At 43.2% G+C, this 72089-nt stretch overlaps 1 protein-coding gene and 1 pseudogene across 1 annotated transcript; one reads left to right on the top strand and one right to left on the bottom strand.

Annotated features, from left to right (window-relative positions):
- The first annotated feature begins 17860 nt into the window (after nt 1-17860).
- On the top strand, nt 17861-41830 carry LOC138847536 (SMC5-SMC6 complex localization factor protein 2-like; annotated as a pseudogene).
- Nucleotides 41831-58826: 16996 nt separating this feature from the next.
- On the bottom strand, nt 58827-64654 carry USP51 (ubiquitin specific peptidase 51). Its single transcript, XM_008272676.5, has 2 exons — nt 64018-64654; nt 58827-63547 (listed from the first exon to the last, which is right to left on the bottom strand). The coding sequence occupies exon 2, from the start codon at nt 63119-63121 to the stop codon at nt 61001-61003; it is 2121 nt and encodes a 706-aa protein (XP_008270898.1). The 5' UTR covers nt 63122-63547; nt 64018-64654; the 3' UTR covers nt 58827-61000.
- Between the last annotated feature and the right edge of the window lie 7435 nt (nt 64655-72089).

Consider the following 72089-nt stretch of genomic DNA (forward strand, 5'->3'; position numbering starts at 1 on the left):
CCATAAGCTGTACTTTGGAAATTTATATTCATTAAATAAAAGTTTAAAAAAATATAGCATGATGCCACTCCTGTAGGGATTAAGGTCACTTTGACCCATGAAACTGGCATTTGGACTAATGGGAAGATATTGATTAGTGCCTCACTAATTATAAGCTGATATTTAACACACAAGCTTTATACTAGTTAGCAAAACTCTGTAATTTGACTCTAACACTTGGTGAAGCAATTAAAACTCTCATCAGTACATTAGAGCAGTTTGCTACAGAAAGAAGTGTGCATAAGGAAGATGTATTTTAACCATCTGCTTTTGCTCTTAATGATGCAGATAATAGTTATGAGGCCCTTATTAACTGCCAGATATATTTTTGATGTATTATCTGATTTAATCCTCACAGTATCCCTCTGCAAGAACTATAATTATCACATTTTACAAATGAAGAACATGAGACATAGAGAGATTAAGTGATTGACTAAAGGTCAAACAGCTAATGAATTTGCAAGTCCAGGATGTGAACAAAGGTCTACTTGACTCCACCGATCCTATTTTTTCCACTAGATTATAAAGCTGTCTGACATATGGCGTTCTGATTTTTTAAATGTATATATACAAGAAAGGAAAATAGACAAAAGTGGGAAGATTAAATCTTGTTTGAAGACGAGTATGTTCCATTACTATGAGATTCAGCTACCTTGTGCTAGGGACATAATGTGAAGAAATTACAAAGGGAAAATAGCTCGTTGATGAGTGGGATTGCTAAGCAACAGTTTATGAAATCCAGTGAAACCATGGCAATGGAACACTGTGGTCCCAGCCATGAACCATTCCACATTCAAGAGTAAAAGCACAGCCAGCAGGAACATCTGGTGAGATAAATCAGGAGTGCCATAGGCTTTGAAAATACAAAACATCATCATCATTCTTGTTATCACACCACACATGATACAAACACTCCAAGCAATCAGTGCATTTCAAACAATTACTCACAGTCAAAATTCAAAATGTCAGTTTCACACAAATAAACTGTGTACTAATACACATTTAAAATTTATAGTCCTTGATAAATTTTCTACTTTCTTTCCTTACCAAGCAGAGCTATTCAATTCAATTGAAAGAACTGTGCTATACCAACTTGTATTTTAAAGCACTTTAGAATTTGCAATGTTTTTGTATAATTCATTTCAGACCATAGCACCAAAGCAGGTCTTATCATTCTTATGTGAAATAAAAGTTAAAGCTTTAGGGGATTTAAGGAATTTGTCCAAAGGCACATTGTTAGCTAATAACAGATACTAAATTTCTACATAAATCTGCTTCTAGACTAGAATTTTTTGTGACAAATTCCTTTTATGCTTCCTTAAGTCACATACAGCTGTAAAAGGTTATGGTCCCTCCTTTTTATTATATCTGGCGTCTGTATCATAGCTCAAGGCTTTCACAATTATTACACACATTTCAAACCCAGATATTTGCATCCTAAGAGTCTAATCACAAAAATGAATCATTGATTTACCAGTAATGCAAAACCTTGCTTAACTCCCTGTCTTGCACTAATCTGTATCAACCAACTCCTCCGTGTCTAAACCAAGACTTTCAACAAAAAAGGTAGAGGCCACTTTTTTCCAAAAGTTCCTCTCAGCCAGAGTAAAGCTTTTCCTCTTCTTCTTCCTAGGTGTATCTTCGTACAGTGGACTTCCTCATTTGATATGAAACATAACAAAGATTTGTAAAATACTTTAAAGAGCAAAATTAGGTGTTTATGAAGGGTCTACTCATTCCATCCTCCAGCACCTTAGATAAATCATAGTTTATATTATTGCCTATTACAGAACATATAAGAAAAGAAAGCTGCAATGTCAAAATCCATTCTTCCTAAGACATGTTATGGTTGTAAAAATAAAAATATCATTGATACATTTCTTTTGGAGATTATTATGATAACTGGACATGGATCAATATCAAATATAATGATAATCTTTGATCAGTGACTCCTTAGTGTAAGTCCCAGGAATTACAAAATACCATCCTCGCAACGAGACACTTCTTGGCTAATTTCTAACTTCACTCATTTCCTTATAAGTATTCTGATGCTCCTACATACAAAGGTACTTCAAAAACTTCTTAGAAAGGTAGAATTATATGGTAAGTTTTATTTTGGTGCAAAAACTTTGAAATCTAAAATAATTTAAAGAAAAAAAGAACAAATTTTAGTTTGTAAATTTAATTAAGTATATATTTACTGCAATACTAACTGAAAAGACCATTCTTGTGCAAAAACAGTGCTTTCAAGAACATCAAAAAAATCACATTGATAGTTTCCAACAAGTTGTTCTTATAAACTCATGAGCTGTTACTAAAGGTGATTCTCCAGAAAGACTAATAAGGTATCACCTCAAGCCTCTTTGAGATTGTGAGCCTCCAGCTACAGAACAGTATAGCTCTGTGCTGTCCAATACAATAGTCACTGCTACATGTGGTTATCAAGCAATTGAAAAGTGGCTAATAAGACAGATATGACATAAAGGTGAAACAAATACTGGATTTGAAGACTTAATATGAAAGAAAGAATGTTAAATATCTCAACAACAATTTTAGCAGCTTTTTTGACATATAATAAACTGGACATATTGAAAGTATGCAATAATGAACATATCCAGTACCCCCAAAAGTTTATTTATATCCTTCTTAATCCAACCATTCCTCACATCCAGCTCTATACCTCTTTCCAGGGCAACTACTATTGTATTTTTTTCACTATAGCTTAACTAAGATTTTCTAAAGTTTTGAAAACAGATTTTTTTCTTTTTTGCCTGGTTTTCTTTATTATGAAAATTATTTTTAGATTTATCACGTTGTTATAATATCAATAGTTCATTCTTTTTAATACTGAATAGTACGCACACACTTTCCATAGTGGTTGCACTGATATATATTCCCTTTAATAGTATAAAAAAGTTTCCTTTTTTTCCACATTCTCATCAACATCCATCTTTATTTGTAATAGCAATCCTAACAGATGTGAGGTAATATTTCACTATGGGTTTGATTTACATTTCCCTGATAATTAAAGATGTGGAATACCTTTCTGTATATGTGTTGGCATTTGTTTGTTTTCTTTTGAGAAATGTATACTCAAGCTCTTTTCTCATTTTAAAATTTTAGAAGTATTTACATTTCTAATTGACACAGAAAAATTGTATATATTTATGGGGTACACTGTGATAATTTGATGCATGTATGCGTATATATATATATATACACACATGTAATGAACAGAGCAAGGTCATTGTTGTATCCACCATTTCAGAAATTTATCATATTTTGTGTTGGGAACCATAAAACACCTCTCCTCCAGTTCTTTATAAAATCTATAATGAATTATTATAAACTACAGTCACTGTAGTGATATAGAACAACTCCAACATTGGTTGGGTTGTTGCTATGTAAACCTCAAAACTAAGTTTTCTAGCCCACTGCACATGAAGCCAGTCACTGTCATCAGAGTGGTGGAAGAAAGGAGGCATTTATTGCAATGCACAGAGCAAGGACGTGGGCAGCTATTACTTAATTCCTGGGTTCCTCAAGGGGTTGGGTTGAAGATTCTTAAGAGTTGAATTTGAGATGAGACGTGCATGTTCAGCACTTGTTCAGGTTCATGATCAGTAGGGCTCATGACCTTCCTTTGATTGGTCAGTTATATTGTATTGTTTAGTGAGTTTTTATGACAGTCCAGTGGGCTTCAGTGAGTCTGGGGACTACACACAGATTTTAGCTACTTTCTGCCCAGGATCCGGAATTCTTCAAAAGGAAACTTTCTGAGACAAAACTGACCATCAAAGTGTTATCAATTAGAAAAGCAAATGGCCATGAGTTCAGTGATGAGAACCTTAAAGGATTGGCTGCAGCAGTTTCTCTTTTTTTTTTTTTTTTTTTTTTTTTTACAGTTTTTTTTTTTTTTTTTTTTGACAGGCAGAGTGGACAGTGAGAGAGAGAGACAGAGAGAAAGGTCTTCCTTTGCCATTGGTTCACCCTCCAATGGCTGCCGCGGCCAGCGCGCTACGGCCGGCGTACCGCGCTGATCCGATGGCAGGAGCCAGGAGCCAGGTGCTTTTCCTGGTCTCCCATGTGGTGCAGGGCCCAAGCACCTGGGCCATCCTCCACTGCACTCCCTGGCCACAGCAGAGAGCTGGCCTGGAAGAGGGGCAACCGGGACAGAATCCGGCGCCCCGACCGGGACTAGAACCCGGTGTGCCGGCGCCACTAGGTGGAGGATTAGCCTAGTGAGCCGCGGCGCCGGCCAGCAGTTTCTCAATATAGTAAGTTAACTTTAGCACGGGACCAGACAATATCTAGCATCTTCATTCAAAGCACTGAATAGGAGCGGAGCTTCACTATGTGTTGTCAAAATATATAACCTTAATTTTTTTTTCATAAAAAAGGGCTGGATTTTGTCAAATGACTTTTCTGCATCTACTGAGACACTTGGGTACTTCTCCCCCTGACACTTTATTCTGCCAATAACATAACTTTTTATTCCTGATCTAAATAGTACCTGCTAAGGTTGTATAATCCTATGTACATGTTACTGGATTCAGTTTGCTAATATTTACTTGATGACTTTTTCCTCTCTCTATTCATGGCAGTTATTGTACTGTAGTTTTCTGGTGCAGTCTTTTTGGTTTTGATATTAAGGCAAATCTAGACACAAAGGAATGAGTTGGTAAGTGTTCCTAATCTTAATATTTTCTGAAGATTTTATGAAAGAGCTACATTTATTTTCTTTTAATATTTTGTTACAATTAACCAGTGAAGCTATGTCAATGTGAGCTGTTTGTTAGGAATTTTTTAAACCATTAATTCAAAGTCTTTGTTATATGTTATTAAATTTTTCTTCTTGAGTCAGTTTCAGCATTATACATGTAAGAATGTGTTTTTTCTCTTAGGTTGTCTAATTTGTTGGCATACAATTCTTCACAGTATTCTGTTATCTTTTTTTTATTTCCATAAGATCAATTGTGATGTCCTTTCATTTCTGATTTTAATAATTGGAGTGTTCCTTCTTTTTGTTTCTGGTCAGTGTAACTAATTCTTTTCAAAGAGTTATTTTGGGCTTTGTTGATTTTCTCTACAGATTCTTCTCTACTGGGGGAGGGCATTTCAAAAAGTTCATGGATGCCGGCGCCGCGGCTCAATAGGCTAACCTGCGGTGCCAGCACACCAGGTTCTAGTCCCCGTCGGGGCGCCAGATTCTGTCCAGGTTGCTCCTCTTCCAGTCCAGCTCTCTGCTATGGCCTGGGAGTGCAGTGGAGGATGGCCCAAGTGCTTGGGCCCTGCACCCACGTGGGAGACCAGGATAAGCACCTGGCTCCTGGCTTTGGATCAGCCCGGTGCGCCGGCCACAGCGGCCATTGGGGGGTGAACCAACGGAAAAGGAAGACCTTTCTCTCTGTCTCTGTATCTCTCTGTCTCTCTCTCTCACTGTCCACTCTGCCTGTCAAAAAAAAAAAAGTTCATGGAGAAGATGCAGAATAGGGAGGGTGCTTACTGCTCTAGGCTATGGGAAGATAGTAAAAAAGTGGAGAGAGTGCCATCTCAGGGAAGACAGTTGGGGAGAAAATTGCAGTGGAAAATCCACAGAAGCAAGAGGGATGCTATGGATCCACATGGAGGATGTAGATGCACAGCACAAGCACAGACACATTACAGGATGCCAAGAGCCTCAGCGCCAGCTTTGGAGAGTGATGTGAGACCAGAATGTAGTAGCCCATGCCACTGGATATATAGCTGAGGGGAGAGCTTGGCATGAGCCTGGCCTGGAGCCCAGTGGGTGACAAAGTGCTTGTCAACAGAGAAGGGAAAAGCGGGCCATATTTCTCTCTCCCTGTCCCCCAGATAATGGAGTCCTGCAACTGGCTGAGAGAAGGCAGGTGCTATTTTGGACATACATAACAGATGTGCCCAGCACATCCAGGAGCCAGCTGAGAGAAGATGCCTGAGTCTGGCTAGGAGGATGGACAGAGGAATGAGTACCCACATAGGACTGTGAAGTAACCTCAGCCTTACAACACATCACAGGCTCTGGGGCTCAAACTGCCTACATGGAGAACATACAGGCAGCTGGCCCTGGGAACGTCTCCACGTCTCTGTGGACCAGTCCTACTGGCAGGGCAGAGTGGATCCTCAGCGCCCAGTGACGGTGGAAACCTTGTATGCTGGGCTTGTGGAAACACTGTGGCTGCATGGAAGGGCACAGCGTTTGGCTGGGTCTCTGGGCAGTCATTGTTGGTGGCTCCACACACTTAGGGTTCCCTGATTGCCTGGGGTGTGTCACTGCAAAAGGATCCTTGCTCACACTGAAGACTGCATGGATCATTTGTATGATTATTATGGCAACGTGGATGAATAATGCACCTACTAGGGATATCACCTGGGCATTGATCACCTTGGAAGATAGGAGGTGAGAGTGAGACTATACCAACAATGGATATCTACAGAACATTTCATCCTACAGTTGCAGATTACACATTTTTCTCACTAGTGCATGGAACTTTCTCTAGGATAGATCATATACTAGACCATAAAGCCATTCTCAACAAATTCAAAAAAAGAAAAAAAAACTGGAAATCATGCCAAGCATCTTCTCTAACCATGAATGAAGGAAGCTGGGAATCCACAACTCAAGAATCACTCCAACATATGCAAACACATTGAGACTGAACAACATGCTTCTGAATGAACAATGGGTCATAGAAGAAATCAACAGAAAAATCAAAAAATGTCTAGAAAAAATTAAGATGAAAATGCATCATATCAAAATGTATGGGGCACAGGAAAAGCAGTGTTAGGGGGGAAGTTTATAGCAATTTGGTCCTATATCAAGAAATTGGAAAGGTACCTAATAAATGAACTATTAATGCATCTCAAGGATCTAGAAAAACAACAAACCAATTCTAAAATTAGTATGAGAAAGCAAATAATGAAAATTAGAGAAGAAACAAACAAAACTAAACAAAAAAGATAACTAGCTTTTTGAAAAAAATAAACAAAATTGATACACCATTGGCCTAAGTAACAAAAAGAGAGGGAGAAGACCCAAATCAATAAAATCAGAGATTAAAAATGTAATGAAACAACAGATATCACAGAAATAAAAAGAATCATCAGGAATTAATATGAAAAGTGGTATGCCAACAAATCGGGAAAGCTGGAAGAAAATGATAAATTCCTGGACACATACCACCAACCCAAATTGAACCATGAAGATATAGAAAACCTAAAGAGACCCAAACGGTAGAGTTAGAAACATACCAGGGGATTCCAATTCAATCCCATCAAGGTGGCATGTACCAATGCCATCTCACTAGTCCCGGTGATCAATTTCTGTTCACAATTGATCATAATGATAGGACTAAGAGCCAAAGGGAGCACATAAACAAGACTAGTGTCTGCAAATACTAGCTGATAGAATAAAAAAGGGAGAGAATGATCCAACATGGGAAGCGAGATACACAGCAGACTCATAGAATGGCAGATGTCCTAAACAGCACTCTGGCCTCAGAATCAGCCCTTAAGGCATGCGGATCTGGCTGAAAAGCCCATGAGAGTATTTTAGGCATGGAAAGCCAAAACACTCTGGCAAAAAAAAAAAAAAAAAAAACCCTACATGAAAGATCTCTGCGAGTGAGATCCCAGTGAAAAGAACAGGTCATCAAAGAAGGAGGTACCTTTCTCTGAAGGGAGGAGAGAACTTCCACTTTGACTACGACCTTGTCTACATATGATCAGAGTTGGTGTACTCAAAAGGCTTCCATAGCCTTGGCGACTCATGACAAGAACCTAGGGTGATTACTGATGCCATAAACAAGAGTGTCAATTTGTTAAGTCAACAACAGGAGTCACTGTGCACTTACTCCTCATGTAGGATCTCTGTCCTTAATGTGCTGTACATTGAGATTTAATGCTATAACTAGTACTCAAACAGTATTTTTCACTTTGTGTTTCTGTGTGGGTGCAAACTGTTGAAATCTTTACTTAATGTATGCTAAACTGATCTTCTGTATATAAAGAGAATTGAAAATGAATCTTGATGTGAATGGAAGGGGGGAGGGAGAGGGAGAGGGAAAGGGGAGGGTTGTGGGTTGGAGGGAAGTTATGGGGGGGGAAGCCATTGTAATCCATAAGCTGTACTTTGGAAATTTATATTTATTAAATAAAAGTTAAAAATAAAAAATAAAAAAAAGAAAAAAGAAAAAGAAAACCTAAAGAGACCAATAAAAAAGTGGATATTGAATCAATAATAAAAAGCTTCCTAAGAAATAAAAACCCAAGACTGGACACCTTCACTGCTGACTTCTACTTCCAAATCTTCTCAAGCTTTCCAAAACAATTGAAAGGAGGGCATCCTCCAAAACTCCTTCAATGAAGCCAGCATCTCCCAAATTCCTAAACCAGAAAATTATAAAAGAGAGGAAAAGAACTATAGACCAATTTTCCTGATGAACATAGGTACAAAAATCCTGGATTAAATATTAGCCGATTGAATCCAATAAAACATCAGAAAGATCATTCACCCAGAGCAAGTAGAATTTATCCCTGCTATGCACACATGGTTCAAAATTAGAAAATCAGGGCCAGTGCTAGGGTGTAGTGGGTAAAACCCCATCTTGCAGTGCTGGAATCCCATGTAGGTGCCGGTTCAAGACCAGGGTGTTCCATTTCTGATCCAACTCTCTGCTATGGCCTGCGAAAGCAGGAGAACATGATCCAAATGTTTGGGCCCCTGCACACATGTGGGAGACCCAGTAGAAACTAATGGCTCATGGATTTGAATGGAAACAGCTCTGGCCATTGCAGCCATGTGGGGAGTGAGCCAGTGGATGGATGATCTTTCTGTCTCTGTCTCTGCCTCTGCCTCTGCCTCTCTGTTACTCTGCCTTTCAATCAATAAATCTTTAAAAATTTGGGGGCAAGCACTGTGGCACAGCAAGCTAAAGCCATGGCCTGCAGCACCAGCATCCGATGTGGGCACTAGTTTGAGTCATGGCTGCTCCAGTTCTGATCCAGCTCCCTGCTAATGTGCCCGGGGGAGCAGCAGAGGGTGGCCCAAGTCCTTGGGCCCCTGCAAGCACGTGGGAGATCTGGAAGAAGCTCCTGGCTCTTGGCTTCAGATCAGTTCAGCTCCAAGCATTATGGCCATTTGAGAAGTGAACTAGAGGATGAAAGGCCTCTCTCTCTCTCTCTCTCTTTGTGTGTGTCTCTACCTCTCTCTGTAACCCTGTCTTTCAAATAAATAAAATAATTTTTTAAAAAAATTTGCTAATAATTAAATGTGATACATCACATTAACAAACTGAAGAACAAAAGCCGTATGATTTTCTCAGTAGATGCAAAGAAAGCATTTGATAAAATACAGCATTCTTTCATGAGACAATAGGAAATTAAAATAAATCAAAGGGATACAAACTGAAAGGAGGAAGTTAAACTATCCCTTTTTGCAGATGACATGATTCCGTATGTAGGGGATCCAAAAGACTCCACTGAGAGACTATTGAAACTCCTAAAAGAATTGGGTAAAGTAGCTGAATATAAAAGCAACACACAAAAATAAATAACCTTTGTATACACAGAGAATACCATGGTTGAGAATGATCTTCTAATATCAATCCCATTCACAATAGGTATAAAAAATTTAAATACCTCTTGATAAATTTAATCAATTATGTCAAAGACCTCTATGATGTAAATTATGAAACATTGAAGAAAGAAATAGAAGACACAAAAAATGGAAAAATCTTCCATGTTCATGGATTGAAAGAATCAATATCATCGAATATCCATACTACCCAAAGCAATTTAGAGGTTAACTTTGATCTCAATCAAAATATCATATACATTCTTTACAGATATAGAAGAAAGGATGCTGAAATTCATGTGGAAACACAAGAGACCCAGAACAGCTAAAGCAATTGTATAGAACAAAAACAAAGCTGTAGGCATCACAATACCAAATTTCAAGATGTACTACAGGGCAATTATAATCAAAACAGTCTGGTACTGCAAAGAAAAAATAAACAGATGGGTAGACCAATGGAACAGAATAGAAACTCCAGAAATCAATCTACACATCTAAAACCAACTTATATTTGACAAAGGAGCTAAAACAAATGGTGCTGGGAAAACTGGATCTCTGCATGAAGTATGAAGCAAGACCTCTACCTTACACCTTACACAAAAATCCACTCCAACTGAATCAAAGACCTAAATCTATGAAATAACACCATCAAATTATTAAAGAACACTGGGAAAGTCCTGTAAAACATTGGCATAGGCAAACACTTTTTGGAAAAGACCTCTGAAGCACAGGCAATGAAAGCCAAAATTGACATATGGGATCACATCAAGCTGAGAAGTTTCTGCACTGTAAAAGAAGCTCTCAGGAAATTGAAGAGGCAACCAACAGAATGGGAGAAAATATTTGCAAACTAAGCAACTGATAAATAGTTAATATTAAGATTCTGTAAAGAACTCAAGAAATTCAACAAACAAGACAATCCAATTACTAAATAGGCAAATGACTTGAACAGGCATTTTTCAAGAGAAATTCAAGTTGCAAACAGACACATGAATAAATGATCAGCATCTTTAGCCATCAGAGAAATTCAAATCAACACCACAATGAGGTTTCACCTCATTCCAGTTAGAATTGATTTCATACAGAAATTAACAAACAACAAATGCTGGTGAGGATGTGGAAGAAAAAGGTACCCTAATCCACTGTTGGTGGGAATGTAAGCTGGTGTAACCACTGTGGAAGACATTATGGAGATACCTCAGAGATCTGAATAAAGACCTACCATATGACCCAGCCATCCCACTTGGAGGAATTTACCCAATGCTAATGAAATCAGCATATGAAAGTGCTATCTGTACCCCATGTTTATTGCAGCTCAACTCACAATAGCTAAGATGGCATCAATCGATATGTCCTTCAACTGAAGACTGAACAAAGAAATTATGGGATATGTACAGCATGAAATATTACACAACAGTAAAAATAATGAAATCCTGTCCTTTGCAACAAAATGAATGTAACTGGGAATGATTATATTCAGTTAAATAAGCCAGTCCTAAAAAGAAAAATACCATAAGTTCTCCCTGATTTCTGGTAACTAATAGAATACCTAAAATCTATAGAAATGAAATTGATATATATAATTGATTCATTTTTCTAATTTTTATTGAAAAGATATTTAAGTCTCCAGTTATTATTTATTTATGAGTTGTATATTTCTCCCTACAATTATGCCACTTTTTGTCTCATATGTTTTATGACACTTACATAAGTTGCACATATATTTGTTTCTTTTTCAACTTTTATTTAATAAATATAAATTTCCAAAGTACAACTTTTGGATTATACCAGCTTTTCCCCCCATAAACTCCCTCCCACCTGCAACCATCCCCTCTCCCACTCACTCTCCCATACCATTCTTCATCAAGATTAATTTTCAATTATCTTTACACACAGAAGATCAACTTACTTACTATATACTAAGTAAAGATTTCAACAGTTTGCACCCACACAGATATACGAAGCATAAAGTACCATTTGAGTAGTAGTTTTATCGTTAATTCGCATAGTACAACACATTAAGGACAGATATCCTACATGGGGAGTAGGTGCACAGTGACTCCCATTATTGACTTAACAATTGACAATCTTATTTATGGCATCAGTAATCACCCGAGGCTCTTGTCATGAGCTGCCAAGGCTGTGGGAGCCTCTTGAGTTCCCCAACTCCGATCATATTTAGACAAGGCCATAGTCAAAGTGGTAGTTCTCTCCTCCCTTCAGAGAAAGTTACCTCCTTCTTTGATGGCCTGTTCTTTCCGCTGGGATCTCACTCACAGAGATCTTTCATTTAAGCCATTTTTTTTGCTACAGTGTCTTGGCTTTCCATGCCTGAGAAGCTCTCATGTGCTTTTTTGCCAGATCTCAATGCCTTACGGGCTGATTCTGAGGCCAGAGTTGCATATATTTGCATCTGTTATATCTTCTTGATTTGTTAACATTTTTATCATTGTAAAACTTTCTTATTTATGTCTAGTAATTAATTTCATCTTAAAGTCTATTAGTTTGATATCCTTCATTTTATTTATTTATTTGAGAAGTAGAGTTACAGACAGAGGGAGGGACAGAGAGAGGTCTTCCATCGCTAGTTCACTCCCCAAATGGCCACAAAAACTGGAGCTTAACCTATTCAAAACCAGGAGCCAGGAGCTTCTTCTGGGTCTCCCACACGGGTGCAGGGGCCCAAGAACTTGGGTCATCCTCTACTGCTTTCCTTGGCCATAGCAGAGAGCTGGATCAGAAGAGGAGCAGCCAGGACAAGAACTGGTGTCCATATGGAATGCTGGCACTACAGATGGCAGCTTTACCCATGATGCCAAAGCACTGGCAGCCTCTGATCTCTTCTTATCTACTCTAGCATCTTTTTTAAAATATTGACTCATTCCTTTCTTTTCCTTTTCTTCTCTTTGCTTATTTTAAATGAAGGACAACACACACACACACACACAGAGAGAGAGAGAGAGAGAGAGAGAGAGAGAGAGAGAGAGATCTTACATCCCCTGAGTCACTCCCCAAATGGTCACAACTACCAGGGACGGGCCAGGCCGAAGCCTGAAACTAGGAACTTCATCTAGGTCTCCTACATGGGTATCAGAGAACTTAGTATTTTGGCCACCTTTGACTGCTTTCCCATGTGTATTTATAGGAAGCTGGATCAGAAGTGGAATGGGGGAACTTGAACCAGCACTCTAATATGCCAGTGTGGCAAGTAGTGGTTTAACCCACAGTGCCACAACACCAGCCCCCCCCCCAGCACTCTTTTAAAAACTGTTTCTTGGTATATGCTTGTGTGCTTGTGGCAGCAAATTATTATTTAGCTGTCTGCTGTGCACAGACTTAGTTACTTTTAGTTCGATCCGCAAGAAATACTCTGTAAGCCTTGTAGTATAAAGAAACAAGTAGTTTATTTAAGTAGCAAATTTTAAGAAGCAGGGGAGAGAGAGAAAGAATGGGGGTGGGATGGGGGAGGGAGTCCCCAATAGTAGAGGACTCAACCCGGGAATTTACCACTAGACAGTCTTCACACAGCACCGGAAAAGGATCCATACTGAGAATCAAACATCATCAGTAATCATCACAGGCACGTTTAATGTTCAGCATGACTGCGTGTTCCCCTGGGATGAAACAGCAGCAGCAGAGGCTTGCTCCGGCTCCCTCTTAAAGCTCCCAAGGACAAGGGTGGCTCATTGCCAAGATTTTAGGCAAGCAGTGCATCCCATCTCGGATCTTGGCCAGAGAGCGGAGACACGAAGTATGCCCACCTGTTTCTCAAAAACATTCCTTTATTTCCTTTATCCTCCTCTCTGGAAACTGGCCAGGCTCCCAAGGAACAGGAGAAGGTCATCAGTAGACAAGTTACTTGTTCACCAGAGCCGAACCTAGATACAAGCCTCTTCATCCTAAAAATTTGTCCTTAGAGTGCTTAACTCTAACGCATGCCTCTTGTAGAAAATATGCAGATTCATTATGGTTTTTTTTTCCTTGTCTGAATCTATTCTGTCTGCCACTGTCTTCTGTTTGGAATGGCTTAGTGTATTTTTATTTTGTGATAACTGACAAGACAGTATTTACCTAGGCTATTCTGTTCATTGCTTTTAGTATTTATTATGTCATTATTTTCCCCTTCTATTCTTCCAATTGTACCTTCTTTTTTTTTTACTTTTTTTAACTTTTATTTAGTAAATATAAATTTCAAAAGTACAGTTTATGGATTACAATGGCTCCCCCCCCCACAACTTTCCTCCCACTCGCAACCCTCCCATCTCACGCTCCCTTTCCCATTCCATTCACATCAAGATTTATTTTCAATTATCTTTATATACAGAAGATCAGTTTAGCATATATTAGGTAAAGATTTCATCAGTTTGCACACACGCAGAAACACAAAGTGTAAAATACTGTTTGAGTACTAGTTATAGCATTACTTCACATTGGACAACACATTAAGGACAGATCCCACATGAGAAGTAAGTACACAGTGACTCCTGTTGTTGACTTAACAAATTGACACTCTTGTTTATGGCGTCAGTAATCTCCCTAGGCTCTAGTCATGAGTTGCCAAGGCTATGGAAGCCTTTTAAGTTCGCCGGCTTCGATCTTATTCCGACAGGGTCATAGTCAAAGTAGAAGTTCTCTCCTCCCTTCAGAGAAAGGTACGTCCTTCTTTTTTTTTAACTTATATTTAATGAATATAAATTTCCAAAGTACAGCTTATGGATTACAATGGCTTCCCCCCCCATAACTTCCCTCCGACCCGCAACCCTCCCCTTTCCCACTCCCTCTCTCCATCCATTCATATCAAGATTCATTTTCAATTCTTTTTATATACAGAAGATCAGTTTAGCATATATTAGGTAAAGATTTCAACAGTTTGCACCCACATAGAAACACAAAGTGAAAAATACTGTTTGAGTACTAGTTATAGCATTAAATCACAATGTACAGCACATTAAGGACAGAGATCCTACATGAGGAGTAAGTGCACAGTGACTCCTGTTGTTGACTTAACAAATTGACACTCTTGTTTATGGCATCAGTAATCACCCTAGGCTCTTGTCACGAGTTGCCAAGGCTATGGAAGCCTTTTGAGTTCGCCGACTCTGATCATATTTAGACAAGGCCATGGTCAAAGTGGAAGTTCTCTCCTCCCTTCAGAGAAAGGTACCTCCTTCTTTGATGACCTGTTCTTTCCACTGGGATCTCACTAATGGAGATCTTTCATTTAGGTCATTTTTTTTTGCCAGAATGTCTTCGCTTTCCATGCCTGAAATACTCTCATGGGCTTTTCAGCCGGATCCACATGCCTTAAGGGCTGATTCTGAGGCCAGAGTGCTGTTTAGGACATCTGCCATTCTATGAGTCTGCTGTGTATCTTGCTTCCCATGTTGGATCGTTCTCTCCCTTTTTTATTCTATCGGTTAGTATTTGCAGACACTAGTCTTGTTTATGTGCTCCCTTTGGCTCTTAGTCCTATCATTATGATCAATTGTGAACAGAAATTGATCACTGGGACTAGTGAGATGGCATTGGTACATGCCACCTTGATGGGATTGAATTGGAATTCCCTGGCATGTTTCTAACTCTACCATTTGGGGGAAGTTCGATTGAGCATGTCCTAAATTGTACATCTCTTCCCTCTCTTATTCCCACTCTTATATTTAACAGGGATCACTTTTCTGTTAAATTTAAATACCTAAGAATAATTGTGTGTTAATTAAAGAGTTCAACCAATAGTATTAATTAGAACAAACAAAAAAATACTAAGAGGGATAACGTATTAAGTTGTTCATCAATAGTCAGGGCAAGGGCTGATCAAGTCACCGTTTCTCATAGTGTTCATTTCACTTTAACAGGTTTCCTTTCTGGTGCTTGGTTAGTTCCCTTTAGGACTGGCTTATTTCCCTCAGCATAATGTTTTCCAGATTCCTCCAATTTGTTCCAAATGACTGATTTCATTTTTATTTTTGCTGCTGTATAGTATTCTATAGAGTACATGTCCCATAATTTCTTTATCCAGTCTACTGTTGATGGGCATTTGGGTTGGTTCCAGCTCTTAGCTATTGTGAACTGAGCTGCAATAAACATTAAGGTGCAGACAGCTTGTTTGTTTGCCAATTTAATTTCCTCTGGGTAAATTCCAAGGAGTGGGATGGCTGGGTTGTATGGTAGGCATATATTCAGCTTTCTGAGGAATCTCCAAACTGACTTCCATAGTGGCTTTACCAGTTTGCATTCCTACCAACAGTGGGTTAGTGTCCCTTTTTCCCCACATCCTCTCCAGCATCTGTTGTTGGTAGATTTCTGAATGGGAGCCATTCTAACCGGGGTGAGGTGAAACCTCATTGTGGTTTTGATTTGCATTTCCCTGATTGCTAGTGATCTTGAACATTTTTTTATGTGCCTGTTGGCCATTTCAATTTCCTCTTTTGAAAAATGTCTGTTGAGGTCCTTGGCCCATCTCTTAAGTGGGTTGTTTGTTTTGATCTTGTGGAGTTTCTTGATCTCTTTGTAGATTCTGGTTATTAATCCTTTATCTGTAACATAGTTTGCAAATATTTTTGCCATTCTGTCGGTTGCCTCTTCCCTCTCCTGACTGTTTCTTTTGCAGTACAGAAACTTCTCAATTTGATGCAATCCCAATTGTTAATTTTGGCTTTGACTGCCTGCGTCTCCAGGGTCTTTTCTATGAAGTCTTTGCCGGTGCCAATATCTTGCAAGGTTTCTCCAATGTTCTCTAATAATTTGATGGTGTTGGTTCGTACATTTAGGTCTTCAATCCACGTTGTGTAAAGTGTAAGGTAGAGGTCTTGCTTCATGCTTCTGCATATGGAAATCCAGTTTTCCCAGCACCATTTATTGAATAGACTGTACCAATGTCATCTCACTTGTCCGGTGATCAATTTCTGTTCACAATTGATCATAATGATAGGACTAAGAGCCAAAGGGAGCACATAAACAAGACTAGTATCTGCAAATACTAGCTGATAGAATAAAAAAGGGAGAGAACGATCCAACATGGGAAGCGAGATACACAGCAGACTCATAGAATGGCAGATGTCCTAAACAGCACTCTGGCCTCAGAATCAGCCCGTAAGGCACGCGGATCCGGCTGAAAAGCCCATGAGAGTATTACAGGCATGGAAAGCCAAAACACTCTGGCAAAAACAAACAAACAAACAAACAAACAAAAAAACAACCACCAAACCCTACATGAAAGATCTCTGCAAGTGAGATCCCAATGAAAAGAACAGGTCATCAAAGAAGGAGGTACCTTTCTCTGAAGGGAGGAGAGAACTTCCACTTTGACTACGACCTTGTCTACATATGATCAGAGTTGGTGTACTCAAAAGGCTTCCATAGCCTTGGCGACTCATGACAAGAACCTAGGGTGATTACTGATGCCATAAACAAGAGTGTCAATTTGTTAAGTCAACAACAGGAGTCACTGTGCACTTACTCCTCATGTAGGATCTCTGTCCTTAATGTGCTGTACATTGAGATTTAATGCTATAACTAGTACTCAAACAGTATTTTTCACTTTGTGTTTCTGTGTGGGAGCAAACTGTTGAAATCTTTACCTAATATATGCTAAACTGATCTTCTGTATATAAAGAGAATTGAAAATGAATCTTGATGTGAATGGAAGGGGGAGGGAGAGGGAAAAGGGAAGGTTGTGGGCAGGAGGGAAGTTATGGGGGGGGGGAAGCCATTGTAATCCATAAGCTGTACTTTGGAAATTTATATTCATTAAATAAAAGTTAAAAATAATTATATATAAATATTTTTCTTCTTAATGCCTCAGGCATGTGCCTGGTTTACAAATTACATGATCTAACAATGCATACAATACACATTTGCTTGTAACTTTTTTTAACGTAAGAGATAGCCTGAACATCTGTCCATGTCAATCTTTTTAAACATTAGCTGCCTGGCAGGTGTGGGCTCCTTTCCAGAGATTAACAGAGTCTTTCAAATGCTAGTGCCTGTGGCCAAGTGTCAGGATAATGGAGGCATTTCCTTGGCCTGAATACAGGGGTGTCATAAGCATGGTAAGGAGGCTTTCTCCAGGTCCAGAATTGATTTCACAAGCAACTGAACTGTCTTCAAACCTTTATGGACACAGGTGAGATATGAATTAACTTGATTCACAGGCAGTTCCACTCAGGAGGAGTCAAAGGTATTATAGAGGCTGGTGTGGTGCCGCTTGCAATGTCAGCATCTCATATGGGAGCCCTGGTTCAAATCTCTGATGCTCTGCTTCCAATCCAGCTTGCTGCTAATGCATCTGATGGGGTTCTAGGTTTTTAGCTTCTGGCTGGACCAGCTCCACCTGTTGGGGTCATCCAGAGAATGAACCAGTGGATGGAAGATCTCTCTGTTTTTCCCTCTTTGTCACTCGGAGTCACTTCCAAAGAAAGGACCGCCATGAAGAGAGAAGGGGGCGCCACCCACTTCTGCTCTGACAGCTTCTCTGAGTCCCAGCAGCAAGACGGCAACCACACACCCATCTTCTCCAGCCACAGCTCATGCCACTGTCATTAGTGGCGCCGACATGACAAGGCGCTGCATGCCCGCTAGACCAGGTTTCCCCTCATCCCTAGTCCCGGGGGTCGTTGCCCCTGCGCTGCCATCTGAGACCCGGTAGTATGGCCCCTGCTGCAGCAGGAAAAAGACCAGAGAGTCCTGGGGACAGGTATCATGCAGAGGGCTTGAGAAGGGGCCGGGTCGCTGGGGCAAGGGTAGGAGGGGAAGACTGCACTAAACTTTTTTTTTTGTTTGTTTGTTTAAAAGGCAGAGTTACAGAGAGAAAGGGAGAGACAGACAGAGATCTTCCATCTGTTGGTTCACTCCCCTAATGGCAGTATCAGACAAGGCTGGGTCAGACCGAAGCCAGGAGCTTCATCTAGGTCTCCCACATGGGTACAGGGGCCCAAACACTTGGGCCATCTTCTGCTGCTTTCTCAGGCCATTAGCAGGTGGCTGGATTGGAAGTGGAGCAATCGCGTTCTGAACTGGTGCCCAAATGGGATGTTGGTGTCCTAGGCAGTGGCTTCACCTGTTACACCACAACGCCGGCCCCAAAAATATACTTTAAAAAAAGTATTTGTTCATTTGAAAAGCAGAGTGACACACACACACACACAGAGAGAGAGAGAGAGAGAGAGAGAGAGAATCTTCCATACAGAGAGAGAGAAATCTTCCATTCACTATTTCGCTCCCCAGCATCCAAGGCTGAAGCAAGTAGAAGCCAGGAGCCAGGGATTCCACCTGGGTCTCCCACAGCATGGCAGGAAACCAAGTATTTGTGCCATCATCTGCTGCCCCCTAGGTGCTGAGAATTTGAGTGCCACCAGCAGATATCCTGTTTAATCAATAACTTAATGCCCACATCCCTTTCATGAGAATTATGTGATTGTTCATTTCTGCTTCCCCTGGTGTCAGGCCAGCATTTGCCCTCCTCTTTACTGGACCTCACCCAATCCTCCTTCCAGATCTGGAGAATGGGAACATAGGGCAGAAAGCAAGGAAATCACATGAATAGGACTCAAAGGATGCCTCATCCTGCTTCATATGCACTACCCATTGAATGAAAATAAAGTATTATTCCAATCATCTAGTGAATGTCTCTCCTGGGAAGTTACAGGCAGTGGAAAATGAACACTGAAAACTATTCATTCAATTACTGCTTAAACTGAAGTAGAGAACTTCCATTCCCCACCAGAACTCCTAGATGTACAATCCTCTTCAATTCTAACCATACTATAGAAGTACTTTAGGCACCACGGTGACCATACTATTGGCTTAGGCTGATATAGACCACAAAGGTTGCCAGTGATCACCTTTTAGTGCCTAATCTAGCCAGTACTACAAGCAGCAGTGCGGTTGAGGCTGAATCTAGGAAGTATGGGAGGTACAGAGACATGTAAAATAGCAGGCTCAGATCTGAGGCTTGGTTATATTGTTCAGTTCCTCTATGAAACAGGCATCCAAGGCCTCAGGAAGAATTTATTGCCAGTTTATGAAGATTCTAACGAAATGACACCAAATCCACCTTCTGCCACAAATGAATCATTTTTGTTTTTGTAATGGCAATCTATTCAATTGCCTCTGCTCCAGCTCATTGCAAAACTCCAGTGTGTGGATACAATATCACATTCACTGTTGGAGTTTCTCTTCTGCTTCCCTGCAAATCTCTCTCTCTCTCTCTCTCTCGCTCTCGCTCTCGCTCTCTCTCTCTCTCTCTCTCTCTTTCTCTCTCTCTCTTTCTGCCTCTCCTTCTAATTCTGTGTAACTCTGACTTTTAAATAAATAAATAAATCTTAAAAAAATAAGCTACATCAAAAGACAGTGATATTAGGTGAAATCATCAAGGTTAAAGGACTTGTAAGTGACACAGGCCAGTCCAAACAGGTCTAATACAATGCATGTTCTGCTACATCTTACATCTGCTTTCATATACACTGAGGGCTGGACTTTGCTGGATACAATGCAGCTGCTAATCCTGCTTTACCAATGGCACATATTGTCTCATCCCAGAATTTATTCACCAGGTGCACCCAATCCTATTTCACAAACTCTAGAAAGAATTGAATTATAGCAAACACTATGGGCTCAAGACATTTTCCCTCAATGGAATCATAGCCTGAGGTTCTGTTAAAGAAACATTTAAGTCTTATAGTCAAACAGGTATAAGCATTCACTTACTTCTTAAGAGTTGAGAACACAAGTGAAGCCATTTCCATCACGTATTCCTTCAACACACATTGATTAAATGCTACTCACACACTGCCTGAAATACTTTCTTAGGCAAAATATGTGTTTACTGTGTGAAGTTTTTCATTTAGACTCATTTAATCTGCACAAAACTATGAGGGCAATTAAGTCCACTTTACATAAGAGAAAACAGGCTGAGAGAGGTGAAGTGACTTCCACAAGCTAATATCTTGAAAGACAACAAAAAGAGCCTCCCTCAGAGGAGTAAAAAATGGACTTTTGGACAAACCAAGACAAGCACCAGCGAGGAAGATGCCTGTGAGCAGGCAGATGGAATTTTGGTGGTTGGAGAAGGAAGGGAAGGGGCTGGACAGGCAGCCAGAGGAACCAGTGAGCAAAGCAAGGAGTGGGTACAGTCCAGAGTGTGCTCTGGAAGGGTCAAAACAAATAAAGCACACACAGGTACCCTGGAGCCTAAAAACCTGGAATGAAACTGCACTGCTCCACCTCCTCCCCACTCCCCACTCCCCACTCCCCACTTCCCTACACTAGTCTCTAAAGCCCTCCTTCAATGGTCACCCTTAAAAGGCCTTTCTGCCTCTCCATCCCCATGGCAACAGCCTTAAGGCTCACTTTCATCCCCCTGGCTTCTCATTCTAATTGCTTCCTATGTGGTCACCAGGAGAAAGCCTGCTGCTCTGTGAGGCTACACAAATGCAGGTCTGATCCTGTCACTGCCCTGCCAAATAACCCCGTGAATATACATCTTCAAGGCTCTGCACCTCTTGCGTTCCCATCTCATCCCATCCCCCTGTACTTGGGCCTTCAGAAGATTTTGCAGGTCCTAGATAGGCCCAGTTAACTGGTATACACATAAACTTCTGAAGACAGGGCGAGTGAGTGAATACGCTGCGTAAAGCAGTGCAGAAAACAGCGCTGGGGCAGCGGATTCCTGGCAGGAACACACTCTCCACCCATCTCCCACCCCACCCCCTCCACCTAGCTGGCCTTCCTTGAGGGGAGTAGAATCAACACTCACGACCTAATCATAGAATCCTAAATTTGGTTGTCATTCCTTTCCCCTTGCTCACTCTCCTCCTCGCCAACTCCTGTCTTACACTCAGCTTCTCTCCTCTGCCTCTCTCTGTCCATGGATGTTGGAAAATGTGGATGGCCCTACTTCCTCTGCAGGAGTCAGAAAGGATGTGCCAGAAAGTGCAGCTGGGTGAGCCCTGCAAATCTCTCTGACTAGAGTTCGGAAGGAAGGAATTCAGTAGGGCCAGAAGCTGGCGTGGCAAATGAGGTAGCTACTGCATGGTCGGTATCCATGTAGTGGGCTAACTGTGGCATTTTTTTTTGCCTGTGGCAGGGACAGTCAGCAGCCGGAGAGACGACTATACCAGCATCAGCCTCAGCGGTGGAGGTAGCCATGCAGCAGAGATAGGGAAGGTAGAGGGGTAGAGGCCGCAGTAGGGAAAGTAGGGATAGTAATGATAGAGGTGGCAGTGACAGTAATAGGAGCACTATCAGCTGAAGAGACAAGTTTCTGAGACTGCTTTATAGCACTTTACTCCCTCCCCTCTTCCAGGCTGCTTATATCTTTGTCTATCCAGCTCTGAGTTGCCTGCAGGACTTCCCCAATCTCCTACTCCAAGATTGGCTGGATACCAGCAACATTTACAGAATAGTAAGCCTCATAAAAGAGAATTGAGGTTCCTGCAGTAATATACTGGTCCTGATGGCTTCACAAGGCCCAGGGACAATCCAGAACCTTCAGGGTTTCCCTTAGACCAAGCACTTTGGGGATGTTAGACAACTTGGAGACCCTGATTCCCTATTCATTTTGCCCCAATGCCTTGAGGGGCACTAGCTGGGGTTCTAACACTTTCTGGAGGTTGAATTCTCACAAGGATTGAATACCACCTCCTGGAGTGGCCCAGCCATCTGGAGGGTCCCCACAACTTGGCACAGACCAACTGCTTGGGGAACCCCAACCTCCTGGCTGGACCCAACCACCCAGCAAGATCCAAGCACCTCACTGGGCATGAGCATTTGGAGAGGCCTGAGTACTTGGTGGTGCCCTAATTATTCAGAAATACAGAGTAACCGGAGAGTCCCCAGCACCTGGCAGGTTCCCAACAACTTCAAGGCCCAAGCACCTGACTGAGTGTAAGCAATTAACAGGGCCCTACCACCCCTAGAGGCTGTGGCAATCAATCAGAGCACATCTGAGGCTACTAGTGTCATGTGGCTCTCAAGCCCCTCCTGGGGACCAATTACTTTAATAAGTTTCAGGAACTCCCGAGGCTGCAGCAGTTCTTGTAGATGGAATAATTCTCATGATTGGAGTACCTCTCAGGGCCAGAGCCCTCCTAGGAGCCCCAGTGTCCCTGAGATTCCTAGTGTTTCATAAGGCTTTGGCATGCCAAAGGCCCCAAACAATTCTGGCGCCTGAGCGTTTTGGAGCCCTCAGTTGCTTAACAAGGCCTTGGGATTCCACAAGTAGTTCCTGTGGTCTAAACACATCCACAGGCTTCAGAACCTCAAGGGACCCAAGTGTTTCCATTAATCCATGTATATTAAGTGACCCCAGCACCTTGGACGTTAGCAATACCTCTGAGATCCCAAGAACCTTGAAAACTCAAATTAACTCATGATTCCAACACCTTGAACAGACCCAGTACCTCAGAATCCATGAGTATATCTGAGGTCCCAAGAAAATTAAAGGTCCCAAGCATTTTGAGGCCCCCAGAAACTCAAAGACACAAGAATCTCTGAGGCTCAAAGCAAAAGTGCCTACATCACTTCTGAATTCTTCAGTACTTGGAAGGTCCTGAGAACCTTGAATGTTCCAGGCACCTTAGAGACAGTGAGTACCCCAAAGAAACTAAGCATCTCAAAAGCCCTGAGTACTGGGACCTGTACTGTGGTGTAGTAGGTTAACCCTCTACTTGCAGTGCTAGCATTGCATATGGGCACTGGTTTGTGTTCTGAGTGCTCCACTTCTAATCCAGCTTCCTGCTAATTAGCCAGGGAAAGTAGCAGAAAGTAGCAGAAGATGGCCCAAGTACTTGGGCACCTGCACCCATGTGGGAGACCTGGGAAATCCTGGCTCCTGGCTTTGGATCAGCTCAGCTTTGGCCTTTTGAGCTATTTGGGGAGTGAACCAGAGGATGAAATACTTTCCTATTTGTCTATAATTCTACCTTCCAAATAAATAAATTAAATCTTTCAAAAAAAAAAGTCTAAGTACTTCAAATTCCCCTATCACATTAGAAGCACCAAGGACCTCTTGGGCCCTCACCACTTTAAAGACTTTCAGTACCTCAGAGCCCTCAAGCATGTCAACAGTCCAAAAAACCTTGGGGGTTCCAAGTATCTTCAAATCTCCCAACATCTTGAATACCATGATCATGTCTGAAGCTTCAAGTACTTCCAAGGTGTCTGGAATCTCAGAGAAACCTAAGATTTCAGAGATCCCCAGCACCTCAGAGGCCCAAAATATTACTCAGAAACAAAGAATTTCTAAAGCTTGGAGTTCTTCAAGGGCTCAGAAAAACTCAAGGTCCCCTAGCACCATCAAATGTGAGAAAAGATTCAAAAAAGTCCTAACTGTGATGTTAGGCATCATTTTCATGGTGGGTATATGTGCTAAAGACAGCCTTATATAACATATAGGCCGGCGCCATGGCTCACTAGGCTAATCCTCCGCCTGTGGCACCGGCATCATAGGTTCTAGTCCCAGTTGGGGTGCCGGATTCTGTCCCGGTTGCTCCTCTTCCAGTCCAGCTCTCTGCTGTGGCCGGGAAGACAGTGGAGGATGGTCCAAGTCCTTGGGCTCTGCACCTACATGGGAGACCAGGAAGAAGCATCTGGCTTCTGGCTTTGGATCGGTGCAGTGCTCCGGCCAAGGCGGCCATCTTGGGGGTGAATCAATGGAAAAAGGAAGACCTTTCTCTCTGTGTCTCTCTTTCTCACTGTCTAACTCTTCCTGTCAAAAAAAAAAAGATATTCTATATACTTTAGGGGTGATGCTGAAAAAGAAGTACAGGGTATTTGGGAACCCAAAGAAGGAAATCACCCAAGAGTTTGTATATCATGGGTACCTGGAGTATAAACCTGTGAACCATAGCAATCTACAGGAGTATACATTCTTCTGGGGACCTAGAGCCAACCAAGAAAATAGCAAGTCTATAACATAGACCACTGGGACTGGTCATCACAATACAGAAATGCTGTGAAACAGGTAGAGACCAAAACCAGAGTCAAAACCAAAGCACTGACTAATGTGTGAATATAAGCCCTTGCCAAAATTTGAGCCACTGCTGGTACCTGTGCAACTTCCAGTTCCATTTTCTCTATAACTTCAAATGCTGCCACCAGTGACACATCTTACTGCTAACGAAGGATAAATCATTGTCATCACTTGGTAAGGTGATACAAGAAGTGCCAAAAAAGCAGTGAGTATTAACTGATTTAAAAGAAGAAAGAAGAGGAGAAGAAAACAAAGTATTGAGTATTGGTGTTTTTGCTTGTATTGGTGACTTTAGGATTTAGGCATTATTTGAATATTCTGGCAGCATTTAACACCTTAATTGCTGGAAATTCACACTTTCTGTTCATTAATATGATAGTATCTCAGCCTATGTTTTTGTTTTGAAAAATATTTATTTTCCTATTATGGTAGTGAGTCTCCAAAGCATTTGAACTGATTTAAAAAATTACGAACCATTTCATTATATTCTATACTATGAATAAATTTAGTAAAACAGCTGGGTTTTAAGTGAAAAAATGTGAAATAAAAAACATCACTGCTGTGTGATCCTTTTGTATTCTTTGTAATGTATAAAAAAGGTTGATGTTTTCCATGATTTTGCTTTGTTCCTTTAGAATATACAGAAAAATAAATCCATAATGCATTGCATCCCTTATTCATATATTGACAATCTGTTACATGAGGTACCAGATTAAGTTCTGGAGGTACACCCTACTTAAGGCACAATTACAAATAATGATCTACATCGTGTGAGCAATAAAAGACATGTAAAACAGCAGTCCAGTAAGTGTCTAAGAGGGAATCGAAGAAAATATGGAAAAGCTTATATTACATATTTTCAGGAAAGTAACAGTGAACAGGGTCCTTAAATGACCTGAAGGGAATTGAAATGGCATAAGAGGGTACAAAGAAAGTAAATTGTCTATCCTGTTGAATACTTAGCCCAGCTTAGCAGAGAGAGCATTGAAAAAAGGAAGGACACACCCATAGGATGTTGCACAAAAAGAAAATGCAGTTAATCTTTGTGGGAGTAGAAGGGCAGAGTGATGAGCTGAATGTAGGAAACAAAAAGATGACAAAAGATGGGACTGTCAGAAAATTGATGAGGTGCTAACAATCTGAGGTCAGAAAGTAATATCAGACACGAGGAGGAAGTAAATGAAGCAGCATGAATATTTGGTAATTAACATGGTCTTCACTGCACTAGTAAGGTTAGGTCAGGGGGAAAGTAGAGACCAAGAAATGTGGCAAGGGAAGAGGTCAGCGGGGCCAGAGCCTAAAAGAACAGGGGTTATGGATGACTTTGAAGAAATGATCACAAAAATATTTGCAACTAACAGTAACCCTGGATCAAAGGGAAGAAGGCCTCTAAAATTCCAGAGCTTCTAGGATCTTGAATGAAGCCAGAGAGAAGATGCTACCTGTGGCATATCTGAAGGCTAACCTTGCACATCTCTCAGGCACTCTGGCTTGTTACAGTATACACGTTGATTAGAGGGGGTGGTGTGCGTATGTGTTTGTGCGGGACACATAGCATTAGCATTCTCGCTACTGTTACTTACTCTCTCCCTCAACAGGAATAGAATGTCCAGGGGGCTCCCTGGCATGGTAGTCCATGGTGACTAAGTCCTATGGGATCAGGTTTTTTCCCACCCCTAGGGATTTCCACACTCTTACATCATGATAGCAAGGATCTCCATGCCCTTCTCCTCCACCCATCACTGGGGCTTCTGAGTCCTGCCGCTTACCAGGTAGCCCATCTGGAGATGTGGGAGCCATCCCACACATTCTCCTCAGCTATGGTTAAAGAATATGCATAAGCAGCTCGAAACACCCTAAGGGTAGCAGCACATTGACCACAAGAGCCAAACATCATAACTGAGATAACTGCCCCAGTAAGGAGCACTAAGGACAGGTGCTTAACACAGCCTTGTGGTTAGTGGCTGTCAATCACAAAAGTGGCCAAGCTACTTAGTTCCTTCCTTACCTGAGGTCTTGCCCTGCTTCCATCCATGTGCAAAGCAAAGTTACTGGGTACAGGGTAAGCTAGAAATGCCTCTGTGGCAAAGGCCTAGGGACCCACAGTCATCAGCCTGCAGGCCAAGTAGTCTTCCAACACAAGGAGTAACTAGGACCCCTCAGCAGCTCCAAATTCACTGAAGAAAATAACAAGGGCCTCCTACGATTCAGGTAGTGTGGTAGAAACCTGGGCTGCAGAAACCTCATGCCCTGCAGGGCACATACTTGTCCACGCCTTCTCCAGAGGTAGACAAGGAGGGAATCTGAGGTTGAGGTTACTGGGTGATGTTCCTGCCTAAAGTCACAGAGGTGGCAAAAGGACAGAATCTATGCAAGACCCCATGTCTTTTCCTGGTAAATGCAGAGTGCCTTCAGCACGTCTAGCCTCTCGCTTATTTGAGCCTGCCCAAGGGCTCCCAAGGGCTCTGTCTTCCGCAAAATCAGATGAAATCTTTGGGGGAGGTCTCTGTAAATACAACTGCAGCCTCCAATCCTTTTTGTGAGGATGCCAGGTGAAATCTTCCTCCTTTCTTTTACAGAGGGCGCTCACAGGAGTCAGCTGGCTTTAGAACAGCCAGCTGGAAAGTGCAGGAGCCACAGAGCCAGGTTGCTTGAGTACCTTGCTTGGCCCAGAGGCTGGCCCCATCCCCTCTCTGCCAGGGCAGAATAATTATCATACTTATCACCCATTTGACAAGAAGAGCCAGCCACCTGAGGGGAAGACTTAATATCCCTCCCAATCCAGTCTGAATCAATCCTGTCTTGGCTCAAGTGGAGGCTGGGAGGGAAAATATCCAGTTGCCTACTATGCTTTTTAGTGAGTGTGAATCAGGAAGCCTACTAGCAATGCCCCAGCCTACAGGGAGAAAGACAGGGAGTATACCTCCAGCTGCTCTGTGAAAGAGCTGACTGCAGGAATCCTGAAGGCTTGCTGCAGGCGGCTCCCCAGGGGACTGGGAAACAAAGGATCAGGTGACCTGCCCTAACTCCAGGAAGGAGAAATCCCAGAGCCAGGTTAATTCCCCTGTGGCCTGGAGGGGCAGTGTGCCCAACACATCCCTAGGACTGCAAGGAGTTAATCTGCTTTTGATTAGGTAAACACAGGGCGGGATTTCCTGTGGCTGTGAAAGGAATGACAGGGCTGAGGGAGAGGCAGAGAGTGGGGCTTCTGGAGGCTGGTGAGGGAAAGGGAATACTTCTTGTGACATTTGCATAATTTCTTTGATGTTGACCTGGAGCCACAAGGGGCACCAAGCTGTGTACCTCTGACACCTAAGCAGGCCCCACCCCAGCAGAGGTTCCACAAAGTGATCACAAAAGCTGCAGTTTTAGCTGCAAGGATGCCTAGGATGCTCAATGGAGTTCCTGGGTCCTAGAACACTCCATTCCTATAAAGGACTCAGCGGTAGAAAGCTCAAAACTCGCCAAGACTTAAGAAGATAGCAGCTGGCATTTGCTGAGTGCCTGAATTGCGCCATGCTCCTTGACGGCTGTTTTCATGCATTGCCTATAACTTTTGCAACACCTCTGCAAGGAAGATGCCACCAGGCCAAGTTTCCAGAGGAGGAAAGTCAGGGCCACTTCTCACAAGCCAGTTGCAAAGATCACCTGGCTGGTCAATGGTCTCTGTGCTTTTGTAACTAGGCCTAGTTGTGGGCCCAAGCCCACACTTCTATATGACAAGGACAGACTTCTGCACTGGGAAAACTGGGGCTCCATCCAACCTTGGGAAAACCCTCTGTGTCAAGCTCAACTCCAGTCTAGCATGATGATGATAACATGCTGGAATGGGGGAAGTAGATGTGCATGAAGAGTTGGATACCTACATACCCGTGGCCTCATTACTGTGCATCTGGTAGGCGTTGCATGTGTGGCATCAGTATTTCCCTCCAGGACAATTGTGTGTTTCCTATCACGACATATTCCTCAGAAACTTCACTGTGCTACACACTCTATCACTCCTGATACCCTAGGTCCTGGCCTTCCCTCAGGGGACCAAGCAAAACACAAGTTTCCAGGGCCTGTAACATTGCTCACTGATGCTGCTTCTACCTGAGCGAGTACCAGAGGCTGGCAGTCCTCTACCCTTTGTTAAAGCTTCATTTATCATTTATTTGAAGTGCAGAGCTACAGGGACAGGAGGAGAGACAAAGAGAGACATCGGCCATCCGCTGGCTCACTCCTCAAATGGCTGCAAGGGCCAGAGCTGGGCCAGGCACCAGTCAGGAGCCTGGAACTCCATCTATGTCTGCCACAAGAGTGGCAGGGGCCCAAACACTTTGTCCACCTTCCACTGCATTTCTCTGCACATGAACAGGGAGCTAGATTGGAAGTAAAGCATCCTGGACTTGAGCTGGTGCTCCTATGACAGGCCAGAGTCAAAGGTGATGGCTTAACCCCCTGTGCTACAACACCAGCGTACAACCTCTACCACTGAGCAGAGCAACTGGGTAAGAAACCAGGATTGAAAATTGCACGTATCTTGTGGCCAGCATCATGTGTTCAAGTCCCGGCTGCCCTACTTCTGATCCAGTTCCCAGCTAATGTGCCCAGGAAAGCAGTGGAAGGTTTCCCAAGTGCTTAGGCCTCTGCCACCCACGTGGGAAACCTGGATGGAGTTCCAAGCACCTGGGTTGGGCCTGGCCCAGCCCTGGCTATTGTTGGCACTTATTTATTATGGTCCACTATGTGTAAGTCATAGTTCCACTTACCCAGGATACGTAGGTGAGCAAATCACAAGCTGCCCGGCCCTGGTGCCTGGTATATACCATAGCAAGGAAAAATAAACTCATCATTTTAAAGATTTTTTATTTGAAAGACAGAGTAATATAGAGAGGGAGGAAGCAAGGGAGGGAAGGAGGGAGGGAGGGAGGGAGAGAGAGAGAGAGAAAGATTCTTCATCCACTGGTTGACTGTCCAAATGGCGGCAAAGGTAGGGACAGAGCAAGGGCCAAGCCATGAGGAGGATCACAGGACACCATCCAGATCTCCCACATGTGTCACAGGCAAGCAAGTACTTGGCCCTTCTGCTGCTGCTTTCCCAGTCGCATTAGCACGGAGCTGGGTCAGAAGTGGTTCAGGATGCCAATGGGTCTCAGGGGATGCCAGCATAGCAGGTGTTGGCTTAAAGTCCCTTGCCAAAATGATGGCCACAGAAAATCACAACTTCACCTTTTAAAATAACTGACTTTATGGTAAGGAAGGAGGAGGCACTCTTTTTTGTGGGGATGCTATGGATAATTAAGCTAACACAAAAGAGGGAGACACTGAATGAAAAACTGAAGTGGTAAGGAGTATGCCTTTGAAGACTGGGCAAGAGGGCAGAGGGAACTTATATAGTGGAGGGGAAGATCTTTCAAAAGGAGTGTCATATTAGTGGTCTCTGGATCGAGTAGATGTCAGCTAGGCATTCTGGCCCCTTGAGCTCCTCACGTTGTGGCCAGGCATCTGCCTGTTTGTTGAGGCTCCACATCTGTTGAGCATCTTTCATGAGATCCAGGAGCAGCACAGTGCCTCTTGCCCACATTTTATACTCCACACAACTGGTTAGGCCGGTTACATCATGATCCCCCTGTTACAAGGCAGAGATAAACTGCACAGAGATTAGATGGACTGGTCAAGGCCACTGAGCTAAAATCTGAAACAATGATGCTGTGGGCACAAGCAATCTGCCTCTCAAGGCCATCTTCTAACCACAAGCCCAGAGCTACTGGCAAGGCACAGTGTGGGACTGCTTTTGCTTCCCCAGTAGCAGTAAAAATCCTATTCACTAGACCACAGCAACTTGAAATGACAACACAGAAACCAAAGACAACCTCATGTCTGGGCAGCTGTCTCAGGTTCCCATATGACACTGCCGCTCCAGGACAGGAGCCCTGTTCTGAGTAGATGCTGCTAGGGTGGGCCTGCCTGAGATCTCAAACTCTTCTGAAGCCTGGCCCAACTCCAAATGGGACAGACACCCCAGCACCACAGACTGCCCCTCGGGCCACATTTTGAACTTCCTTGTTGCTTGAACACCTGTTGCCTGATCAAGCCAGCACAGTAGGAAAGCCCTAGGAATATGCACAACTCATACCAAGCTTAAAAGCCACATGCTGGACCCCCCCCCCCACACACATACACACATAGGTACTAATATACATGCGATCTCAAGGTCTTTTTTCTCAATAGGACTTTGTGCCTATGTCTTTTATAGGTGTGTGCATGAACGTGTGTGTGTGTGTGTGTGTGTGTGTGTGTGTGTGTGTGTTGGTTTCTATAGCATTTAATCATGGGCTTCAGGGTCCTGACCCACCCGCGAGCAAAATAACCTTTTTATTTTTCTGAGCCAGTTTGTAGGAGGTCACATTCCAGGACAAGAAAGGGAGAGAAGAGGAAGAGTAGCCTTTGGGCCACCAGTGTCCCAAATTTGGTGGGGAGCTTGTTTGATAGCTGACCTTCCCAAAGCAGATACCCACCTCATGTCCAATACAGTAGCCTCAACCCCTGAAGACCAACAAAGGCCTTTGTGTGAGACCTCCCCGCATTTCCATTTAGCATGTCCATCCTCTGTTTACCCTTCAAATACTGCTTCAGTTAAGATGAGTCAATGTCCCACCCCCCCCACCTCAGACTGGTTTCATAGAGCAACTCCTTCCTGCTGCAGTGACTACCACACAGCCTGCTGACTGGTCTGAGCTATTCCTGACCCAAGTCTTGCTGGGAACTGGAGAGCAGCCTCCAGGAGTGGGTTATAGGCACTTTTGAAGCCCTTCATTGTCATTGAAAATTTGATGTAAGCTGTGCAAGTTGAGTGGAGGCATGCTGTTCACAAACTCAGCGTGTCTGCTCACTCAGTAGTTTGGAAGCCTAGTCTAAGTCACCTAACCTGATCATCCTCAGTTGACACCTCCAAAAACATGAAGAATATCACCTGCCTTCTAAACATGGTGTCGAGCATAAATCAGTTGATTGTCACAAGTGCCTAGACATGTAGTTTTTAAGCTATCTCTGGGGGAAAATGACCCCTCTCCCAGCCACACATCAGTCACAGGTAGAGCCACACATTTTTATTTATTCATTTATTTGAAAGTCAGAGTTACACAGAGAGAGGAGAGAAAGAGAGAGAGAGAGAGAGAGAGAGAGAGGGAGGGAGGTCTTCCATCCGATGGTTCACTCCCCAATTGGCCGCAACAGCCTGAGCTGTGCTGATCCGAAGCCAGGAGCCAGGAGCTCCTACACGGGTGCAGGGGTGCAAGGACTTGGGCCATCTCGTACTGCTTTCTCAGGCCATAGCAGAGAGCTGGATCAGAAGTGGATCAGCCAGGTCTTGAACTGGCGCCCACATGGGATGCCAGCGCTTCAGGCCAGCGTGTCAACCCGCTGCGCCATAGTGCCGGCCCCGATCCACACATTTTTATAACACAGGAAAATGCATTAGTAGAAAGAAGACAGATGGCAAAGACAAACAAAACACATGCCATGATTTCTTTTTCACATCAGCACAACTCTCACCAAAACATTTGGATCTTCCTAAACACAAACCCTCAATTCCTGCACTTACTGCAGGTTAAGTGGCAAAGCTTTGCAAAGCACCACAAGTCCACAGATGGAATTCAGCAGCACTGCTCTGGCACACTGCCTGGCCCATCACAGGCATTCAATCAGTGATTGCTACTGCTACTGCACTGAAGTTATTACAAAATATGGTTCTTTCTTCAAAGAGCATACATAAAAAATATTGTAACTAAAGAGAACAAATTGCCAAAAGATGCCATGTCTGATGGTATGCAGAGTCTGGAGAGTCGTTTGCACAAAGAGCTGCACAGGATTTCCAAGAGCATACGCCAAGGTGCTCAAGACTTCCGCTGGGCCTTGGTGATGAGGAGAGGTCAAAGCTGACTTTGCTTTCGTTTGTATTTCATGATCGTAGGAAAGCTTCTCGATTGTGGTACAAATCTCTGCAAGCCCTGGAAGAAGGAAGAGGTTGGTACAAACGAAGCCTCTTCCCACAAACAGAAGGTTAACTCTGCTGACACCTGTGTTTGTGCTGTCAGTGCATCCCCAGGAGAGTGACAGTGACAATAGCAATAACTACGACACACAGGTACACATACATATTGTACTCAACATATATGTATATACACTTCCTGATACGCAGGCCCATATATTTGCAAAAATGTGTACACCGTGCAAACAATGATCGTGACTCAGAGCCTCTGCTTCTAGCTGCTGCTGACCCCATCAGCTCCATGGGCAAGGATTCTCATAGCTCTGTTACTGGCTATAAGGGACACAAGTTGCTAACAGGAACGCTTTGTGACTACAGTTGTCTGCAGGCAACAGGGCAGTACCCTGAGAGAGTCACAGTGCCACCTCCAAATGCACTGATGGCCCTTGAGATATTGACATTTTCCATAATCAGTTCACTGCCAGGACCCAGGTGTCAGAACTGAGCTGCATTCTCTGCGGAGGTATGTGGCGTGGTCCTGTCCAACACTGAAACCACTGGCGGAGTCTGCATCAGCACTCCCAAAGCACAGCACCATTCACAGGAACGCAGTCCCTCACCTCCTTCTCTACACTGATTGCCTCCTGCAAGTAAATCCGCAGTCTCCAACACAAGTTACCAGTAAGTCAGTGGTGCCGAAGCTTCGCAGAGGCTAATTAGATCCTCCCAACTGTCCTGGGAAGTCTGTCAACTCAGCCCCATTTTACACAGTAGAAAACTGCGTTCAGGGACATTTCTAACGCCAGATGACAGTGGGAGCTCAGAGGCATTGATCTGAGCAGCTGTGAGCTACATGCATGCACATTCAGTAGTGCAGTTCTCTCTCTTTGGGTGTCACTCTCACACACAAACCCTTGTACCCTGCCTGCTGCACATAGGTACAAATGAGTGGCCTAGGAGGAGCTGCTTAGGTGAGGAATGAAAGGTTATTCCAGCTGCCCTGCTGGGCGCACTCACCACTGTTCAGAGGGTCTGGCTGCTCCAAATGCTGATCTTTCCTGCCCTACTTATGGAGGAAACTCCACACTCCTTAGGTCACACCACACTCAATTTTTATTTTCCTCAAAAAAGAGTTTACTAAGGCCCAGAGGGGAAGAACAAGACCCTATGAACATCAGGATAGAAGTGCTCTTTGTCCCAAAGGCTTATCACCAAATTCAGTCCACATAATGCCATCAGACAGCAACCATCTCAGCCACCCCGACCCAGACCCTGACCCTCAGGTTGAATAAGTGGAAATTAGAACCACAGTCCAGCATGTCAGGGAAATGCTTGTCCTCAGAACCTGCTACTCTTTGGATCTCTGGAGGCACCAGCCTTCCCACTACTGACTTTTGCACTTGGCTACACCTCATATTGTTGTGCTCACCCCATGTGTGGCCACCCTTGGAGTCACTCTTCGCACCTCTGTCTGTGAGGCAGCTCACAGAGGCAGAGTCCTTGGGCAGTTCTAGCAGTTTCTTTTTGTTAAAGACTTGTTTGTTTATTTGAAAGATGTAGTTAGAGAGAGAGCAGGAGAGGCAGAGCTTCCATCCACTGGTTCACTCCCCAAATGGCCAAACGGCCCGACCTGGGCCAGGCCGAAGCCTGGAGCCAGGAACTCCATCCACGTCTCCCAGAGGAGTGTAGGGGCCCAAGGAAGATGGCTGGCTTCTTCCGCTTCTTTGGCACAGTAGCCGGGAGCTGCATTGGAAGAGGAGCAGCCAGGATACAAACCGGACCTTATACGCGATGCCGGTATTGCAAGCAGTAGATAAACCTGCTGTGTCATCACGCTGGCCCCAATTCTATGACTTTCAGCATCAAGCTGACATGCTTGCTCCAGGCTCCATCTCCTGGGAGCCTGTTTGACCACTCAGATTCCTATATGCTCCTCCACACCTGATGGCCTCCATGTCGCCCTCCTGTTTCCACAGGCCCTGTTCACATCCTCATCTCATGGGCCAAGAAATTCAATACAGTAATAGTCCCTTCCCTGGGTAGCTGAGAACTCTTCCTTGCCTCTGAAGCCATACAAGAACACATCAACCAGCACTTAACTGCGCTGGCACAAAGCCCCATACCCACGGATGACCACATCACGCATGTCCAGATGTGCAGAGGTGAGACATCGTCCCAATGCTCATTTTTGTGTGTGCTTGTAGGCCTGCAACCCCAGGCAGACACACACCCTGTACACAAATACAGTCATGTTGCCACTTACCATATGCACAGATATAAACAGGACACATAAACTCCAAATAGCCAAATACATTTGTCAGTGTACAGTCACCTTGTAGTCACAAGAGGCACAAAAAAGAACACGAATACGCACAAGGGAACACACGAGGATAGCGAATCTTTTGGAGCACTAAACAAGCCTATAGCAGAGCGATCTACATCCATGCACACATACCGAGCAAGTGGCACACAGCAAAGCACAGGAACGCTCTCTAAGACAAACACACACACACACATACGCCTATATGCACACATCACATATGCCTGTGTGCGTACACACACACACACATACATTGGCTCGTGTGCTCTGTTGGGGAGTGAAGTTAGGCCAGAGTTAACAGGATTCCAAGTCCTGAGCAGCAGCTACTAGGGGTGGGTTGCGTGCACAACTCCTTTGAGACAGGAGGCACCCAAGAATCCAGGTCCTGGTGCCCAGCATAGACAGCTTCAAGGGCCAGAGTCCTGTCCCTGGCTTCTCAGCTCCTCCTTTGCACTGCTCCCTGTTCCTTCTGTCTACTGTGAGGCCTCTCCCTCTGACACGAGCCTCGGGGAATGCTGCTGCAGAGGGAAAGCAGGCATTTCTATTGTTCTCTCCATCACTAGTCTCAGCAATCCCACCTCAGGAAGAAGACAAACCCCATGTGTGTGAGTGAGGGGAAGGAAGGAATACAAACAACATACATGGCTAGACAGGGAAGAGAAGATTAGCATGCAAGGCAGGAGCCATGTTTTGGGGAGGAAGGATAGGAGCGGAGAGGGGAAGCAGCAGATTCACACCACATAACCTGGAGTTGCAACAGTGAAGATTTCCTCAGAACTCTCAAAGGGATTCATTCCTTTTCTCCACCAAGCACTGTGAAACCTGACAGATTCCTCCAGAAACTCTCAACCCAGGGCAAGCTGGGATTTGATGTGAGGCGTGAAACCCATAAGTAACAAATACAGAGAGTGAAAGCTCCGGAAGAACATCAAACGCAGACTTGGTGATCCACAGCACTGGACACAGGCTTCTGGTCTTCAAGCACATGCTGCAAGCAGAGAAGAAAGGCCCCTCCCTGCCCTCACAATGAAGCCAATGCCCCAAAGCCCTGCCTCCATTCTGGGTGGACTCCCATAGGCCAGGGTATAGAACTACAGAGGCGGTGGATGGGTTTGGCCAGGTCGAACGTGTGGCCCTTGGTGGGCATTGAGCTTCAGTGCAGTAGGCCTAGCTTAGGATGCTTACAACCCTTATGGGAGAACAAGTCAGAGTCCTATTTAATTCACGTCTCACCCAATTTCTTGCTAATGTATCCAAGGATGACTGCAAAAGAAGCCCAAGGACCTTGCATACTGACACACAGTGGGACAACCGGATGGACTTCCAGGCTCCACAGGCTCCGGCCCTGCTCAGGCCCGGTTGTTGTGAGCATTTGGAAAGTTAACCAGCAGTTGGAGGATCTCTCTCTCTCTCTCTCTCTCTCTCTCTCCCTCACCTCTGTCTCCATCAGTCCCTTACCCTCTGTTATGCTGCATTTCTAATAAATACATACAGACATCCCACAAAAGTGTGGTCCAAAGATGAGAACCGTGAGACCCTGGTGCCTCTCCAGACCTCGCAAGGAGGGTGTGCATGAGTGATGAGATTAAGGAACACTAAGATCTAGAAGTAGAGGCCGGCGCCGCAGCTCACTTGGCTAATCCTCCGCCTGTGGCGCCAGCACCCCAGGTTCTAGTCCCGGTTGGGGCGCCGGATTCTGTCCTGGTTGCTCCTCTTCCAGTCTAGCTCTCTGCTGTGACCCGGGAAGGCAGTGGAGGATGGCCCAAGTGCTTGGGCCCTGCACCTGCGTGGGAGACCAGGAGGTAGCACCTGGCTCCTGGCTTCGGATTGGCGCAGCACGCCGGCCGTAGTGGCCCTTTGGGGGTGAACCAACGGAAAAGGAAGACCTTTCTCTCTGTCTCTCTCACACTGTCTAACTCTGCCTGTCCAAAAAAAAAAAATCTAGAAGTAGAATGGGAGGGGCCAGCACTGTGGCATAGTCAGTAACTCTGACTTTAAATAAGGTAAATAAATTTAACGATAAAAAAAGTAGAGATTTTTGGAAATTCTTCTGGAAGGTCAGTGTTAAGAACTGAATGTGGTGGCTGGAAATGTGGCATAGGATGTCAAGTGACCAATGGCAGCACTGGCATCCCAGAAAGGGCACCAATTCCAGTCCTGGTGCTCCACTTCGTTTCCAGCTCCATGCTAGTGTTGTTGGAATACAGCGGAAGATGCTTCAAGTCCTTGGGGCCCTGCACCCACGTGGGAGACCTGGATGAAGCTCCTTGTTCCTGGCTTCAGCCTGGCCCAGTCCTGGCCATTGTGGCCACAAGCATGCATGACAGCACACACGCACACACACACACACACACACACACATTCCTTCATGTGTTTTCCTATGGATTAGTGTCATGCACTTTCTCAGGCTTCATGGATTAAGACTGACTGTAACACTTACAACTCTACAAAAAAGTTCGGGATCTGGATCAGAAAGTCCCATGTTCATGCCTCCATCCACAGTGTGACCTCGGACAAAGCCTTTCAAATCTAGAGCCGCAGAACCCTTGACTGTGAAATGGTTCCAACGGTGGATCATAGCTGCTCCACAACACGGCTAGGATGATGAATGAGGTACAGTGTGTCCAACTGCTTTGTGATGTACAAAAGGCGATAAACAGAAAGCAGGATACTGCATGCATCAACACAAATGATGAGTGTGTACCCGAGGCTGGTCACATTCCTAAGAAGGTAGGATAAATGTTTGTCTGTTCTGTGTGATTTCCCTGGAAAATACAGCAGAGTCTGTAGACTGCGATCAGCACATAGATCTACACAGAGAGAATCTGCTTGATTGTACACTTTGTTCCCGGATGCATCTCAAAGACCTAGGAAAATACATTGTGCATATTACACAGTCAATAAATATAAAGTGTGTGAGTGAATGCATCTGTGTGAGCATTGAGTGGAAAAAACGCCATTGGTGTTGACTGTATTATTTTCAAGTGCTTGAGGTATCACAAAAAGAAATCAACTGACTACAACATATTACCTCCCTCCTTTTTAACTGAAAGATGCAGAATTAGTTTTTGAAAATAAAGACCGCTGAAGCCGGGGGCGAGGGGCACAATCAAATGAGTCATCAATCTAAGGCAATAATACGTCTAGAAAGTGCTATTCTAGAATCCACTGAAGTGGGTACTGGGTTCTCTCCTGATCCTGGTGGCGGGTTCCTCAGTGGAGAAGGAAGGTAAATCTCACATTCAGCTTGTGTTCATTGAGGATTCATTGTGTTCCACGTGTGTATTTGTGTTATTTGATTTCACTCTCACCAGAATCACAAATGATTGAGTCCACAAGCACAATCCCACGAGCTGTACCCGATGAGAAAACATGGTTTCACAGGGATTATTAGGCAGCTGATTCATGAAGTCCATATTTCATGATAGAATTGAAACCGGGTCTCTGAGATTGAAGAAGTTCGTGCTTTGCCAATTTAGCCTTTAACTGTCACTGCCTTGCACTCTCTGCGAGCTGGTACGAAATACTTGTATGGGACATAATGGTTTCTAGGTGAACTTTCAAGCCACTAGAGGGATAGAGACACCATAAGTGGAAAGGATGGCACATTCACACAGACTCTCTGCTATCATTCAGAACTTCAAAATTTAACATAGTACATGCTGTTGTGCAAATATACGGAAACTTGTTTTTAATTTTGGTAATTTACCCTGCTTTTCCATGACACACTCCTAATGGGAGCTAGAAGTGAGCAGAGAGAGATGAGTTACACAGTGTGCTAGCCTCTGAAATTTTAGGCCCTCCATTTCAAACTATTATTGAGCCAGCACTGATTTCTACTTCCACACCGCCCCCCCTTTTCCATCCATAACCTGTAGTCTGGGGATTGGGAGAAGGACTGTGACTTAAATGATACTATTCTTTGCAGTTCTGTGGTGCTCTCATTCTCAGTCTGCTGACATAGCTGTGCTATTCGCGCACCTGTTTCACTTTTTTTAAAGGAAATATGTGTACATTTGCTCGCTTGAAATGCAGAGCAGCAAGAGAGGGAGAGACAAGGAAAGAGGTCCTATATCCCCTGGTTCACTCCCCCAAAAGACCAAAGACTGAGGGCTGTGCCAAGCCAAAGCCAGGAGGCATGAATTCCATTCTTTCTCCCAGGTAGGTGGCAGTGAACTAAGGATTTTTTTCCTTATCCACTGTTTTCCAGGAGCATTAGCAGGAAGCTGATCAGAAGGAGAGCAGCTGGAAAATGTAGCAACACTCTCATATGTCACCTGCAGTGGTTAAACCTGATGTGCCACAAAGACCAGAAGATGGCTGTCTTTCTGAACTGTGGCTTCCCCCTAGATTTAGTTGAAGCCCAAATTAACTCCATGTGGTACCCACTGTTTCTTCAGCTGTAGCAGTGGTCTCATTATCATTTTTAATCAGACACATACTGAATTGAAAGAGGTCCCCCCAAACTTCACATCCACCAACAACCCTAGGAGGAGAACTTATTTCTAAACAGGGTCTTTGCAGGTATAATAATTAATACATGTGGTGCTGAGGGTTAACATACTGCTTGTGATGCCGACATCCAATATCTGAGTGCTGGCTGAGTTCCAGATACTCTGCTACACATCAAGCTTCCTTATAATGTGCCCAGGAAGGTAGCAAAAGATGGTCCAACTTCTTAGGTCATGATCACCCACATAAGAGACCTGCATGGAGTTCCAGGTCCTGGCTTTGGTCTGTGCTAGTGCTGCCTGTTGTTGACATCTCTGTGGTGAGCCAGAGAATGCAACAATATCAATTTCTCTCTCTCTCTCTCTCTCTCTCTCTCTCTCCCTCTCTCTTTCTCCTCCCCCTCCCCTCCCCCCATCTCCCTTTCCTCTTCCTCTCCCTCTCCATTTCCCATATTTGTAAGAAAAAACCAGGTTGTTTTACTCCCTTTGTCTAAGTGTCAGAGAAGTAATTCCCCTGTGTATTGTCATCCTCCTTCTCAAGAGGAAACACACACTTTCCCAAAGCCAATTGAAGGCCAGAAAATGTATTACAGAAGAATGACAAATGCTAATTTTTACTACTTCAAAATAGTATTCCCATCATACGTTTTTGCTTCTGAAAGTCCTCAACAGACAAAGCTTAAGGTGGTAAGACCATCAGTGTCACCATGCCGGGACTCTTTCCCCTGTACTGATCCCATGTAGCTAAGAAATGCCCAGGAGGAATCTCCCCGTTCTGGGATATAAAAGAAGAGACCGGGAACTCTCGAGGTGAAGATGACGGCTGCTACCCTCGGCTCCAGCTTCTCATGGTGTTCTCTGGAAAACCTGCTAAAAGATCTGCCTGAGGAGGGCCAAAAGGGCCCCTATTTCTGTGGAACTTAAAAATGAGGGTAACCGGGACTTCTTTTCCCAGAAGTGGGCAAAAAGACATCCCATTTAAGAATCTTCACCCTTGACTAAGGGAGAATCAGCTTTCCAAGGGATCCTGCCAAGGTTTAACACTTTTCTGACTTACTGGAGACCAGTAGACAAAGTAACTAGCTGAGAGAGTTCCCACAACAGGAATATATGTTTTAAGGTCAGACTATATTGCAAAGGTTTGGTCGGTAATTCTTACTAAGGAGATGTGGACTATGAACCCATTCTACACTGTCCATAAAAGCTAGGATATATATTGTATCTACTTATGTATCTATTTTTCATTGTAAACGTTTTATTCATGGGGACAACGTTGTAGCACAGTTTGTTAATCTGAGACCTGTGATGCCAGCACCCCATCTCCAAGTACTGGTTCTAGTTCTTGCTGCTCTACTTCTGATCCCTCTCCCTCCCAGAGTTACTGTAAACACAACAGAAGAGACAACCTAAGTCCTTGGGCTTCTGCCACCCATGTAGGAGACACGGAGGAAGTTTCGGGCTCCTGACATTTTTCTGCCCCCCACCTGAGTATGGAAGTGAGCGCTCTCTCGCTCGATCTCTCTCTCTCTCTCTCTCTCTCTCCCCTCCCTCTTTCTCATTCTGCCTTAAAATAAATAAATAAATAAATCTTTATAAAAGTTTTCCCCCATGAAAAATACTCAAATCAGTGTTTGTAATAGAAAAGTATAGGGGATTGTTTTCACGAAGTAACCCAGACTCAAACCTCCATAAGAAAAGACCAAGAAAACCGTGACTCCCATTAGCCCCCAATCAAACTTTTGAACCAGCACCCCTTCCTCTGATTCTGGCAAGGAATGCGACAGTTTCATTTTCTTCAACAAATAAATGGCACAAAAATCATGAGAAGAAGGAAGAAAATATCAAAAGACTCTGAGGGCCATAATATCATGTGGAGACTTCGTATTCTAGTTTGATGATATGGAACTTTAAAAATATTTTAGAAATGGGAAGGACATTATATTTTCCGTTGTAAGTCATTTTCTTGGGTACGGCGTTGCACAACTTTCATGTTGAAACCAACCCTTATCTATTGCATTGTATTTCTGGATAGAATGATTTGGTTTCTATACTTGGTTTCTCAGGACTCTAGAACCAAAAATTTAAAAAAAAGTGCGATGGAGGACTAATGAGACAAGATGAAGGGAGTTAATGATTGCTGAAGTTGATGACTCCTGAACTTAATGGGCACATGGAGTGCATTGTGCTACACTTTCTACTTTTATGTGTTTGAAATTTTCCATTACAAAAAGTTAAAAATGCAACATGAAATGCTTGGTTGAGTGAGGGTAATGTGGGGCAAGAGGGGGGAAATAGAAAAGATAAAAACAATTCTCTCTGTGGCAAGATAGCAAGCAAAACATGAAAAATGTCTGTGAACTCTCAGTCACATTCATGGGCATCATGTCATTTGTAGATTCTGACAGATATAAGCCATGCTGAAGCGACCAACACTGAAAATGTCCTTCAATATGAAACCGCATTGACTTGTGCACTAAAAGATCATTGAAGTGGGGGGATACCTTCCTAATTTCTTGTTCAGTCATATGTTAAAGAGACATGACTTTCTTGTTATTGAAGCTGCATAAGCAAAGTATTTATACAGTGATATGCACCCTCAATGGAACTGTTGAAACTGATGTGCATTAGATTTTCTTAAGGTGTCAGGAATTTTTAACTCTCCCATATGTGAGCCTGGTAGAGAAAACACCAGGGATGAAAAGAGGTTTTGTTGGATCATAACCACACACACACACACACCTCTGTACCAAAGTCAGCATCATCTTCTTATATGCAAGGTAGCATAGAGAACCTGGAATTCCTTAGACTCTTCTGTGTGGGGATCCTCTGGCCCTGGGGATCCACTGTCCTGAACCAGAAGTGCCAATCATTTATAAGTGCACCACAAAATAGCACACCTCCGTTCATTGCTGTACCAGAAGTAAGGTACAATGTTGACTGAGTAAAGTTCCCCAAACTGAGTGTGTGGGCGTGCAGGAATTTTGTAGGGAGGGGAGGGCTCTGTGTTGGTAGGTAAGTTCGTGTGTGTAAGTTACTGTGCTCTCTTAAGTCATGTGGAGACAGGATGGGCCTTTGCCTTTGCTGGAAAGGGGAGCTGAGAAGCTGTCCCATTTTACATAAACTGCATTTTAAAACTAAATGTAGATAAAAGGCATCTGCAAAGGGTGAATTGTTATTGCTTTTTTATCTTTCAATTGCTAAAGGAAAGTACAACATAGACACATGATACCGATTTCTGAAAACAAGAAAGGAGGAAATTATCGTATCATCTCACCACCACAAAATCTCCATGTACTGCGTTCTACTCACTCCCCTCTTATCTTCTATGCAGACATATGTTTCAGGTGGCTAAGAGCATACTATTCATGGGACTCTATGTCCCACTTTTTTTTTTTCTGACTAGTCTTCATTTTCATTTATGAATGTGGGCATATGCATCCCCACGAAGACATAAAATTGGATCACATTTGTCCCCATATTGAACAAATTGTGGTTTTCATAATGACATGACTACAGGAAATCAGAGCCAGCCCTGGGAATTCAGAGCATTTTACCTCCATAGACTCGTTTGACCCTAGTGGCAGATGTAAGAGCCTCTCTCCGGTCTCTCCATCACTGGCAAACTCTGAGGTGGAGCCTGGCAGGAGCAGAGGGCAAGATGGTGATCTGGGGTTAACCACCAACAGAAGCGACTGGCTCCTACTGCCGTTTATCCAAAGCAGGATGGGTCAATTGCAGCTCCTTGGCACACAAAATGTTGCGACAGGTAAATCCTAATGAAGAACTGAGGAAGCTATTGAGAACCCAAGAAAACGTAGCCTGGTCTCCAGAATCCCTTACACCTCTGAAAGAGCAAGAAAAAAAGAAGAAAAACAAATACAGAGCACATGCAGGCAGAGATAGGATTCAAATAAGTTTCAAATGACATTGTCATTTACATCCAAACACAAATCTGTATATCAACGAAATATTGAAAGAGATTCCATGAGTAAGTGACTCATGATGATACCACTTAACACAGCATGCAAGTATTTTTTTTAAGATTTTATTTATTGATTCGAAAGTCAGAGAGTTACACAGAGAGAAGAGAGGCGCAGAGAGAGAGAGAGGTCCTCCATCCCATGGTTTACTCCCCTACTGGCCGTAACAGCCGGAGCTGCGCCGATCCAAAGCCAGGAGCCAGGAGCCTCTCCCGGGTCCCCCAGGTTGGTGCAGGGGCCCAAGCACTTGGGCCACAGCAGAGAGCCGGACCGGAAGAGGACCAGCCGGGACTAGAACCGGCGCCCATATCGGATGCAGGCGCTTCAGGCCAGGGCGTTAACCCACTGCACCGCAGCGCTGGCCCCAGGATGCAAGTTTTAATTTAAGAGTGAATTTCTCTTAAAGAGCACATACTTTTCATGATCCAAAATCCATACTATTTTGGCGCTCCATCGCTATAAAGAAGCTGACCTGGTCTAGGCTTTGTCCTGGGATTTTATATTTCGGTTGCTAGCTTTTCAGTTTGTTGATTAGCCCTGGCAGCTATTTGATGTCAGGTGGTAATTAAAGCTATTAAGCAAAGACTTACAAGGGCCAGCATTGTGGCACAGTGGGTTAAGTAAGTCTCCACTTGGGATGCTGTCACCCCATATATGCGTGCTGATCTTGTCCTGGCTGCTCTGCTTCCGATCCAACTCCTTGCTAATGTGCCTGGGAAAGCAGTGGAAAATGACCCAAGTTCTTAGGCCGGATGGATTCCAGGCTCTGGCCTTGGCCTGTCCCGGCTCAGCTACTGCAGCCATTTGTTGGAGTGAACCAGCAGATGGAAGATTTTTCTCTGTGTGTATCTCTCCCTCTGTCTCTGTAACTCTACCTATCTTTTTTAAAGATTTATGTTATAAGTCTAAAAGAGAGAGGGAGGTAGGGAGGGAGGGGAGAGAGAGAGAGAGAGAGAGAGAGAGAGAGGAAGAGGAAGAGGAAGAGGAAGAGGAAGAATCTTCCACCTGCTGGTATACTCCCCAAATGCCCACAATGGCCAGGCCAGGTCTGGGCCAGGTCAAAACCAGGATCCAGGAGCTTCCTCTGAGTCTCCCAGGTGAGTACAGGAGCCTAAAGTCTTGGTCCACCATCTACTACTTACCCAGCATATCAGTGGGGAGCTGGGACATAAGTGGAGTAGCCAGGACTCCACCTGCTGCTCATATGCGATGCTGGCATCACAGGCGGCAGCTTAACTCGTTATGCCACAGCAATGTCACCTCTTGTAACTCTGCCTTTCAAATAAATAAGTAAATCTCAACAACAACAACAAAAAAGGATGTAAGAGGATGTAAGAACACTTACTACACTTACACTTACTGAACAAAATGACATCACCATTTGGAGACATTTTGTATATTATCTGATATGTTGGCTCAAATTCCAGTTGTTCTCTGGTGCCTCACTTACACCATGTTTTATGTTCTAATACCTTCACCTGAACTTTCTTGCTTGAATCACAGACCACAAAGTGTGTTAAAATATTTGAGATTAGGCTATTTCCAAATTTTAAACTTTAACAAAATTTTTGCAAGGCTTTTCAGTTGAAACTGTTGAAGGTGACTGTTTAAATTTGAGCACTGAGGGTCTTGTGTTCTAGGAATCCTCCTTATGGGACATAGGAAGTGCTGGGATTCAGAAGTGGGTGCGGAAGTTTGGGTGAGGGGAGTAGAGAACATTTACCAGCAGCTCCTAACATAGGGACTGAAAACAGCACTGTCTTTAGTGTCAAATTGAAATTGTTTCCATTCATTATCCACCTCCAACATTTGTTTGAATTGGTTTTACCCTGTTTGCTGATTCTGGCAACCACTAATTGGGGCCTACAATAAAAGGTCATATGTTGTGGATTCTGCCAGTTGTGCTACTTAAGTGTGTTGTAATAATGAGTACCAACAGTCTATCTGTGACTTTGCATGTGGATCAACTGTTGTTACTGTCAGGATAGCGACAGTAAGGTTTTAACTTTGTGAATAGTGATCACCTTCTCTAAGAATTCAGTTCAAGTCCATGAGAATGGTTACAATACACTGCCGACATAGTCAGAAAATGAAGGCTGAGCTATCTTGTTACTTTAATGGAAGATCAAAGCACACATTGCATTGCCTTGGAGAACTATGTGACCGAACCAGAAACACTACATGCTGGGTTGTTCATGCTGGAGGAGCGGATGTGAAAGCAATCAAAGACTCCTCTGAAAGACACCATGAACCTCTCAATAGAGAGGCTGCTGCATTGTCCTTGGCATATGACATTCAAGTAAAACATATCATGTGTGTATGAAAACAAGTAGAAGTATATTTTCTGATGAAGTGATTGCAGTGATTATGTTCTAGAGAATAATACAAGAAGAAAGTTTGCTCACAGGTGTGTTGTGTCCTCCTGCTATAAAACTATGTTAGATCTTACCAACTCCATGCTTCTTACAGTACATAAAGTCGTATATCCTTTCAAGGGCAACAACCAAAAAGTGTCCCACTGAGTATTCTATAACCCCATTTGGGAAAGAGAGTTTCCAACAGTCTTCTTAATTCCTATGAAGGTTTTCAGGAATCCACAGACATACAGTGCAAAAAGCTTTTGACAGCTTGTCCAAAAGCAAACCTGATTTTGCTTATCTATCTCACATTAGAAAGACAGGGCAAATGTGAAATACGATGGATTCCATTTGGGCTATATATAACTTTCTTAGCAAACGTCATGCACACCTTGGACTGAACACTGGTATCATGGAGTGTGGTTGGGTTATCTGTGATTTAAAGACTTACATAGTGAATGGTTGTGACCACTTTTTAATTTCCTGGAAAGATGAAGAAGCAAGTAATGAGCTTTTAGTGAGATCTGGGACTGCAAGGTGGCTGTCATAATTCTTGGCTGAAGATGAGAATATGAAGATGTCAGCGAATGCATGCAATTTTGTTTCCAAAGTGTCAGACAATAAGCATGACTTTCCCTTATTTGGAAATATACTCACAAGAATGGAGAAAAGAATTATGTGGTAAAGTAGGATATTATCTCATCTATCTTTAAAGGATTTGAAAGCGTTTTAAGATGGCATGCAGAATATGGGAATGTATCAACTGACTGTTCTTGAGTTGCTCCATTTTATGTGTTAGTTTCAAAAGAAACCAAATATGGACTTAAAACTTCCTACGAAATCTAAGGGAAAAAATTTATCAGCACAAGACAAAAAGTTTAACTAGAACTTTCCTCATTTACTTCTTTTTTTTTTTAAAAAAAGATTATTTATTTATTTATTTATTTGACAGGTAGAGTTACAAAGAGTGAGAGAGAGAGAGAGACAGAGAGAAAGGTCTTCCTTCCGTTGGTTTACTCCCCAAATGGCCGCAAGGGCCAGAGCTACGCCGATCTGAAGCCAGGAGCCAGGTGCCTCTTCCTGGTCTCCCACGCGGGTGCAGGGGCCCAGCCCAAGCACTTAGGCCATCCTCCACTGCTTTCCCAGGCCATAGCAGAGAGCTTGATCAGAAGTGGAGCAGCCAGGACTTGAACCCGCAGCCATATGGGATGCTGGCGCCGCAGGCGGAAGATTAACCTAGTGCGCCATGGCGCTGGCCCCCCTCCTTTACTTCTTTACTAATAATGTAACTTACGTGGAACCTTAACTTTAATTTCACAAGTTCACATTATCCTTGAACTTTAAAGAATAAAGAATTTTTTCCAATAATGATGTCTTGTGTTCTTCAGAGTATTTAAAAACTATGGACTTTTGCCCGTGGACAACCTATTGGACAAAATTATTGATGCACGTGCCCTAATTTACAAAACAAGCCCTATTTAACAATGTGGATGTATATTTTTGGAGATCTGGACATGAATTCCTGCAAAGCTAAAACCTGCTATTAAGGCAGCGTCAAACCCATGTTCAAATGCTGTTTTGTAAAGGCTAGTTAGCTCCAGGTCATCACATTAGACTAACACCAGGAAATCAGTTTAATTTGGGCTTGATAAGAGCAGAGCTACATTTCAAACAAGTTTTAAATGTGATTGAGTAATGCGGTTCCATAAAAAAGAAAAAAAGTAGGAGTTTCCAAAGACAGCAGGCCCTTCACAGAAGAATGATTGCTGAAAGTATAAAAAAGTGATCTATCATATTGAGGTATGCAATGAACCAAATATTTTTTAAATATAGGTAAATATCTGTTGTATTATTCTTACTATGTTTGGATAGTTCTTTCAGAAATACTTAAGATTCTGTAAGTTAAAAACAAGCGATTAACATTTAAAATCCAGTAAGGGTTTTGAAAATAAATTCCTGTATCAAATGATGGAAAAGGACATTTATATATATATATATATATATATATATATATATATAATTCCATGTAATATGTACTTAATGTTACTAATAATTTATTAATGTTATTATTAATTACAATTAATGTTACTATTACTCTGAGTATTACAATGTTAACTAGTCTCATTATTGTTTTAAACAAGAGCAACATCTAACAAAAGGAAAAACACAGGAAAATAAACAGCTTTCATATTTTTAAAGTCATAATACAAATGTATACTACTAATTATTACAAAATGCTTTCTTGTGACTATATCCAAGAATAGTGCTATACAAAATTTGGTCACCTCAGGGTTTTATAATTGTAAGGTTTTTTTTTTTTTTTTAACAGTTTGCACCTCTTTTCACTAGATAAATTTAGCACTAAAGACTATGACTCTAAATGGTGAAGATACAACCATCTACTTATATAATTTTTGAAATTCCATTAATATTTCATATCTGGATATAATAATTTTATACAGTAAAAAAGTCTAATTACATTTTGTGAAAATTTCTTCTTTGCTCTGACCACTCAAATGACATGTTCTTGAATCCTCTATTATTTCAAATGCATCATTGCATGAAAGTGACTCACAAGGATCATTACCAGAGACTAAATTTTATTCACTTGAACCATGTATACAACAGAAAGTGTCATTCTTTGGTATGTGTGTATTTAGCGATTTAAACTTTTAGCTGTAATTCTTCAGAACAATTTGTTTCCAACGTTTCTGCGACTTACAAACACATAACAATTCTGCTGGAGAAAGGACTCTTGGGGTCTGACTATAGATATTCAAGCCTGACTCCACTGTCTGTGAGTTGTGTGACACCGGGCTAATTAGTTCATCATGTTTGTAAAATGAGGGATGATAGTAAGCACCACATCACCCCATCAAACTTTTATACATTTACTCGACAGGTGATTTTGAAAATTTGATATGAATCACAGCGTCCTGTTATACCTAATCCTATTCCTGGCATCAGGATGAGGTAGAAGGGTCGTCTGTCCTCATGTTAGAAATGAAATGATTCAGGGCCAGTGCTGTGGCGCACTAGGTTAATCCTCCGCCTGTGGCGCCGGCATCCCATATGGAGGACGGTTCTAGTCCCGGCTGCTCCTCTTTTCCAGTCCAGCTCTCTGCTGTGGCCTGGGAAGGCAGTGGATAGCCCAAGTGCTTGGGCCCCTGCTCCCACATGGGAGACCAGGAAGAAGCACCTGGCTCCTGGCTTCGGATCAGTATAGCTCCGGTCGTAGCGGCCATTTGGGGAGTGAACCAACGGAAGAAGACCTTTCTCTCTGTCTCTCCCTCTCACTGTCTATCACTCTACTTATCAAATAAATAAATAAATAAAATCTTAAAAAAAGAAATGAAATTATTCATCGCACATGACTGTGCATTTATGATTATGGTTTATCCCCTGCTACTTGTTGTCTTCTCCAGTTCCTCTCCCATTTTCTATAGGCTATCACTGTCTGCTGACATGTCTCTTTCGCTGTCAGCCTGAGAGCTCTCTGAAGGCAGAAATCAAGCTTGTCTCCACCAGTGCCTAGCCTGGCCCTCATTAGACACTTAGATAAGCGGTTATGAATAGATTTCCAGGTGTCTGCTGGCAGCAACATAACCATGTGAAATGAGGTTGTATAAGCATATGCTCAGTAACATTGATTGTGATGATAAAAATTAGGAAATAAAATATCTATCAGTAGGGAAGCAGAGTACAAATATCGAGGTCAGAAATGTGCCTCTTTATGTTCTGATATGGAGTGATTCTGGGATGTACTGGTAGTTTAAAAAAACACTGTGAAGCACAGCATGTACATTATTACTGCAATTTTTGTTTAGAAAACACAAGGCAGGGGCTGGGAATGTGGTGCAGCAAGTTAAGCTATAACTTGTGATACCAGCTTCCCATATGAGTGCTGGTTTGAGTCCCTGCTGCTCCACTTCAAGTCCAAGTCCCTACTATTGTGTCTGGGAATGCAGTGGAAGATGGCCCAAGTACTTGGGCCCTACCACTCACCCGCATTGGAGACCCAGGTGGGATACCTGGTTCCTAGCTTCATCCTGGAAAAGCCCTGGCAGTTATGGCCATTTAGGGGGGTGAACCAGCAGATGGAGGACCACTTTCTCTGTCTGTTCCTCCTTCTGTCTCTACCATTACTTCTTTCCAATAAATAAAACATATCTTTTAAAAAAATCTAGCTAGTACCCACTTAGATTTGCATTTCCATAGCAGGGTTAGGAAGGATACATGTGAAATGGGAAAAAGTGGTTGACTATGGCAAGGGAACCTGAGGTGGACTGGGGAGGGAGGAGACATTTCACTTTATACAATATTGCCTGTTTGAAATTTCTGTGGTGTGCATATTAGTTACTCCAAAGTATAGATTTAAACAACCATCTAGACTATAAAATAAATTACTCCTTCATAAAATAAAATATTCAGCTTGATTTTCAATCACAGAAATTAAAAATGTATCTTTCATAGATTTTTACACTGTTGAGACGTTGACACAGACCAGTCTATTTTATCCACACCACTGTATAATGGACTTGGCTGCAGTTCGCTACAATGATCATGACTGTTTTTCTTTCTCCCAGAAATTAAAAGGTTCATGACTCTTCTATATGACATAAAAGTTGACAACATCATCTGAACCTGGACGTTTCTTCAGAGTCAATATTTCTGATGCTCAGCTAGGAATGTGGGCACAGGTAAGAAAACAAAGAGAAGGGTCGTCCCAATGGTGGGAGAGGTGCTGGGGATATATATGCCAGGCTAGCCACGTGGGTCACCAGGTGATGGGAAATCAATCCATAGCATTCTCCCTATAGTACTGGTAAGCTGTATGCAATGGCTGAGAGTCAACATTTGGGGATGTTGGCCACAGAGAAGTGAGGTCACTGTGAGGAAAGGGCCAAGGTAGAGAAAATGAAGCTTAGAGTCTGGTTTCAAAGGTCCCAGGGCACCAGCAGGCGAAAAGCAGGTTTTCCCCCGTTGTGGCCCTTTCCTACACCACCTCACCCGCAAGATATCCCTGGCACCTGCTGCAGCCAAGAATCTCAGACAGGAGCCAAGATAAAACAGTGCCAGGAAACCAGCCCCCATTCAGAAGTGGCCCCTGCTGCCAACACCAGGTTGCCTTGGTCTGAGGTTCTTCATGCATTGTTGCACAGCAGTGTTTCTTAAAGTGTGATCTGTGGACGAGCAGCATCTGCATCAGCTGGGTCCTCACCGCAACCCTCCATAGCAGAAAGTCTAGGCGTGGAGTCTAGCCCTCGTTTGATTATGTGCAATAGGAGACTCAGAGGCAGGCTGGTATTTTAGAACCAGTGAACTCCAGGAGAGCCTAAACCACCCACAGCCACTCATTCTCAGCAGAACAACGATGATGCAACATGAGGTCTGAGTTTCTCCTATAGGACAGTTATTCACAAACACATTGTTTGTAATGATGGCATTTAGACTGATTGGAGGCACTTGTCTAGCTCACTAATAATTTTCAGAATCTTTGTAGCGCACTGTGGCAATCACACTTCCCAAATTATTTGCTGATTACCAGAGGTCCCTGTGAGTTTATAAACTAGCATTAATCTTCACAGCATATCCATGTGCACTTCCTGATGTAGTCCTGAGTCAAGGACTTTGACTGCCTTGCTTTGGTGCTTGGTTTTGTTTGGTTTTGAATCTGTAATCCCTGGCACAGTGGTGGGTGCTGTTTACATACCTGCTGAATAAATGAAGGGGCTGGTGTTCTCGTGATTCTGCTTTATCACATGACTGACAAACAGACAGATACAATGACAGAAGGAAGGAAGGAAGGAAGGAGGGAAGGAAGGAAGAAGGAAATAGAGGGAGGAAGGAAGGAGGAAGAAACGAAGGAAGGAATGAGAGAGAGAAAGGGAGGGAGGGAAATAAGGAAGGAGGGAGGAAAATAGTGTCATTGCATTATCCATGAACTACATGGAATCTATTATATGTGTGTTAATATCACTATAACATGAGAGTTGTTGAGAATTGTGTGTTGTAATGATTATCATGTATTTTCTGTGACCCTGAGAATCTAATATATTAATGAACTGCTTAAATAGGTATATATGTGTGTATACATACATACATATATATATATATATATGAAAAAAGACAGATGTAATATAAAGTATGCTAAGGTTGTCTATGGGCATCAAGATGTAAGGCAGTCTCAGAGAAGTCAGGACCCAAGCCACAGATCATATAGCTAACTGGACACTGAGTATTTCCTTCTAGGTCTGCTTGCAGGAAGGAACAACACTTCTAGCTGTGGCTGAGCAAATGGCATCACCTAGGGGAGGAAACAACATTTTCCTGCATAAATCTGCCTACAACCCTGAAGTATATTCCCTCCAGCTACTTCTGCATGACTGACATTTCCAAAGTGTATTGCAGCTACTCTCCCATAGGACACCCTCTCTCATGGACACCCTCTTTGTGCAGGCCTCCCTCTGCTAACAAAGGGCAAGCATTAAAGGGGGTGAGGAGCTGGACTCAGGTACAATCTGATGGACCCAGCAGGCCCTTTCTTAGATCATACAAGATCTATGTGGGGAGTGCTGCTGTGCACTGGGAACCTCTTCAATCCTTATATGGGGGATTTTATTTTATTTATTTTTTATTTGACAGATAGAGTTAAACACAGAGAGGGCGGGGGGAGTTCTTCCTTCCGTTGGTTCACTCCCCAAATGGCCGCAACGGCCGGAGATACGCCAATGCGAAGCCAGGAGCCAGGTGCCTCTTCCTGGTGTCCCATGCTGGGTGCAGGGGCCCAAGCACTTGGGCCATCCTCCACTGCCTTCCCGGGCCACAACAGAGAGCTGGACTGGAAGAGGAGCAACTGGGATTAGAACCTGGTGTCCATATTGGATGCTGGCGCCACAGGCGGAGGATTAACCAAGTGAACCAGGGCGCCGGCCCTGTGTGGGGGATTTTAGAACACTGCCTGGAGGAGGTAACACTGCAGTTGAAGCTAAGGAGGCAAAACCTGGTGGTGGGGGTGAGAAGGGCAGATTATTAGAAGTTCCGATCCCTTGGGGCCGGCGCTGTGGTGTAGCCAGTAAAGCCGCCGCCTGCAGTGCAGGTATCCCATATGGGCACCGGTTCAAGACCCAGCTGCTCCACTTCTGATCCAGCTCTCTGCTATGGCCTGGAAAAGCAGTGCAAGAAGGCCCAAGACCTTGGGCCCCTGAACCCACGTGGGAGACCCGGAAGAAGCTCCTGGCTCCTGGCTTTGGATCAGCACAGCTATGGCTGTTGCGGCCAATTGGGGAGTGAACCAGCGGATGGAAGACCTCTCTTCTCTTCTCTGCCTCTCTCTCTCTCTCTCTCTTTCTCTCTCTCTCTGCCTCTGCCTCTCTCTGAATAACTGACTTTCAAATAAATAAATCTTAAAAATAATTAGCCATAGTCCTTGTTGTTGATTTGGCATCACATGACTGACAAACAGAAAGGAAGAAAGGAAGAAAGAATGAATGAGAGAGTGAGAGAAAGGAGGGAGGGAGAAAAGAGGAAGGTAATAACTTTATATTTTTAGAATTGTTATCTATGAACTATATGGAATCTGTTATCTGGGTATTAGCATCACATTAATCATAAGAGTTTATGAGAGCTGTGTTGTGATTATCATGTGTTTGCTGTAACCCTGACAATCTAATGTATTAATACATTCCTTAAATATGTATTTCTATACATATGTGTATATATATATATATATATATATATGAAAAAAGACACATGTAATATAAAGTATGCCAAGCCTGTCTGTGGGCATCAAGATGTAAGGCAGTCTCAGAGAACTCAGCACCGAAGCTACAGACCATACATCTAACTGCTGACTGAGTCAGCATTTCCTTCTAGGTCTGCTTATCCAAAAAGGTACAACACTTCTAGCTGTGGCTGAGTGAATGCCCTTACTTAGGAAAAGAAACACACATTTCCCACATAAATCTGTCTGCAACCCTCAAATATATTCCCTCTCAACTACTTCTGTGTGACAGCTCTCCTTCTACAATGTGAGCATCATGGTCTTGCAGTCCTCTCCCTACCCAACCCCCTGCTAACAAAGGAGAAGTTTTTAAAGAGATGAAGAGCTTTGGATTCTTTACATTTTCAGGGACCCACCAGGTTCCTCTTTAGATTCTAGTAGCCTTTTGCAGGGAGTGCCTCTGTGCTCTGAAATCCCTTTCCCACCTGATGTGGGGAGCTTAGAAGGCTGCCCAGAAGAGTTAATACTCGGGCTGGAGTTAAGAAGTAGAAACCTGGGGTGGGGCCAGGGGCAGAGAAGTTTGGGGTGCATATTTCTGTATATTGGCCAAACAGTGACACCATCTCTTCAGATACAGAATATTTTGGTGAGTAAGTTCCTAGATTCACAACTTTGTGTACAAATGCCCTTTTAATTACTGTTGATTTTGGGAAAGAGTTTTGACTTTTGTGATCCTCATATTCTCTTTTATCAATATATCTCAATAGTAACAATGATCCTAATAGGTTTCCTATTTTACAGAAAAACCCAATGAGTTAAGGGGCACCCCGTTTGAGTAGGATTTAAAGCAGAAATTTACTCAGGTAACAAGCCCTTGTAAAATGCTGGAAAATGTCCTGTCATTGTGGAGGACAGGGGCATATACTGTGGTATGGTGGGTTAAACAGCCACTTGAGAAGCCCACATTATATATTGGAATGCTTGAGATCCGGTCCTGTCTCCACTTTCAACCTAGCTGCCTGCTAACGTACCTGAGAGGCAGGAGATGAAGACTCAAACACATGGGTTTCTGCCACCCACATTGTAGACTTAGACTTCTTGGCCCCTGGCTTTAGCCTTTCCCAGCCCTAGCTATTGTAGGCAGTTGGGGAGTGAATCAGTGTGTGGACAATACCTCCCTTTCTTACTCCGTCACTCCTTGAAATAAAGAAATAAAATCATTTTAAAAAAGAAAAAATGTGCTTTCAGAGAACTAGCAGTTATCATGGCTTAAGTACACCTGGAGGTCAAACACACTGGATTTTGATAAATGGAATAAGAGAAATGATTTTACAAAAAAAAAAAAAAAAAAAAACTTCAACTACTGCCTTGCTATGTGCCGTGCAGTTATTTATTTTTAGTTCTCTCAACAATCCTGGGAGGGCTGTGTGCAAGGTTTTATTATTTGCTCGGTATTACCTATTAGTAGCTAATAGAGCATAGATATGTCAGCTCAAGTGTTTTTGGTTCCCCAAATCATCCTTTCCTCCTTCCCAAGCCTGCTTCACATATACACCATCATATGGAAGTAGAAATCAGACAAGTCTGTTTAATTTTCTTTCAGAAGTGTGGTGAGAAAGAAGCTTCAAGAAAAGTTTCCAAATAGGATATAGGTATTTTCATTAAGTGGACTTTTCTAGATCTATTAGTTCATGATTAAATTCTGATTAAGGCCTCATTTCTATACTGAATGGATTTTCTACACCCGTCCTTAGAAATATCAATTTTTCTGGTATATTTAAAATACAGTTCAGTTTTCTGACATTTGATTTCCTATGCAATCTCCTCCTCACCTCCACTTGCTACCCCACTAACCCCCATCGCTTTCTTGGACTTGGCATACCCTCTTAATATAATGGAAGGGGAAACTGTTCTAGAGTGATTGCCAGCATAGTAATATTGTGACCTAGATTTTTGAGAAAAGCTTTGTCATCAAATACCCTGCATCTGTTATTCCACCATCCATAATTATCATATGTCTCTTTAATACAAGGGAAATTCAAGAACTTTGAAAAAATAGCTCAATTTTATTTAAGCAAGAGTACTTTCAACAGAATTGTATAAGTGGAAACCAGATTGCAGGGTACTAAAGATACTATAAGGTAAATGGAAATATTGTATGAAAAACATGTTAAAGTTTCAGAGTGAAAGAAAAGAGAGCAGATTCTGTACTTAAAAAAAAAACATGAACCCCAAATTGGGATCTTATGATACATTTTAGGTATCTTCTGAGGAAAATACACATTCCAGGAGCATATTAGATTTTTAAAGATATTTCTTATGTTTTCTGGGGATGATGGGACAGAATTTTTGATGAATCGTCATAGAAAATCTAGGATATCTAGTAGCTGAATATTATCTGGCTATAGAAAACCTGGCTGTTGCCCAAACAGAAGACTGGGTGTTGGAACAGGGCCCATAGGATATTAGGAATGGATCAGAGGAAGGAGGCTAGTGAGTACAGATTCAGAACGGAAGCAGGATTCCTTTTCTTCTGAAACAACCATGAAGTCATGGAAGGTGAATCAAGACAGGAGCATGTTAACGGGTAAATCAGGCATTCTTCTGAGTATTTGGATCCCCGAAATATGACATGAAACCAATCAATGAAACTGAAGTTTACAGTATAAGATGGAATTCCACCCTTTGCTTATTAATTCATACATTGATTAAACATATTAAGAAACTACTACAAACTGTCCTGGGCCTGTGGAATCTACAAATACACAGGCCCAACCTGGCCTGGCATAGCCTTTACTCTGCATTTGGAAGTGAATTAAGGTAAAGGAGCTGAATGTCATACAGAAACAAAGAAGTCAGACATTGCAAATGAATATTGGGCCACCTAGGAACCAGGTTCTCCCTATGTGAATTGTAGGATCTGATATTGTAGGTACTCTAGGATGAATGAAGGGAGAATAGGGAAAGTGACATTCAAAGTGCTAGTCATGGTGTTGACACTAGCCATCACCATAGAGACAAATCTACCTACGTACTATGGGTAACTGCAAACAGTTGCTAGTTTCCTCTCTTGTAGGTTATCTGTATCCAGGTTTTTGAGAGCTTACCTTCTGCATTATACCAGCCTTTATTGTCGTCTGCAGCAACATTATGAAAAGTAAAAATATGTATAAATCTTTCAATTATATGTACTAGATTATGATGGGATATGTACCAGCTTTGGGGCCCTGAGTTTGAATACTGCCTCCACTGATAAAAACCATAGAGTGAACTTAAGTAAATCATTTTACCAGTCTGTGAGAAATGTTCAGTTATTGATCAATCACCTTTCAGGATTCTTGTGAGGATTCTATGAGATAAAAGTTAACAATATTCACAAAACATTATTGCCATTTCCTTCCCTTCATTTGGAATATCCACACCATTACTATAAAGTTTGAAGCCTAGCATAGGTCAGTGATGAACTGATGCTTGCTTCTTAAATACATCAGGTGGCATACATTTGGAACAGCAGCAAGTTGCCATTTGGGATGCCCACATCCCATATCACAGTGCCTGAGTTCAAGTCCTAACTCCACTTCTGATCCAGCTTTCTGCTGATGTGCACTGTGGGACACAGCAGATGATTGCTAAGGTACTTGGATCCCTGACACCCACATGGGGGACCCAAATTGAGTTCTTGACTTCTGTCTTTGACCTGGCTCAGCCCTGGTTGTTGTGGGCATTTGGGGAGTCACTCCTTCCTTTTCTCTCCTACTGCTAATAGTCTTAGAAAAAAGATGCCTCTGGGACCAGTCCTGTGGCATAGTAGGTTAAGCTTCCACTTGCAGCACTGGAATTCCATATGGGTGTAGGTTCAAGTCCTGACTGCTCCACTTCTGATCCAGCTCCCTGCTACTGGCCTGGGAAGCAGTGGAAGATGGCTCAGGTGCTTGTGCCTCTGCACCCCTGTGGGAGACCTGGAAGAGGCTCCTGGCTGCTGGCTTCAGATTGCCTCAGCTCTGGTGGTTGTGTCCATTTGGGAAGTGAACCAGCAGGTGGAATACCTCTCTCTCTCTCTGCCCCTCCCTCTGTCTGTAAATCTGCCTCTCAAATAAATAATTAAATCTTTAAAAATAGAAAGAAAAAAGAACCTCCCAACTCAGGCACCACTGAGTCGACAAAGTTCAAAATATACTTTCTGGACTCTTTGTCCCAGTCTATGTTTTTTTACTTTGTGGAATGGATATTGACCTCTCAGTGTCCTATGCTCATGTCATCCTATCTTAAAGACTCCAGCATAGGAGCAAGGTGGAAAAACAACTTTTTTCCCAGTGACTCTAAACATTTATTTAGCAATAGATTCTGATTGGCCCTATTTGGGTTCTGTATCCGTCTTCAGAATAATTCTTGTGGTATTGGAAAGAGAAGGAACAGAGGAATTGAAAATTCTGGAGAGGAGTGGCAGGGCAAATTGATATATAGCCCCACGGAACCCAAAAACAATAGTGCAAGAGTGAGGGTGCTAATCACGTGAACTATAACTCTCCAACAAACACAGCCACCAGATATCACTTCTCTTTAAAAGAGTCATGAAGTGCAGTGTAATGTGTAAAACAGTGGAGTGGTGGGGTACATTGTCTCATGGGGAAGGTAAAAATGTACTATGCCTGGAGAGGTATGGTACAACATTTTAAGGTGAGAAATTGGGGAGCTGAGAGACACTATGATGAGAAGCAATATTGCTACACACATACCAGAGAGTTCAGCCACACCTTCAACTTCTGCTCCCCCAGCCACCCAGTCTTCTATGAGATCCAGGCCTGTGCTCTTTTCCTTGTAGTACATTAGGGTGTCTCTCCACACACTTGACTATTTCCTCACTGAATGTGTCATTTCTTTAACCACCCCCTATTTTTTTTTCTTTTTTTTTAAGAGAAAGGCTTTTGTCTTTTTTTTTTTTTTGACAGGCAGAGTGGACAGTGAGAGAGAGAGAGACAGAGAGAAAGGTCTTCCTTTTGCCGTTGGTTCACCCTCCAATGGCCACTGCAGCCGGCGCGCTGCGGCTGGCGCACCGCGCTGATCCGAAGGCAAGAGCCAGGTACTTATCCTGGTCTCCCATGGGGTACAGGGCCCAAGCACTTGGGCCATCCTCCACTGCACACCCGGGCCACAGCAGAGAGCTGGCCTGGAAGAGGGGCAACCGAGACAGAATCCGGCACCCCGACCGGGACTAGAACCTGGTGTGCCGGCGCCGCAAGGCAGAGGATTAGCCTATTGAGCCGCGGCGCCGGCACTACCCCCTATTTAAAGCAGTTCATACACTCATATGTATACATATATGAGGATACAACACTGACCACACCATAGTATAACACTTGGTACTTAATGGATATATGAGTGAGAACATAGTACTACCAGTGAGTAGAGCAAACAGAACTCAACTTCACATTCAACAACATTTATTAACACAGAGATGAGTAAGGCTTGACCCCATGTTCTCAGGTTATCTGGTACAGAGGGGCACACAATCACAAAGCTACAGCAGAATCACAGTATAATAAAGTACTATCACCAAGGTATGGACAAAGTACTTTGGAGGCACAGTGAAAGGGATAAAGTGGGGGGAGAGTAACAATTTTCCAACTTGTACCTGCCTCAAGCATCCAAGGAAGGCCCCAGGAAAGTCATCTGTTAGTTGGGTCTTGAAGGAGAAGTAGAAGCTACCAGGTGAAAATTAAGAAAGGGGCCCTGAAGGCTGGAGCTCAGGGACATAGGTAAGGCCAGGTAGTTGAGGAGCTCAGGGAACCCGGCATGAGTGAATGGAATAAGGAATGAGTGAAAGGATTGCCAAATACAAACCCACAGCTATACTGTTGAAATTAAGTCTTATCTCCCTGTGGAATGGGGAAGAGTAGTAGGTCCTCAGATACAGGCCCTTGCCACTTCCTCAATCAGGCCAGTAGACTCAAACACGAAAGTCAGCACTTTGTAGTTGTGCTCTAATTTGTATAAGCCTCCAAATTACCAAAAGCCCCTCTACAGAAGCTAAGAATTTGTATGAATAATGTAGTTCTAAATAGGAGAGGCTCTAATGTTTCCATCCTTCTTAGATGCAGTTGATTCTACCCAAGTAGCTCTACTTTTTAGGAAATCAGATGGGGTGAGGAATCTGAGAAAAGAAAGGTGGGCTAGTGTTCAGACCTTGCATCCATCTCACAATTCAATGGTAAATAAGGTTTAAAGTGTCTTTCCAAGTTGTATTTAAATATCAACATAAAACTCAAAAATATAAATATATTGACAATCCTTTTGCTATTCCTGCCTCTTCTATTTACTTTTTATACCCGTCTGTATTTTAATATGCTTACATAAAAAATAAAACCTTTTAAACTGTTTAATACTTTTTATATTTGAATATTTTTGTTCTATCATTTGTCAATTTCTATGTAAATGTTTTTCTTTTAAAAGTTTTAATTTTATTTTTATTCTTATTCAAGCAGTTTTCATGTAATTGTCTCAAATTGAACTTAAGTTTCTTTTTCTATTTTTACAACTCTATTTTTTCTTTAAAATTTTAAATTTATAACAAATTATCTTGAGTTGTTCTAAACTTCTTTTTTAAAACATCACTGTAGAATCTGAATTTTACTGCATTCTATATTTTGAAAGTTTACTTTTATCATGTGGTAGATCTGTTAATCTTTGATCTTTCTATATGGATACTTTATGCTTTCATTTTAAAATACCCATTTATATTTTCCTTCATTTTAAAATTAAAATGTAAGATTTCTCTCTTTCTTAAAGTGTTCCTTTCTCTTAATGTTTTTGTAAATTTTCATTTTTAACCTTATTCTTTGTTTTACTCATTTTACCTTAAAACCTTAAGAATTTCTAAATCCCCTGCTTTTAGACATTACTTTAATAATTCTGAAGCTCTCTTAAATTAAAAAAATATGTTTTTAAATTTCTTTTAAAAATATTTAACATAAAAGTTTTTCAACATGTAAAAATGTTTCTTTTAAAACTTTAAAAAATTGTTTTCTTCTTCTTAAATGTTTTGCTTTTAAAGGTTTTTAAATTCACTTTTAAAATATTCTCTGTTTTGCAAACTATTTGGCTGGTCAACCACAGTTGGAATGCCAATTATGAAGCTTTTTGCTGATGAAGGAATACTACTCTCTGACTTCCCACAATATTTTTGCAGAAACAAATGACATTTAGTAGTGTCAGAACATGTCTATTCCTATCCTTCCCCACCTAGACAATTTTTTTCATCCAATTATACTTCATGTGACCATTTTCAACCTCTTCACACCCTCTTTCTTAAGACTCAATTGTCACTACTTAGTATGCATTTTTTACCCCAAATGGTCACTAGTATTCATTTTTTCCTCCCACAAACCCATAGGTAATAATAAAATAGGTTCTTTACATCAAAGTCCTGGTTGTCATTTAGGTCATTGTCATTGTCCAGTCTAGATAGGTTTCTGTGTCACTTTAAGAGCTGCTCATTGTTATAAGGATATTATAGTCATTGTCTATTCCAGGTAGGTTTGTGTGTCATGTCAGAATCCTCGCTTAATCATTTTTTTTTTCTGGTTAAAGGTCTGGTAAGACTAGTCTTTCTCCAGACCCTGTTTGTGATAGAACAGTAAATATCCTTCACTGTAGAGTAAGTCCTCAATGGTAGCCTTGGTGATGATCGCATCATCACAGCTGAACCACTGGTCCTTTTGTTGACGGATAAAGCTGGTATAGTGGCCACTTTCCAAAGTTCCATGGTGATTAATCACTGCAAACAAGGAATACTTATTCTCATTGGACACACAATCTGTTGATGGCTGACACTCTTTCATTCTGCTCTCTTTAGTAGAGGCCAAAAATGGAGTCATGTCCAGCTCCAAGGGAAAGGAGATAAAGGTATTAATTTTACGCCTCTGTTTGCCTACATGTTCAAACCGCTTGAGGTGAAAACAGGCCACCATGGGTAATTTCTTCATTGTGAGCTGTTTGGTAGATTCCTGGTAGCTTTGGCAACTACTGCATTTGATTTTGGCACTGCTGCCCAGGTCCTCTGGCCTTGTAAACCACTGGAGGCAGTCTGTGAGTGAGGGGATTCCTGGTATGTGGTCAGCTCTGCTCATTGTGCTGTCAGCCATCTCTGTATTCTGGGGACTGAATGTGGCACAAGAGCCAGGCAAGTCCAAACTGATGTCCCAGCATGGATCTATGGTGGTTGACACACTATGACAGGCTTGACATGTGACATCAGACTGTAAGCCTCCTGTAAAGATTTGGTCTATGATGCAGTTACAGCAATTGGAGTTACTGGACTCCTGCCCAACACTATCATCTTTGCTGTGTCTATGCAGTACATCTAATATTGCAATAAGGAACTCGTGGGCATCCTGCTGTCTATACCCTGCTAAATGTTCTGCATGAATCCATATAAGGTGCAGTAACTTATAGGGAATGTGGGGAGTTCTGCTCCCAGAGTACATAGCATGAAAAAGAGAAGACATTTCACAGACCAGACACAAGCTGGGGCTTGTCATTATACATTTGTGCTTGTTTGAGAGAAAGAAATCCTTTAGTAAAGGAATATGGGTAAGTGCCTGGACAATACAGTTCATAAAACAGGTGTTCCCAAGATTTATTAGCCCTCTCAAACCGACAGTATAAACTGACTTTTTTCTTCTCTTTTTCTTGGGTTTCACCAATTTTGGCTCCTGTTCCTTTGATTCACAGGTTAACTGCTTCTCTTCAACCTCTGATGTGATAAACTGTTGATGAGAACTATCGGTTGAAGTTAGTAATTTCAAAATTTTCTCTTTTGTTTCTTTGGCAATCTGTTCTATGTCTTTGTCATATACATAATCCTTACACATAAAACAATATATAACTCCATAATAAAGATCTACAGCTAAATTGTGCTGTTTTGTTTCTGCATGTTTATGAATGTGTTTCTCAGTAAAGCAGCCAAAAAAGACACAGGAGAGACAAGAGTGGAGTCTGTTCATATGAGTACTACATACGTGACAGATGCATGACTTTGCTTTACGTTTCCTAGTTTCTGGTGTCCCACTCCAAACGAAACGCTGGTAGATCAAGCGAAGGTTCTTCTGCCAGTTCTTGGTGACTTTAAAACTCTCCACGTGACAGCAACCTGTGGGACCCTGATCCAATTCGACCTCCAGCAACCAGTCTCCCAAACCGCCTGGATCTCCAGAGTCCCCGACGTCAACAGAGCAGCTTCTCCGCGTCTGGGGCCGGGACCCCAGCCGAGATCTACGCCGGGATCCCCGCCAGGTCCGGGAGCGCGGCAGGGGCAGTGGCGGAGGCGGGGGCGGGGGCCGGGCTGGAGACAGGGGTGGGACCGAGTTCCCCGGTGGGCCTCGGGAGCGGGCCCCGGGCTGGGGCCGAGGGCGGGGCTTTCGGCGTGGACAAACAGGCGAGGAGCTGCTGTAACGGTAAGGGGGGGTTGAAGGGAGCACCTTCTCATCGCCGCCACTACCGCTCCACGTCAAGTTATCCTTAGCCGCTGGTTTAAGTTCCTCCAAGGACTCCACCTTCATCTCAGCTTCCCGGCCCGCGTACGCCTTCGCCGCGCCCACTGCCTCCTCCTCCATTTTCCCCGCCTTCTCAACCGCCTTTTCGGGCGAGGCTCCTCCCCCCACTCGCGAGCTCCAGCAAGCCACGGAGCCGGAGAACGAGGAAGCTTCTGGAACCTGAGCCATCAGCTCACTGCCCGGCCTTAGGAGAAATGCGCCTGGAAATGAGCTGCCACTGTAAACGGAATGAGATAGCAACTTCTGTGAAGGAGATGCCTAGCATCATGGCCACGGAGCGCCGTTATTGCTCCCGGAACCCTCCCACCGGCCCTCGAGCTCGGCCAGCTAGCAGCTGTGGGTTCCACCCTCTCAACTGAGAGGTTTCCGGGAGCTGGTGTGGAGACCCAGGCGGTTACCTGGTTTAAAGGCGATCAGGTCATGCGTGGGCGGGAGGTGCGTAGGTAAAGGAGGAAGGGGGTGGAGGGAGTCTGAGCTTTAGGGTGGAATGGATGGAAACTTCTTAAAAAAAAGGCGCCACCCTCTGACTGCCTTTTCTGTGCCTTGCGCAGCCTCACTTTGATACAGCTTCCTCTGACGTTCTTTCGTTGTATCCTAAAACAAAAACAAAAACAAAACAAAACAAAAAAAAACTACCACCACCACCAACAACGAAAAAACACTTGCGTCAACATTTTATCTTAAATATGGCTGAAAGGGAGGCCACCTTTGGAAAATGGACGTAGAGGAAGAAAGTCTCCCCATTATCTTACGTTACCTATGCTCCCAAAAGCCGGTGTGTTCCAGCCTCTGCTGCTACCCCCAAGCGCACTTTCAGTTCACCAAGCTCTTGCGCCCTCTCACGCTCTTTCGCGCTTGTGCTCTCACACCCCTTTTCTTCTGTCTGCACCCTTATTTCCTAGGATTTTTCCTAGAATTCGAAGGGCTTCTGGCTCTCTCCACGCATTGCCACCCTCGTGGCCACCTCCATCCACAGTACGCAATGACCGACCCCCTGCACTCTTTCTCCACCCCAGCCGCCACAATGCCCCCAACACCGCTGTTTGTATAAAGGTCTGCGTTACCTTGAGTCCGGGGCGTGTGATAGAGAACGTCAGCAGCTGCTGCTGTCCTGGCGCTCCTCAGCCAGCCTTCTCTCCTGACCTCTCCTCAGGGCTGGTCACAAGGGGGCCGCCCCCTGGCCCCTCCCCTGACGACGTGCGGCCCCCAGCCCCGGATTCAGCCCTCCTGTAGTGATGAATGACACCGCTGTCCCGCTCAGGCTGACAAACCTCTTCCTCAAAAAGACTACTGCAGGCAACAACAGCTACAGATTGTAGAGAAACCCCTGAAATGGAGGCATGGGCCTCACCTGGCTCCAGGCCTGCTCTCTACATAAAAAAAAAAAAAAAAAAGAAAAAAAGATGAACCACAGTGATTGGGGGGGTGGAGGATCGTAAATGTAGCAATTCCCTAAACACAAATCCTTCAGGGATCCTCCAGATTATGATCCCTGGAGGTAAAGTGGAGAGTGGGATGTTATCCTGGATAGTGCGGAGGAGGAAGCATAAGCAAGGGATTCAGATTCAGGTAGAACTGGGCCTGACCACCTGCTGACTGAAACATTTCATCTCTCTGATCTCGATTGTCTCAGTGTTACTCAAAAATTAACAATACTAACCTGTTATGAACATTAATGAATCTATAAAGTAAAAGATATCAAAGGCAAACTTCAAGTGTCACATTTCAATTTCTGAGCCCCCATCTTACAATCCCCATATAACACAATGCCTGATATATAGAGTAGAGGGAAAGAGAACATCTTTCTCTTTCAAAGCTCTCTCACAGTTTTTTTCTCAGTTCACCTGTGCATCTGGAGCTAGGCAATTCAAATACAAGAACATACACTCAACAAATGCACATCACTTACTTAACTGTACTACTGTTTTAAGTTCCACTATGTGAAACATGGATTACAAAAGTGTGTGTGCTCAAGGAGTTCATAGCCCAGGAGAATATGTCTTCCCTTTCAGAGAACCAGAATCCAATACCACAGCCCCCAGGAAAGTGGCTATCTCTAGGACTTGTAGCCCTTCTTGATAAGTACCAAGAATATCACTGTTTACCAGTGATGAAATTTATATTTAATGCTACATTTAATCTTACTTAAAATATTTATTTATTTATTTGAAAGGCAGAGTTAGGAAGAGGCAGAGGCAGAGAGAGAGAGAGAGGTCTTTCATACTTTAGTTCACTCCCCCAAATGGCCTCAATGGCCGTAGCTGCGCAGATCCAAAGCCAGGAGCCAGGAGCTTCTTCCGGGTCTCCCACACAGGTGCAGGGGCCCAAGGACTTGGGTCATCTTCTACTGCTTTACCAGGCCATGGCAGAGAGCTGGATTGGAAGTGAAGCAGCTGGGGCTTGAACCGGTGCCCATATGGGATGCTGGCACTGCAGGTGGCAGCTTTACCCACTATGCCACAGCCCCAGCCCCTACATTTAATCTTTCCACAGTCATAGAGCTCACCTTGAAATCTCAGAATTAAGGTACAGGCCTGTGAGGCTCAGAAGTATCATCTAATAGAAGCCTGCTCACAATGGATGTCAGTGAATTTAGGCTGATGAACAAATTCATGAATCTATTTGAATTTTCTGACTGAGCAGACTAACATAATCATGCAGAGAAGAATTACTATAATTTTCTGATTCCACACAGGTTGACCATAGCTTGAGAAGTTCATAGGAATTTGTGAGCAAGGAGTCAAGAGAGGGGCATGCTCATACTTCCTCTTATTATTAGCTGTGTTTGCAGCCTTGGGAAAGCCACATGTCATCTCTGAAATTTAGCTTGCCCTGGTCAGAAAAAATTTGGCTTGACTGATGAAAAGCTAAACTCACAAATTTAGTGAGAATTGAAATGAGACTCCCATTTCCAGATACTTGGCTTATATTTTACTCTGTTAGCATTGCTATATGATGCTGCGAGTGAGGAATTTATAAAGATAACAAAATTCATTTCTCACAGTCCCAGAGGAAGTCCAAGACAAAATACCCACAGGTTTTGGTGTCTGTTGAGGGCTGCTTTCTGTTTCCAAGATAGCAACTTGAACACTGCTTATTCCATAGTTGAAATTGCTGTGGCTTCACAAGGCACAAAAGACAGAAAATCAAAAGGAGACCTGGCTAGTTCTCCCCAGTCCTTTTTTAAGAGCACTACACCTTTTGAGAGGTCAGAGACCTCTCATTACTTAATCACCTCCAAAAGCCACAGTCTATGCTGTTACACATGGGAATAAGGTGCAAAGTAGGAGTTGTGGAGGACACATTCAGACCACAGAAGCCACGAGGTTAACCACTGCTGTTCTCATGTCTCTAATTGTCATGACCTCACACCAGGGAGAGTAGGTATATAGATTTTCAGACTAGGACTTTCAATTTCTCTGCGTGCAGCCACAGATTTTTTTCCTTAAAAAAAAAATTGAAAGCCTTGAGATCACTTTAAATTGATGTGACTTCTACTGGCACATTAGAAGTCTTCCTCTGGAGCCGGCGCTGTGGAATAGTGGATAAAGCCGCAGCCTGCTGCGTTGGCATCCCATAGGGATGCTAGTTCAAGTCCCAGCTGCTCCACTTCAGATCCAGTTGACTGCTATGGCCTGGGAAAGCAGTAGAAGAAGGCCCACACCAGTGGGGAGACCCAGAGGAAGCTCCTGGCTCCTGGCTTTGGATGAACACAGTTTTGGTTGTTGCGGCCAATTGGGGAGTAAGATTTATTTATTTGAAAGTCAGTTATTCAGAGAGAGGCAGAGGCAGAGAGAGAGAGAAAGAGAGAGAGAGAGAGAGAGGCAGAGAAGAGAAGAGAGGTCTTCCATCCGCTGGTTCACTCCCCAATTGGCCGCAACAGCCATAGCTGTGCTGATCCAAAGCCAGGAGCCAGGAGCTTCTTCCGGGTCTCCCACGTGGGTTCAGGGGCCCAAGGTCTTGGGCCTTCTTGCACTGCTTTTCCAGGCCATAGCAGAGAGCTGGATCAGAAGTGGAGCAGCTGGGTCTTGAACCGGTGCCCATATGGGATACCTGCACTGCAGGCGGCGGCTTTACTGGCTACACCACAGCGCCGGCCCCAAGGGATCGGAACTTCTAATAATCTGCCCTTCTCACCCCCACCACCAGGTTTTGCCTCCTTAGCTTCAACTGCAGTGTTACCTCCTCCAGGCAGTGTTCTAAAATCCCCCACACAGGGCCGGCGCCCTGGTTCACTTGGTTAATCCTCCGCCTGTGGCGCCAGCATCCAATATGGACACCAGGTTCTAATCCCAGTTGCTCCTCTTCCAGTCCAGCTCTCTGTTGTGGCCCGGGAAGGCAGTGGAGGATGGCCCAAGTGCTTGGGCCCCTGCACCCAGCATGGGACACCAGGAAGAGGCACCTGGCTCCTGGCTTCGCATTGGCGTATCTCCGGCCGTTGCGGCCATTTGGGGAGTGAACCAACGGAAGGAAGAACTCCCCCCGCCCTCTCTGTGTTTAACTCTATCTGTCAAATAAAAAATAAATAAAATAAAATCCCCCATATAAGGATTGAAGAGGTTCCCAGTGCACAGCAGCACTCCCCACATAGATCTTGTATGATCTAAGAAAGGGCCTGCTGGGTCCATCAGATTGTACCTGAGTCCAGCTCCTCACCCCCTTTAATGCTTGCCCTTTGTTAGCAGAGGGAGGCCTGCACAAAGAGGGTGTCCATGAGAGAGGGTGTCCTATGGGAGAGTAGCTGCAATACACTTTGGAAATGTCAGTCATGCAGAAGTAGCTGGAGGGAATATACTTCAGGGTTGTAGGCAGATTTATGCAGGAAAATGTTGTTTCCTCCCCTAGGTGATGCCATTTGCTCAGCCACAGCTAGAAGTGTTGTTCCTTCCTGCAAGCAGACCTAGAAGGAAATACTCAGTGTCCAGTTAGCTATATGATCTGTGGCTTGGGTCCTGACTTCTCTGAGACTGCCTTACATCTTGATGCCCATAGACAACCTTAGCATACTTTATATTACATCTGTCTTTTTTCATATATATATATATATATGTATGTATGTATACACACATATATACCTATTTAAGCAGTTCATTAATATATTAGATTCTCAGGGTCACAGAAAATACATGATAATCATTACAACACACAATTCTCAACAACTCTCATGTTATAGTGATATTAACACACATATAATAGATTCCATGTAGTTCATGGATAATGCAATGACACTATTTTCCTCCCTCCTTCCTTATTTCCCTCCCTCCCTTTCTCTCTCTCATTCCTTCCTTCGTTTCTTCCTCCTTCCTTCCTCCCTCTATTTCCTTCTTCCTTCCTTCCCTCCTTCCTTCCTTCCTTCCTTCTGTCATTGTATCTGTCTGTTTGTCAGTCATGTGATAAAGCAGAATCACGAGAACACCAGCCCCTTCATTTATTCAGCAGGTATGTAAACAGCACCCACCACTGTGCCAGGGATTACAGATTCAAAACCAAACAAAACCAAGCACCAAAGCAAGGCAGTCAAAGTCCTTGACTCAGGACTACATCAGGAAGTGCACATGGATATGCTGTGAAGATTAATGCTAGTTTATAAACTCACAGGGACCTCTGGTAATCAGCAAATAATTTGGGAAGTGTGATTGCCACAGTGCGCTACAAAGATTCTGAAAATTATTAGTGAGCTAGACAAGTGCCTCCAATCAGTCTAAATGCCATCATTACAAACAATGTGTTTGTGAATAACTGTCCTATAGGAGAAACTCAGACCTCATGTTGCATCATCGTTGTTCTGCTGAGAATGAGTGGCTGTGGGTGGTTTAGGCTCTCCTGGAGTTCACTGGTTCTAAAATACCAGCCTGCCTCTGAGTCTCCTATTGCACATAATCAAACGAGGGCTAGACTCCACGCCTAGACTTTCTGCTATGGAGGGTTGCGGTGAGGACCCAGCTGATGCAGATGCTGCTCGTCCACAGATCACACTTTAAGAAACACTGCTGTGCAACAATGCATGAAGAACCTCAGACCAAGGCAACCTGGTGTTGGCAGCAGGGGCCACTTCTGAATGGGGGCTGGTTTCCTGGCACTGTTTTATCTTGGCTCCTGTCTGAGATTCTTGGCTGCAGCAGGTGCCAGGGATATCTTGCGGGTGAGGTGGTGTAGGAAAGGGCCACAACGGGGGAAAACCTGCTTTTCGCCTGCTGGTGCCCTGGGACCTTTGAAACCAGACTCTAAGCTTCATTTTCTCTACCTTGGCCCTTTCCTCACAGTGACCTCACTTCTCTGTGGCCAACATCCCCAAATGTTGACTCTCAGCCATTGCATACAGCTTACCAGTACTATAGGGAGAATGCTATGGATTGATTTCCCATCACCTGGTGACCCACGTGGCTAGCCTGGCATATATATCCCCAGCACCTCTCCCACCATTGGGACGACCCTTCTCTTTGTTTTCTTACCTGTGCCCACATTCCTAGCTGAGCATCAGAAATATTGACTCTGAAGAAACGTCCAGGTTCAGATGATGTTGTCAACTTTTATGTCATATAGAAGAGTCATGAACCTTTTAATTTCTGGGAGAAAGAAAAACAGTCATGATCATTGTAGCGAACTGCAGCCAAGTCCATTATACAGTGGTGTGGATAAAATAGACTGGTCTGTGTCAACGTCTCAACAGTGTAAAAATCTATGAAAGATACATTTTTAATTTCTGTGATTGAAAATCAAGCTGAATATTTTATTTTATGAAGGAGTAATTTATTTTATAGTCTAGATGGTTGTTTAAATCTATACTTTGGAGTAACTAATATGCACACCACAGAAATTTCAAACAGGCAATATTGTATAAAGTGAAATGTCTCCTCCCTCCCCAGTCCACCTCAGGTTCCCTTGCCATAGTCAACCACTTTTTCCCATTTCACATGTATCCTTCCTAACCCTGCTATGGAAATGCAAATCTAAGTGGGTACTAGCTAGATTTTTTTAAAAGATATGTTTTATTTATTGGAAAGAAGTAATGGTAGAGACAGAAGGAGGAACAGACAGAGAAAGTGGTCCTCCATCTGCTGGTTCACCCCCCTAAATGGCCATAACTGCCAGGGCTTTTCCAGGATGAAGCTAGGAACCAGGTATCCCACCTGGGTCTCCAATGCGGGTGAGTGGTAGGGCCCAAGTACTTGGGCCATCTTCCACTGCATTCCCAGACACAATAGTAGGGACTTGGACTTGAAGTGGAGCAGCAGGGACTCAAACCAGCACTCATATGGGAAGCTGGTATCACAAGTTATAGCTTAACTTGCTGCACCACATTCCCAGCCCCTGCCTTGTGTTTTCTAAACAAAAATTGCAGTAATAATGTACATGCTGTGCTTCACAGTGTTTTTTTAAACTACCAGTACATCCCAGAATCACTCCATATCAGAACATAAAGAGGCACATTTCTGACCTCGATATTTGTACTCTGCTTCCCTACTGATAGATATTTTATTTCCTAATTTTTATCATCACAATCAATGTTACTGAGCATATGCTTATACAACCTCATTTCACATGGTTATGTTGCTGCCAGCAGACACCTGGAAATCTATTCATAACCGCTTATCTAAGTGTCTAATGAGGGCCAGGCTAGGCACTGGTGGAGACAAGCTTGATTTCTGCCTTCAGAGAGCTCTCAGGCTGACAGCGAAAGAGACATGTCAGCAGACAGTGATAGCCTATAGAAAATGGGAGAGGAACTGGAGAAGACAACAAGTAGCAGGGGATAAACCATAATCATAAATGCACAGTCATGTGCGATGAATAATTTCATTTCTTTTTTTAAGATTTTATTTATTTATTTATTTGATAAGTAGAGTGATAGACAGTGAGAGGGAGAGACAGAGAGAAAGGTCTTCTTCCGTTGGTTCACTCCCCAAATGGCCGCTACGACCGGAGCTATACTGATCCGAAGCCAGGAGCCAGGTGCTTCTTCCTGGTCTCCCATGTGGGAGCAGGGGCCCAAGCACTTGGGCTATCCACTGCCTTCCCAGGCCACAGCAGAGAGCTGGACTGGAAAAGAGGAGCAGCCGGGACTAGAACCGTCCTCCATATGGGATGCCGGCGCCACAGGCGGAGGATTAACCTAGTGCGCCACAGCACTGGCCCTGAATCATTTCATTTCTAACATGAGGACAGACGACCCTTCTACCTCATCCTGATGCCAGGAATAGGATTAGGTATAACAGGACGCTGTGATTCATATCAAATTTTCAAAATCACCTGTCGAGTAAATGTATAAAAGTTTGATGGGGTGATGTGGTGCTTACTATCATCCCTCATTTTACAAACATGATGAACTAATTAGCCCGGTGTCACACAACTCACAGACAGTGGAGTCAGGCTTGAATATCTATAGTCAGACCCCAAGAGTCCTTTCTCCAGCAGAATTGTTATGTGTTTGTAAGTCGCAGAAACGTTGGAAACAAATTGTTCTGAAGAATTACAGCTAAAAGTTTAAATCGCTAAATACACACATACCAAAGAATGACACTTTCTGTTGTATACATGGTTCAAGTGAATAAAATTTAGTCTCTGGTAATGATCCTTGTGAGTCACTTTCATGCAATGATGCATTTGAAATAATAGAGGATTCAAGAACATGTCATTTGAGTGGTCAGAGCAAAGAAGAAATTTTCACAAAATGTAATTAGACTTTTTTACTGTATAAAATTATTATATCCAGATATGAAATATTAATGGAATTTCAAAAATTATATAAGTAGATGGTTGTATCTTCACCATTTAGAGTCATAGTCTTTAGTGCTAAATTTATCTAGTGAAAAGAGGTGCAAACTGTTAAAAAAAAAAAAAAAACCTTACAATTATAAAACCCTGAGGTGACCAAATTTTGTATAGCACTATTCTTGGATATAGTCACAAGAAAGCATTTTGTAATAATTAGTAGTATACATTTGTATTATGACTTTAAAAATATGAAAGCTGTTTATTTTCCTGTGTTTTTCCTTTTGTTAGATGTTGCTCTTGTTTAAAACAATAATGAGACTAGTTAACATTGTAATACTCAGAGTAATAGTAACATTAATTGTAATTAATAATAACATTAATAAATTATTAGTAACATTAAGTACATATTACATGGAATTAT

This window comes from Oryctolagus cuniculus, chromosome X (assembly GCF_051225735.1).
Source record: "Oryctolagus cuniculus isolate XC-2025 breed Fujian yellow rabbit chromosome X, ASM5122573v1, whole genome shotgun sequence".
Classification (NCBI taxonomy): Eukaryota; Metazoa; Chordata; class Mammalia; order Lagomorpha; family Leporidae; genus Oryctolagus; species Oryctolagus cuniculus.

Excerpts from the sequence above, each read along its gene's own strand:
- USP51 (XM_008272676.5), bottom strand. The coding sequence starts at position 63,121 with ATGGCTCAGGTTCCAGAAGCTTCCTCGTTCTCCGGCTCCGTGGCTTGC.